At 35.3% G+C, this 72,089-nt stretch overlaps 3 protein-coding genes across 4 annotated transcripts; 1 reads left to right on the forward strand and 2 right to left on the reverse strand.

The window, feature by feature from the left end:
• The first annotated feature begins 6,958 nt into the window (after positions 1-6,958).
• LOC127857657 (uncharacterized) lies at positions 6,959-16,777 on the forward strand. 2 transcript variants are annotated; one of them, XM_052394252.1, is made up of 11 exons: positions 6,959-7,067; positions 7,231-7,287; positions 8,458-8,503; positions 9,109-9,210; positions 10,239-10,372; positions 10,819-10,984; positions 12,492-12,715; positions 13,045-13,098; positions 13,315-13,558; positions 13,827-13,886; positions 14,409-16,777. In XM_052394252.1, the coding sequence occupies exons 4-11, from the start codon at positions 9,204-9,206 to the stop codon at positions 15,041-15,043; spliced, it is 1,524 nt and encodes a 507-aa protein (XP_052250212.1). In that variant the 5' UTR covers positions 6,959-7,067; positions 7,231-7,287; positions 8,458-8,503; positions 9,109-9,203; the 3' UTR covers positions 15,044-16,777. The 2 variants fall into 2 exon arrangements, with proteins under 2 accessions (XP_052250212.1, XP_052250202.1); XM_052394242.1 differs by lacking the exon at positions 6,959-7,067 and having other exon boundaries at positions 7,137-7,287.
• Positions 16,778-36,340: 19,563 nt separating this feature from the next.
• On the reverse strand, positions 36,341-37,651 carry LOC127860679 (uncharacterized). The gene is made up of 2 exons (XM_052398952.1): positions 37,303-37,651; positions 36,341-36,786 (listed from the first exon to the last, which is right to left on the reverse strand). The coding sequence occupies exons 1-2, from the start codon at positions 37,649-37,651 to the stop codon at positions 36,341-36,343; spliced, it is 795 nt and encodes a 264-aa protein (XP_052254912.1).
• A 110-nt stretch (positions 37,652-37,761) lies between these two features.
• LOC127860749 (uncharacterized) lies at positions 37,762-38,463 on the reverse strand. The gene has a single exon (XM_052399063.1). The coding sequence runs from the start codon at positions 38,461-38,463 to the stop codon at positions 37,762-37,764; it is 702 nt and encodes a 233-aa protein (XP_052255023.1).
• Between the last annotated feature and the right edge of the window lie 33,626 nt (positions 38,464-72,089).

A 72,089-nucleotide genomic window follows, 5' to 3' on the forward strand; every position in this document is an offset into this window, starting at 1 on the left:
TCTATATCATTAAAAAATTTGTGACGGGTCCCTATGGATCCACTATGTCTGTCTGATGTATATTTTCGTTGTACAGTTGCAGCAATAGTTGTGTAATTATGCGTTATTAAGATTCATACATATTATTTGCTAAACATTGCCACTTGTTAGGCGTGACAAAAACGAAGCGCGATGACCTAACACTAATATTGTGAAATAATATCCTTATAAACCTACCTCAGGTGTCTCCTAATTAGAAGATAATCTACTTGACGTGAACGCTGCTGTAATTATCTGAACTGTTAACTCATTCACAATACGCCATGGGCAGATGCCATCTGCTTTGTTAAATTTGCAATATAATGAATCATTGTACTTTAATTATAGAATAAAACGTCAAAACCTATACATGCAATTGAAAAACGAATGAAGTTGTACTTTAGACTTATTCAAACTTTCGACTTGTAAAATAGCGCAATAGTTGTTATTCGGAAGTCTCCAGTCTGGGTTTTTCCGATATTTGAGCACGCGCGGTAGGTACAAACAAAAGCTGACTAGCATACTTTAAAAGAGAGTGAATCAATAATTTCTCTTATCGCTGAATAGTAAACACCAATTTTTCTGCTCAAACGTTCGTTATAGTTGATACAAATAACATGACTTAATCATTTTCCTTTAGATGAACTAATCTCGATCGTGTTTAATTTGTAAGAATTCTATGTAACACAATATAATGCTGCATGCACATGTAAACAGCTTCAGTCACGTAACTATGTCATTGCATATACTGTGCGTAGGCCTGGGCATTCAGTTTTAATGGAAGTTTTTCAACAAAACTACCAAGACATTGACTCCATCGTATATATAATATAATATCCAAATATTTAAAATCATACCGACAAGTACCAAACAATAAATCCTTACTATCCTCAGTCCATTCGTAATACTAGAACTAATATATCGTTCCATATCAGTTGGATATTTAAAGAATATTATTCGCTTAAGACTAAGACCTTAAGATTACAAGGCACATTACTAACGAGCTTTACCATGCACATCACTAACGAGTCTTAAGCATACAAGGCACACCACTAACGAGCTTTACCGTGCATTACAAGGCACATCACTAACGAGCTTTACCGTGCATTACAAGGCACATCACTAACGAGCTTTACCGTGCATTACAAGGCACATCACTAACGAGCTTTACCGTGCATTACAAGGCACATCACTAACGAGCTTTACCGTGCATTACAAGGCACATCACTAACGAGCTTTACCGTGCATTACAAGGCACATCACTAACGAGCTTTACCATGCATTACTTATATTTGCTATATCTATAACGCATGCCGAAAAAACAAGAACATGAATAATGTTTTTCAGAAGAAATATTGCATATGTCAAGCCGTTTGTATATGTTCCTTCATTACCATACAGCTGACAAAGTCTGTTTTTCATGTCTTTTAAGGATGTTAGCTACTGGGCCCATTCGTATAGGCGGCTGTACATCTGAACGGTGTATTTAGACTTCAATCCTGTATTACCGTAAACGTCTGACATACGTATGTTATCAGTTTTAGATTTGTTATGTGTAATTATTAATAATAATACATACATGTAGTAATAGAAATAACAACAAAAGACTTGAATTTTGACATTTCCTAAAAGAAACACTACTGTCGCTTAAATACTTATTATCCACTATTGAATGGGAAGCAAATCGGATATCGACGTTACTGGTAATTACTGTATTAATGACAATGTTTGTACCTCCCGCGCGCGCTCAGAAATCGGAAAAACCCACAGCGCGCGGGTTCCGAATTAAATCTATTACAAACAGTTATAGAAAATGCAGATACGCAAGTATGTTTAAGACTTAAAAACACATCAAACACTTTCAGTCGATCATGTGTGCAATATCTACCACGATACACGCGCTACGGACAAATACCTATGTAGCTTAAAAGAGGTCATAAACTATACAATGTTTGCTTGAAAAATATAACTCATCGTTTTATCTTTTTTTCGGACAATATAACATTATTTAGCTTATTAACACTGTTGGTTTATTTAATCGAATTTCAAACAATTTTACATCGAAATATACGTCGTAGTCAATATTATGATGAAGTAGTATGCACCGACATGTGGTATCAATATTATACATTTAACGCATAATGATTTTCAAACATCATGAACATGTATTTAAAGATTTTCTGCTACAGTATAAGTTCAAATGAAAATTGCTAGGAGATACATTGATGACATTTTCTTGGATAAACACATAAAGTGTTCAGTGAGAGCTATATAAATGTTAACATAATTATAACTCTTGAAACAAATATATGAGCCTGAGCTTATATACATTAACTTGTATTCCCAGCAGTGCAAACCCTGTAGTATGAAAACTATACTTGTTGATAGAACATGATATTTCGGCTTAATTATCACTCATTTTTAAAGAAAAAAACAAAAAGAAGTTTTTATGACTTACCAAAACTGATCAAAGAATTTAATAAATAGAAATAAATTGCACTAACCTTTTCACGACATTTTGAAAGTCAAAACTTTGGTTTCGTCTGTACAAATACAATAAAATGTACGGAACCAAACACAGTGACGTAACTTTTCATAAATATAGTTTATATTTACAATTGTGTGTATCAAAGATAAACTATGAAAGTAGATTTCTCATTCTCAATGTCTTAATTCGATAGAATAGGCTGGTCCAACAGTTATTTAGCGAGAGTATTGCTTTAAAGGAAAAAAATAGAAGAAGAATGGCAAATTGGAAAGAGCAAAAAGGCCCAATAAGGGGTATGCGTTTCAAAGTCCCATAACTCTAGCACCAACAGACGTGCAAACGCTGTTAGAGAATGAAAAATACCTAGAGCGTTAAAATAACATAACCTTGAAAATTTCCTCTGGTGTGAGCAGGGTCATATGCAGCTAAAGGTCTACACAGTTTTCGTTCTAGGATCAGACACCTCATACTAGACATACATGCATGTCTACGAGGAGCGTCATTTTCACAGCGAGCATCATACGTTTTATACGTGTTGATTTACTGTTCGTGTATAACCTTAAGTAATAAGTTTGAATAGCATTTTATTTTATAGCTATTTAATTAAAAATATGATGCTATGTGGTTAATAGGTATACACACTTTAATATTTTATTAATAATTCTGAGCAAATGTTTAGGTTTAAAGTTCTTTATAACCGGTTAAAACCCGCTAATGAATTTGAATGGACCGTTCCAAGGCGTTAACAACAGTTTTGTTTCATTTATCTGTTTAAGCATGACGAACAATGAATGTAGCAGTAGACCTTTTATTTGTTATTTTAAACAAAGTGAAATCACTCTCTAAATATGTTTTATGAATAATAGTGGGCATATTGTGGGGCTTGACGTTCATGTCAACTGGTTTAAACCCCATGCGTTAGGCGAATAACTTTTTGAGTATGCACTGCATCAGATAATTATAATACAGATAAATGATATGTACAAAATGAAACCACTGAAAACGTTTATACACTATTAAGGCTTGAACTATCATTTTATGCCAATGAAGTACCAACTTAAAATTTCCAATATAAATATTTGTGAAAGATGTAAGCTGCGCAAGGTGTCGATCTTTCGGAAGGTAAAGGCTGGGCAAGGTGTATTCTGCGTAAGAAGCAGGCTGGGCAATGTGTGGGCTTGGCAAGGTGAAGGCTGCGCAAGGTGAATGCTGCGCAAGGTGCAGGCTCGGCAAGGTGTAGGCTGGGCAAGGTGCAAGCTGGGCAAGGTGTAGGCTGGGCAAGGTGCAGGCTGGGCAAGGTGTAGGCTGGGCAAGGTGTGGGCTGGGCAAGGTGTATGCTGCACATGGTGTGGGCTGTGCAAGGTGTGGGCCGGGCAAGGTGTATGCTGCGCAAGGTGTATGCTGGGCAAGGTGAATGTTGTACAAGGTGTGGGTGTGCAAGGTGTGGGCTGGGCAAGGTGTATGCTGCGCAAGGTGTAGGCTGGGCAAGGTGTATGATGCTCAAGGTATGGGATGTGCAAGGTGTGGGCTGGGCAAGGTGTATGCTGCGCAAGGTGTAGGCTGGGCAAGGTGTAAGTTACGCAAGTTGGAGGCTGCGCAAGGTTTAGGCTGGGCAAGGTGTATGCTGTGTAAGGTGTATGCTGGGCAAGGTGTATGCTGGGCAAGGTGTATGCTGCGCAAGGTGTAGGTTGGGCAAGGTGTGGGCTGGTCAATGTGTATGCTGTGCATGGTGCAGGCTGGGCAAGGTGTATGCTGCGCAAGGTGTCGGCTGGGCAAGGTGTATGCTGGGCATGGTGTATGCTGGGCAAGGTGCAGGCTGGGCAAGGTGTATGCTGCGCAAGGTGCAGGCTGGGCAAGGTGTAGGCTGGGCAAGGTGTGGGCTGGGCAAGGTGTATGCTGGGCAAGGTGTGGGCTGGTCAAGGTGTGGGCTGGGCAAGGTACAGGCTGGGCAAGGTGTGGGCTGGGCAAGGTGTAGGCTTGGCAAGGTGTGGGCTGCGCATGGTGTAGGCTGGGCAAGGTGTATGTTACGCAAAGTGTAGACTGGGCATGTTGTATGCTGCGCAAGGTGTAGGCTGGGCAATGTGTATGCTGCGCAAGGTGTAGGCTGGACAAAGTGTATGCTGCGCAAGGTACAGGCTGGGCAAGGTGAATGCTGCGCAAGGTGCAGGCTGGGCAAGGTGTATGCTGCGCAAGGTGGAGGCTTGGCAAGGTGTATGCTGGGCAAGGTGTTGGCTGCGCAAGGTGTAAGCTGGGCAAGGTGTATGCTGCGCAAGGTGTATGCTGGGCAAGGTGTATGCTGCGCAAGGTGTATGCTGCGCAAGGTGCAGGCAGGGCAAGGTGTATGCTGCGCAATGTGAAGACTGGGCATTGTGTAAGCTGCGCAAGAAGCAGGCTGGGCAAGATGTGGGCTGGGCAAGATGTGGGGTGCGCAAGGAGTATGCTCCGCAAGGTAAAGGCTGGGTAAGGCGTAGGCTGGGCAAGGTGTAAGCTGGGCCAGGTGTCTGCTGCATATTGTGTAAGCTGGGCAAGCTGTATGCTGCGCAAGGTGTTGGCTGGACAAGGTGTAGGCTCGGTTAGGTGTATGTTGCGCATGGTGCAGGCTGGGCAAGATGTTAGCTGCGCAAGTTTTATGCTCCGCAAGGTGTAGGCTGGTCAAGCTGTAACCTGCGCAAGGTGAGGGCTGCGCAAGGTACAGACTGTGCAAGATGTATGCTGCGCAAGGTGTATATTGCGCAAGGTGTAGGTTGCGCAAGGTGTGGGCTGCGCAAGGTGTAGGCTGTGCAAGGTGTAGGCTGCGCAAGGTGTAGGCTGGGCAAAGTGAAGGCTGCGCAAGGTGTAGGCTGCGCAAGGTGTGGGCTGTGCAAGGTGAAGGCTGGGAAAGGTGAAGGCTGCGCAAGGTGTGGTCTGTGCAAGGTGAAGGCTGCGCAAGGTGTGGACTGTGCAAGATGAAGGCTGGGCGTCTGGGCTATGCAAGGTGCAGGCTGTGCAAGGTGAAGGCTGGGCAAGGTGAAGGCTGCGCAAGGTGAAGGCTGCGCAAGGTATGGGCTGCGCAAGGTGCAGGCTGGGCAAGGTGTATGTTGCGCAAGATGAAGGGTTTGCAAGGTGTAAGCTGCAATGCCATGTGAAGGCTTCAATATTGTTCAGCTCTGATAGTTTTGGATTATTTGTCAAAGATTACTGATTCTTGGATGGGAATATTTTCCTTACTAGTATATGAAGTTGTGACTAAGCAATATATTTTCTAATTGTCTATAATGTGCAAATACAAAAGGATATGTAAGTGTATACAATTGCATTGGGAAATATCTTATGTAATATAGAAATGATTTGGAAAAAATATAAACATGCACACAAATTGTATACATTTCTAATTTTGATTGATATTGCGATGGACCTTTTGGAGCAAATCAACATAAGCTTTGTGTTTTCATAGCTGATTTTTAATCCAGAATACAACGCGAAGTTATTTAAGAGATCAAGGAGACACAATTATCAGTGCCATATAATGTGAGGGATATTTATCCGCTGATTTAGATATTTAATTTTCATTATTTTCGATCTCTGTTCCTTAAATTTCATCCCATTTTCTGATTAATTAAGAGCATTTAAATTTCAGCACAGAAAAAAATATGGGACTGATTGGGTTTATTTTCCTCTTTCTATTCGATTAAAATCTGTTAAAAACTCATCGATTTGAATAGACGCTATTTTATTACACAGTAAAAGATAAATCAAGGTATGTTATCTTCTATATATTTCATCATATTAAATAATGCTAGAAGTCATGTAGTCTCACTAACATATCTGCCTTTTATTCATCCTGTCCGATCCCCAGAAATTAAGGTGGCTGGGGAGGTTTTTAATCTGCTTGAAAGTGTATAAGAATAAGGTTGAAAATAATATGCAAAACGGTTGATAAAGACGTAGTTTTTCATAAAATGTCTTGTTTATCTTTAGCTAAACTTCTGAATATACATACTTTTAGTAACATTGTTGAAATGTTTTTTTAACAATAAAGTTTAATAGATAGGTTATAATGTTGTGTGTACAATTGTACACTAATGGACTTCATATCGAACATTAACAATATTGTAATGTAAACAGACTTACAATGGCAATGAACAATAAATGTATGAAAACTTTCGCTGATACACTAACGAGTTTGCAACATCGATTATGGTTGCATGCGCCCTCTATATAGAATACGTCAGCGAAATATTCTGCGAACAGATCGACGGACGGACATTTTGCAAAAAAATGTTTGTTTTTTTTTCCGTACGAAACCGCTGTGTGCACTAGACTTGATTTATAGAACGGGAAACAAATCCATATCTTACATACACATGAGGCTATTAAACCAATGCGCAAATAGGAAGTAATCACTTCTTTTTATGCATACCGGAGATTTATAAACCCTTTTAATAATTTTTTGACACCGGAGGTAAAATCCCATTTAAGTGTCTTAATAAACTTCCGCAATGTTTGCTTCTATGGTAACGCTTTCTAAATTATTCAGCAATCGATCGGCGTGGCAAAAAATAACTGAATAAATCAAAATCAGGTAAGGGGCCGTGTTAAATAATTTCCGTATTTTGATTATTTTCCGTTTGTTCAAATGATCAGAATTGCTTGAGATAGCGTTTAAGATGCATGTCATAATTTGGAAAGTTTTAATTGCGGCATCGTTTCCATATTTTGTTTTTTCGTTCGATTCTATTTTGCAGGAGAACTACGGGATACATACTGGAGCGAAAACGTTTGAAGGGTGTTTAAAGAATAATGTGAGTAGTACATAAAATGTGTTATCATATATAAATTTCTTAGGTTATTCCATGTTTTGTCCGTGTACTGGAGGATGTATAACCAAACGTTTATAAATGTCTTCGCTAAATTTGTACTTCCCTAAATGTCTATTCTACTTCTTATCATAAATATGTGTGAATTTAACGTTTTTGTACTTCTTGCTCTTACTTCTGGGATGTTGGTGCTACTTTTTGCAGAACTGTGTATGCTGGTTCTAAATTTAATATTGATGTACCTACTTACATAAATAGAATACATATGACGGTGCTCTGTGAAAAGGTGGTTTGATGCACGTGCCAAAAGTATCGTCCCAGATTAGCATGTGCAGTCCGCACAGGCTCATCAGGGCCGACATTTTCCGCTTTTATGATATGTTTCGTTAAAAGAAAGTCTCTTCTTAGCAAAAATCCAGTTTAGTCGTAAAGTGTTATCCCTGATTAGCCTGTGCGGACTGCACAGACTTATCAAGGACGACACTTTACGCACATGCATTAAACCCCCTTTTCACAGAGCGCGGCTCATATTTATGACACTGCTATCAAGCAGCTGCACGGTACAATTAGCCGAACCTTTTTATGCTGCTGGTTGGTTTAAATTGTACACTTAAGCTCGCAAATAAGTAATGTTACTACTTAAATAAATTGAAATAATACCAGTTGCATTAATATTTGTGCAGCAGTCTTCTTGAATGAAACTATAATCTAAACCTCAATTACTTGCTATGTCACTTGTTAATAGTATTTAAGATATACATTGCATGCTTCCGTATCCTCTAATATACATTTTTTTTCTTAAAGAAAATGTATTCCTACCTGTTATTGCTTTGAGATCAACTTCATTAAAATGGTGCATATAACCTTATATCTTGTTTTACCGCTATGGATAAATAAGATCACAATCGCACACAATTACATTTGTCCTCAAGAATGAAAGTTTTTTTGTTAGTGTTTTGCAGATATTTCATCAAGTCTACTTACTATATTTACACCAGTCTATTTTGTTAGATGCAATCATTAATTTACATGAAATAATGATTAATGCTCTTACTGCTTAAAATTGTTGTAATATCTGTATCTTAGTAACAAGAACACAGTTTTCGATAATAACCATATTAATTACGAGCTCATTTAACATAATTTCGGTTTCAGGACTACGCTGTTTTCGAGGATGCTGCGTGTACTTTTTTCAATACCCGTGAGTATCAGTGTAATACCATCCATTCATTCATGGACTTCCCATAATTAGATTAACTCTCGATATTGCCCATAAGATGAACTGATCCGCGACATCCATACGCTGCTAGCGACGCTCAAGATCCAGCCTGCGCATTCGCGCAGTCATGAAAGGTGCTACCCTGGCCGCTATGAAAAGTCGAGTAATATGCTGTAGGCTCATAAGTTGACAGGGTATCTCCTTGTCAGACTGCGCAGCATGTGGCGTAAGACCCAATTTCGCATAACGCGACTCAGTTGCAAAGCGCTTTTTTTGAAAGTAAAATGCTATGTTTTATACAAAATAGTATTTTGTCATAACATACGTAATTTGTTATAAAACAAACAGTTATTTGTATTAAAATGTAATATTAACTATAAAATAATCAACGTTTTTATTACGAACACACACGTGATAAACAATAACGTCCTTATACATTATAACTGAAGTAAACAAACTCAATAACTCGCGTGAGATGACTGTACACCTTTGTTAACACAATGTTTTCTATTTACCAAAATGTATCTTGACTTCCGAAAGTTAACAAGAATATCTCCTGATTATTCCTAACTTAAACACATTTTTAGTGACGTTCGAAGAAGCTGCCCCGGGTAACACTATTCTTCCGGAGGCCCCGCTGGAGGTCAACTTCAACATAACTGACGCCTCTCTGTTCTGGCGCATGAAGAGTAAGTCAGTATATGTCTATACATTTTAACTGCAGGCCAACAACCTTCTCGGCTGTGTTAAGTATAACTGCATTTTATTATATGTGTTTTGGAACAACTACATGTCTCAGATTCTATAGAAAGTTTAGCATGACCCGCACGGTAGGCTGTACACAGCTGTATTGTATTATGTCTGTAATACAGTTGTAAGCGTATTTCGGCTTTCTGTTGATAAATTTAATAAGTTGGATGTGTAAATGAGGCTAATATGCATACGCAGTCTCTTATAATTGTTATTCATAATTGTTATATTCAACCATTATTGTAAACGTTTTATGTCTGATTGACATGATTGTTTGAAGACGCGTCTTTATTAAAAATGAGACGCGTTCTGGAAAAACCGGACTTAATGCGTGAACGTAAACAACCCCATATCACAAACGAAACGTTCCGCATTTATGGAACGTTTAAAGGATGTCTCTTCTCAGCGGAAAGTGTCGCCCAAGATTAGCCTTTGCAGACTGCACAGGCTAACCTTGAACGGCACTCTACGCACATGCATATAGCCCGTTAGTTACAGAGACAGGCTCAAAAATAAGCTTTGGTACGTCACGCAGTGTTTCAAGAGGCTATTTGTGGTGTTTGGTGCTACCCTTTACCGAACAAATCTTTAGCGTTATACTAAATACTAGTAATACTAGTGCTGATCCATGTTTAAATATTAATCTAAAAAAATCACAAAAAAGTTATTGTGTGTTTGAACAACGGCTTTTCTTCGTATAGTTTGCTGTATACTCACAAACCCATAAAACAAAACGTTTTTTATTCAGGACGGTACAATAAAATTGTGAACTTTATTATACAAATACTTTTAACATTAAAGTCAATTGGTTGACAGTGTTTTAATATACTAAAATGCCTGCGCCTTCTCACTCCTATGAATTAATTACAATCTAATTTACTACCACAACCGTACATTATAATAAAATTAAATAATGTTACATAGGATATCCGACCAAAAATTATCTTGCGTTTTTTTTTATGAACAGGTACCTATGCGCTTCAGTATATCTTGCTGAAAGTAAATCAAGTGATACGACTCAATAAAGGTACTGATGATGTTTATGAGCAAGACACGAGCCATATCCTGATCAACGTCACAAACTCATCAAGGAAGATGCAAGTAAGGCCGTACTACCAGTAGCGGTATTGCCGTGAAATATATAGTATGTTTAGGAATGTTGGTCGTGTGATTTGAATCTGTATTGAACTGTTTAGAAATTGGCAAGATATCAAACATGAAATACCTTGTATTTAAGATGAAGATTTATCTTCTACTGGTATAATTCATGTGTTCATGTATTTAACCTTTTTTCAAACTTATTAAAACGAGAATGATATTCGATCTACAGGTATTGAATCTGATTCATCAATAAAAACTTCAGTGCCAGTTCCTCAAGTTATATATGAGATGAAGACATTTAAGAGCAACGTTATACATTTGATTTTAGTCGGTTATCTAAGCATTACAGGACATGAATTTAAACATTTAAAAAACTATTTTATACATCGAGAAACCTTCACCTAATTACCCTAGCAAAATGGCATCAATCTTTACTCTGTTTTCAGTATCAACATATTCGGTTCACGTGTCTACCACTTATCAATGGAACCGTGCGGCTCGAAGTAATGCTTTGGACACTGGGAGGGGACGCAATTTGGGGAACCGATTTTCTGAGGGCCGCTGTGGGAAAATACAGTCGCTCGTATTCCAAGACAGAGAACTTTAAGAACGGTTAGCGATGCGTTACCTTTTGTTGTTTATTTGTCTTACGACGTTTGTGCGCTATGATGAGTTGAAGGGTATAAAAAACCCACTTCACGACAGAATAATACGTGCTCTTTGAAAAGGGAGTTTAATGCATGTGCGTAAAGTGTCGTTCCAGATTAGCCTCTGCACAGGCTAATCAGGAACGACACTTTACGTCTAAACTATACTTTTGCTAAGAAGAGTCTTTCTTTAAACGAAAATATCATACAAGCGGATAGTGACGTCCCTGATTAGCATGTGCGGACCACAGGTGGTTAGCGTGTGGCTATGATATTAATTAGTGAAAACATCATTTTGAATGATAAATAATCATATTATAACGAAAAATTAACTTTTCTGAAAAAAAATATTTCACTATCAAATATATATATAACAAGGTATGCAACTCAAAATCAGCCCAAAACGGGGTGCATCGCTTTGAACAGCCATATCTTTATCAATTTTGCAGCGATTTTCACGATTTTGGTCTTATTCAACGCAGAAATGAATTTCCTTTCTGGAAATGTATATGTCTTGCAATATTTTTACAAATGCTGGGTCAACTTTTAAGAAATAACACGATACACAACACGCATGACCCAGTTGACAGTGATCATGCTGTCTTTAAGACTGAAATCTTCACGGAGTAAAGGGCAACTTCCCTATAAAGTTCATGTAGTTCGATACCATAATTCAATAAAACGTATGAAAAAACATTATTACCGTTCTTGTCGTAACATTCTGCATCAAGACTAACTGTCCAGCGCCGTTTGAAACCTTTGTTTACATACATTTCAACTAACTGACATTTTAAACATACGAGTGATTTCATTGGTCCAATGCGGAGGTGTGTCTTTACAACTGGAGATTTCATTCATAAAGAATACATGATCACTGTCAACTGGGTCATGCGTGTTGTGTATCGTGTTATTTCTTAAAAGTTGACCCAGCATTTGTCTGAAATCGAAAGTGTCTGTATAGTCGAATTTGCCAGCATGTATATCATGCATGTACAATGTGAATCTAAATTTAGTTTTACGGATCATTTTAATTTCCTGCAACGATATCTATTCAAACGACACACTAACTTATCCTAATAAAAAGACGAATTCTTCAATTATCGACTCAAAATTAATGTTACATAACGTTAAATAATGCGTGACCATTAATAAGCCTTTTCAACTATAGCGTTATAATCACAATATTCATTTGCAAATCAGTTTTAGAGGATTCCTTTGTAGCCTCGAAAATTACAGTTGAACTTTTTTCTTAATATCGTGGTGACCAAGTGAACGCTGGAGGAAAGAGATATTTTATATTGTATTTATGGTCGCCAAATAATGTCCTTATTCCGTTATTTATGATTACACGCTTCTTTGGCTACGTTAAATTCAAACAAATAATTATAATTATTAAACGTTAACACCAAAAGCACACCAAACAGTGTCTGTTTCCTATGTTACGCTTACTCAAAGTTGTCTTTCTGTTCCAGGTTATTATCCTAACGTTACAGCCAACACTATCTCCTGGATAGACTCGTGTATCTGCAGCACGAAGTACACGATAATCGTGACGAATGGCGAAAATAGCTCAACCCTGGTCGTCAATATATGGCTAAAACGTGGGCAGATGTTCCCACCAAAAGTAACTGTCCAGGTTGTCAACAATGATTCCGTGTTCGTAAAAGAGCTCACATATCACCCTACTAAAGACAAGGTAGATACATCTGTTAAAATTGAGGCTTTTTCATAAAATTTTAACACATATTTAATATTTTTAGACATTGTTGCTCCTTTATAAAAATCCCCAGCTGTTTCAGGGTATTTTCACTTTCATTTTAGGGGGATCGGTTTTATACTCTTGTGCTGGCGAATTAATCAATTACGTTATGCGTCCAGTGATATGGTTTGATTTCTCAAAGACATTAATTTAGGAAAAACATGTTTTTCGCCCAATATCAACTGTGCAGTATCTGTAAACAAGTGCATTAGCTCAATTTAATGTTAATGACACTATCATCCGCAACCTATGTTTTCTGTTTACAGACGTCACTACAAGTACAGTTTGAAGACTTGCCGAATGATCATTACTCTGGTCGGGTACGTCTATTGCATCGTTTCGAGTTTTTCAATATTTGTATATCATACAGTTAAAAATACGTACAATTTGAGTCAAAGGTAGAGATGACGGTCGTTTCGCAGCAGGTTTTTCCATATACGCATTGTTTTTCAAATGCACTCTTAAAAACAGTACACGCTGAAATAAGCATTTTAACGCCTTTCAACATTGTCAATATCAGGCTGATTATTGTTTAGCTGGTTCCCGACTGCGGGCAGCCGTTAACACCTGTCACTTCATGCGGTCTGCGAAAGGCCGATGCAGTCAGGTCCGAGAACTCTAAAATCATCTACACCCCTGATCCCCAACCGGATACACAGGGTACACACACAAAAGGTGACAAGACAGATGGCATCCAGATATTGAGGGTATCTCTTATTTCGTTGGCAATCGGGGTTGCCGCTATTCTTGAAGTGGCCGCTATCATAAAAATTGCAAAAGGTAGGTATAAGAAATAATATGTATGTACCTGACTGGGTAATTACTGTTTTCAAGTTTAAAGCTGTTATATGTTGTGTAAATGCATGGTTTTCCAATACAAATACAGTGTAGAAGCGTGTTTGAAGATCATAGAGTAGGGATGGTGTTACATTACTAAATTGCCGATTAAATCTCTGTTCAATTAGCAATCGGTCTTAACTTGCACGTTTGTATTGATAGTAATTTAATACCGGCTTATACAATGTCTTCACCGGATTCATTTTTACAGCATTCACAAGACAGTCCGCTAGTTGTAGAAGACTTGCGTATAAAAGACTCTCTACTAAAAGTAAGTACATGTACAGTTCAACATGTGTATAAACATCATTCATCCCAGTTCCAATCGTTTGACATTTATTTAAAGAACCTTTTTAATTAACATAACCTATTTTAAAAATTATTAAAGAATATTTGATTAAACAAACACCATAAAAATTGCGGTAGAATTACTCATCATATTTAACATTATTTTCAAGATTTTAAGTTATTTTTTAACTTGCAGTCGCTTACACTCGTCCGTGCTGATGACATATTCTTAAATCAAGGAGACATATATATATAGCTCGTCAGCATGGACCTGGTTCTTGTGAACCCTAACATGTGCACCATAACATTTTTTTAACGGAGATTTTTGTATTACGTAGTAACATATTTGTAACAAAACATTCTAACCGCTCAGTTTTAAGTTAGTGATGTAGAGCTATTCCATATGTACTTGTACGAAAATATTACGCGAGCATTGTGTGTTATAGAATTGTACGCTATACAAGTAGAAATGTAATTGCAAAAATTCCTTTGTTTTGATTTAAAGATCATGCAAGCAACTCTAAGAATGCGCCCAGACGCAGTAAGGTGGCCATCCTCTTTTCCAACGACTCTCCACGTCTCCTGGGCCGGATAACCTCGCTCGAATCACATCTTACTTGCCGCGGTATACAAGCGGAACGTATCGACCAGGAGCCGTCAAAAGAACTCATGATCAACTGGATCGACTTCGGTGAAAGTATTGTCGACATGTATAGCTGCATTGTTATGGTCATATCTCCGCAATTTGAAAAGTTGTGCTGCAAACCGGAATGCATTACGCCCAGCTTCCGTAAAGACTCTGATGATAATTCTTCAAAAACCGTTGATGTTTCTACAGTAAATATGGCCGATACTTGTGTCTTAAAGGAGAAAGAGAACAACCACACTTGGCACAATCTTCCTCTGGTTGTTATTAATTCATTGAAAACGAGGTCAGCCTGGGCCGCCACGAGAAAAACGTGCCCGAGGGTGATACCCGTGCACCTACTGGGAAGCGGGGAGACAGCCGTTACTACTCAGCTACCGAAAAAACACCCGAGTCTGCTCCTTGAAGGTCCGGTAAATCTGCAGTTTGATGATAATAATACAGTAAAGATCGATGCTTCTTTAAGACATCTGCAACGACTCTTGATGCTGTAAAGTGCGCATGCGCTGATGTAATAATTTAAATGTAATTCGAGTTACGAGTGCATTTTGCTGTCTCTGAGTTCGATGTCCATTTTGTGTTCAATCTACATGTATTTTAACTTTACATTAGTTTACATGTTCTTGTTACTTTTTGCTTAATGTGTTCCTACCATTTTACATTTTATTCTGGCCGTATATTATATCTTCCATTTTGAAATCTATATGCGCCAAGTGTTTAGTTTAAGTTTGTTTATGTTTTCGTCTTGAAAATGTTATTTGTTATTATTTTATTTACTGTACTATATTTCAAAAGTATTTTCATATTATCATTCCATCTTGTTTGAAAAATGAACGCACTATTTTGATTTTATTTTATTTGATAAATAATATTATATTCAGACCCTATACCCGCTTTATGTTCAGTACATTTTATAAAAAAGTATTAATACAGTTACTCAACACTTTACGTTTATATAGTGTGTGCCTAGTTCTTCTATTTATTTATTTGCACTTGTGGTGTGTGTTTATATATATTTATATTTTTTATATATATTATTGTCATTTAACAAATTTTTAATCCGCCCAACTTGTAAAATGACTAATTAGTTACATATTTTGCATAGAGAACTAATGTATTATCTGTACGTGTTTTCGTTATAGAGTTTTAATATATTATTTAGACTAGCATATTTTCATATTTATTTATTTTTATTTTTATTTAGAGATTTATACATTATATAAAGTATTTATTTATCAAAGCATTAAATACCGACATCAACAGTCGAATGATTTCGAAATTGTAGTTAAGTCTAATGAACCTTTTGTCAGATTGAGTTCTACGTTTTTTTACGGAAAATTACGATATTTTTTTTTCCTAAATATTTATAAAGTCTTTCAAAAATTCGTACATTCACCGCTTTTACAACCTTAATATAAGTACTTATCGCCAATGTTTGCATGTTCCCTTATTGGAAAAATTAAGATCCGGCTTTTATGCGGTTTCTAAATTTTACTCTCAACATTGAATGTTTCAATCTACGCATTGATACATCTTTTTATCACATGCCATACACTGTTTCCCATGTAATATAACCATTACATATTTTTTTTATATTACACAAGTGTAATAAAACATTTTTAAGCGTTTTCATTGGCTTAGTTTACGTTTATTGACCAGTCGCATTTTGTTATTTTGCTGAAATGACGTTACAACGTAAAATGACGTCACGAAATGTAAACAACATTCGGGATTTATCATTATGTTTGCGTAAATAAAGCCAAAGGCTCGCTTACTTACAAAATTCCTGAACTCGTTTAATAAAATACGATATGATATGACAACTCGTGCCAGATCCTATATATATATTTCTTGCATTGCATTGTCATGGTATATTTAAAGATAGCTTTTTTGGTGATCTTTTAATGGTCGTAATAATTCGACACTTTATTGAGTTCTTTCAATATGCATGTTGATGATTATTGATAACTATTATAAAACCTTAAATTTAAATGTTTCGAAGTAACTAAATCTTGGCATTATTCGATTCACTTCCAAACAATCTTGATGTTGTTATTATTATATTGGCATTTGTTTTATATTTTATCATTTGACTAAATTATTCTACCAACACTATGCATGTTTTGTATTCATTTCATTAATGCAAACAACTTATTTACAATAAGCTATTTTTATGTTAGTATTTTTGTTTAAGAACCCTTAAGAGGCTTAATAAAAATACAACGGCATATCCTGTGTTTTTTTCTGTTTGGATTTATCCAAAGTTAAGTGTATCACAATTTAAGCACAAATTATCTAAAAAACACGGCGAAGTGTTTTGCTTGGTGACTTTTTGACTGTTTTCTGCAGTAGTACTCTGATGTGTTCGCGAGTTCGAAGGCTTCCAACAAAAGAATACGTCAGAACTACAAAAAGAGAGAGCGCAAATACGAATTGTTTGACAATTTTTAAAACTAATGTCTTTATCGCGTATTCTCGATTTGGTAACCTTCAAATCCGCTAATAAAAATCAAGGTGTTCATTTAATTATAACAATGTTCGCATGCGCCAACGTTGAAATGTTTGTAAGATATTTGAATGTTTAATTCGGCGTTGCTGTTTGATCCAGATTTTGACCTTTAATGACCTTTATCAGCAGCCAATAAATGTCGGAGACATTTTACGCAAGTAGACGAATTCATATTGTTTCGTTAATAATTAAGTTTTGCTGAAAACTCAATGTGCATTGTGAGAACTCATATTATGATATGTTGCAATATTACAGCAGTTTAAGTCTATACATTTGGTTTGGGAAGATGACCATGATAATGTTCTGAGGTATTTAAATACAATTTATGGCCTTATTATCTTTACGTAAACGTGTGATTATACTTTTTGAATAGCCTACATTGTTCCAGCGGTAAAGGGAGCTTCAATCTATACAACCAAGTCAAGGCAATTACATTTACAAAGTAAATGTACATATTACATACTCAATGTAGATTGAAACAAAAATTAAATGCTAAAAAAACATTCTTAGATACTGTTAAAAAATTCTTTACAATAAAAGATAACATAAATCCATAAAAAAGACGTATAAGTATAAGACAAGCAATGATGGAATCATTGCGGTACGCCGATATATCATCAGTTTAAATCTTGATTCACCATCAGGTATTTAAGAAAATCTAATAATAATAATAACACAGGCAGATTTTAAATAAGTTTTATTAGTTCATGAAATGTTATTATAGATTCACCACAAATAAAATCAAATTCTTTTTTAAAATACATAAACATATATATAAAGCTAATGTCAATAATTGTATAGACGGGATCTGAATACATTTATAACTACAATGAATATCCCTCTATGTTTACTGTAATCGATGGAACTTATCGCTATGGAGTGTTATATAAATGTTGAATTAAACTTAAAAGCTACAATGCTATACAAAGAACATGAATACAAGTTAATAAAAGATCTGTTAATTTCTACTACAAATACAAAACATAGCAATTATTCAGCGCAAACTTTATAACATATTCTTTTGCACTTCACAAATAAATAAAAAGATTTAGTTATACAATAGTAAATTGTATACATTACTGTTAAAGAGCTTAAAAGCAAACCTGAATTTACTACTGTAGTTTATCCAAATAATACTTCGACCAGCACACACATGGTTTGTAAAATTGTCCACTCAGACACGTTTGCAGCCATGATCGAAAATTGGATTTGGACCGACAATCCTTAAGATGATTAGGTAGATTGTCCCACCATTTTGGACCGACAACGGTCTCATTGTTGACCTTAATTTGCACCGTCCAGGTACAAACATTTCCTATGGTATCCTGGTGCTTTACCATTGATACCACGAAAGAAACAACTATGACTGTAAACCAGGTACAAACATTTCCTATGGTATCCTGATGCTTTGCCATTGATACCACGACAGAAACAACTATGACTGTGAACACGGCCAGGGATTTTACTGGAAGTCAGTGTACATGGTTCGGAAGATTAGCGTGGTTTTTTACCCTTTCCCAAGCATAGGCAGAGTGAAAATGGCTATGTGCAAACAGCATAAACCCAGAACAGCCTGCGAGCACCTCGCAGTATGTTCGGGTTTTATGCTGTTTGCTGCTCATCAGTATTTAAGGGCTGGAAATGAAGCCTTTAAAACTTGAATCTAATAAGAAAGGTCTTCAATTAAATTATCTGTGTAAGGGACTTCATAAGCGTACAAATACGTATCTAAGTGGTAAAAATACGTATCTAAGTGGTAAAAATACGTATCTAAGTGGTCAAAATACGTATCTAAGTGGCAAACGGTTAATTAATGCAATCACTCATAAGTTATCTTGCAGTAGATTTTGGACTCGCTGTACCGTCTTGATTTTATAAGCAGGAACTTCCGCAAAGAGACCATTACAAAAGTCAATATTTAAATAAACTTATTCATGTTCTGATGATTTAGTAGACATTTTGTGAATTGGTTACGTATAGTTGAGATATTTTGTAGCTTTGCATGAGCTCTATATTGGCTGTTGATAAAGGTCAATAAAAGTCAACACCTGGCTTAGACAGATACACCGAATACAATATTTTAATATCTTACTAAACATCACGGATTGGTCGAATGCACCTCTTGTCACTATTGACTACTGAGTTACGGACATTTGACTACTGAATGCTTTGCGGTGCAGTACAGACGTTTTTTTCATATATGCACGGAATGCTGCTCTAGATATTGTCCATATATTTCTTAAACAGTCAATGTCATTTAACTGAACTTTATATATCATGCAGAAAATAATATTGGCCTTTATTGTAATACCGATGCATTTCCATATTATAAATGTTGAACATTAACAGACACTTGTACGTTGTAATGCGATTTTATAGATATTTAAAAAATCCAAGGAATGGAGATAAAAGTATCAAATTGTTATTAATATTGTGAGATTGCATTTAATTCCATACGATATACCCTTTAAAGAAATGCTATGTGTTTTACGATGATTGCTTAGAGAAAGTCATAGTTTTAAGATCTTAATAAACAAAAGGACATCGCAATTTTTGAAGGTTGACCTATTTGAAAAAACAACAACAGTGAACAAGTGTGTATGCTATAGGAAAGTGCAGGAAAGTGCGAAATATTACATCGTTTCCAATTTTGGTGGCTCGGTTGATTCGTGAAATGCTAGAAATTGAAATGTCAGAGGATAGTTATATGTTTTTAAAGTCGGCACATTAAATTAACACATCACATTTTCTTCTGACAATTTAAGTTCTGAACAACATAAACAAGAATCTTCACGGACAATGTCATTTGTTTTAAGAGTTATTTTACGAGTTCAATACTCATTCTAAGATCTTCAAACATAATGAAACACGACGAAACTGCGCGATAGGCGAGTTGTTTGAAGGCCATTTACAGTGCACAGAGTTTGATGTAGAAAATAGAATATGGTGAATGTACTTTAACAAGATATTGAGCCGTGCTCTGTGAAAAGGGGGTTTAATGCATGTGCGATAAGTGTCGTCCCAGATTAGCCTATGGGTCCGCACAGGCTATTCAGGAATAACACTTTGCGCATTAATTATATTTTTCGTTTACAAAAAGTCTCTTCTTAGCAAAAATCCAGTTAAGGCGGAACGTGTCGTCCCTAATTAGCCTGTGCGGACTGCACAAGCTAATCTGGGTCGACACTTTTTTACGCACATGCATTTAACACCATTTTCACAAAGCACGACCCAAATGTACTGTCCAATATTTTAACCGTTCGGTGTAAACGTTCAGTCAATATAATTTTTGTCCGGTTTGATTTTTTAACGAAGCCAAACGATCATGTAATCATACAACAATTGAATGAGATATAATGCTACTTTAAGGAACCATGGCAACGCCATTAAAAACTAAACCACATTTATTGAGCACGAAATAAGGAAATAATATCCGACGACTACACTTGTTTCCAAATTAATACGGTCACTAATTTATAACTATATTCGCAAAGTGTCATTAATGGTCACTGATTTTGTAACATTACGTATCACTTATTTTGTGACGAAATAAGTCCAAAACTTTTTAAAACGCTGTTTATTACTTCGGGGACAACGACATATTTGTTCAAGCATATATGGTGGCTGACGTGTTCAATATCGTTATGTCGTACAGTTGGGTTTTGAATGGTGCGAACAGGATAACAAGCCACATAGATACAAATATCCGCCCATTGACCAAAAGACGTACTGTTTTCGGCCTGTCTACGTATTGACGCCCTTTAACCTGACAAATACTTCAGAACAAAAAATAGAGGTGCCAATACGATACCGGTAGGTTTGTACCTGACGGAAAGACACATAAACCTCTCGTTCTCGCGCACTTTCGATTCCGTTTATACGCCAAAATATACTAGCAGATATATATTTTTGATGTAAATCTACACGTATCTAGAAAATAAACAACAAAAGCCAACGCACCGCGTACAGTTCTTAAGTATCTCTATCATGGAAGACAAGCGACTGTATTTGCCCATGGCGGCCCTCAGAAAATCTGTTCCCCAAATTGCGTCCTCCCTCAGTGCCCAAAGCCTGATATGCAGCCGCATAGTTTCACAAATAAATGGAAAACATTGCGTTTACAAGGAATTATAATTTACTTAGCTTATCTCCTGTGAGGGATTAACCTTGTTATACTTCAGCTATGATGTATAGCTACGTTATATGTTTATAAATTGTGTAAACATAATACAAAGGTTAGACATTTATAATTTTAGTAAACTATTTATTTATTATACTGTTTGTTTTATAATAAAATAAGGTAATAAACAAGCACTTAACTGTCATAAATGGGTACTTGTTTTGAGCCGCCACATGCGAATATGGCTCTTATGCCATATGTGACCAAGGTAGCTCCAGACCAGCATTCGCAGTCTATGTCTATTCAGGAGCAAAAGTGTCCGCCAATTAGCCCACGAAACATTGCGTGGCTTCTATAGCGGACAGGGTAGCTCACAAAAAAGACTGCGAGATCGCGCAGGCGGGATCTGGGGCTATGATGTCATCATATGGGTTTCTTTCAGAATGTCACTGGTCATTTCATCTTACGAGATATATCTGTCTTAAATTAAAACATGCATCTTTAAAGCTATCGCATGCAATTGTGACAATGTTAACTAACGGAAAATACTCAAAGACGTCAATTATTTAGCAGCGCCCCTTACTTGACTTTAAAGCAAATATTTGCAACGCCGATCGATTGCTGAATAATTAAGAAAGCGTTATCATAGCTTGCGGAAGTTTATCAAGACACCTTATTACGACCTCAGATTACCTCATATTGATTAAACTCTGTTATGCATACAAAGAAGTGATAACTTCCTGTTTGTGCATTGGTTTAAGTGCATGAAATAAAAGTGCTTTAAACGCTTCCAATGCACACAACGGTTTCATACGGAAATATAAAACATGATTCGTGAAAAATGTCCGTCGGTCGGTTCGAGACCAATTGCGCTAACATATGATATATAGAGCACGCGTGCACTCTACTATATGTTTAATCTATTTTAAAGTGATATTATGGACATCTAACAGTTTATAGGTGTCTATCGCAACCGTTGTTTATTTTTGGTGTTTTCACTTCATATACACTTATATTTGTTAATGCAGCATCAACATACTAAAACAATATCCCGGAAAAAGAAAAATAATGCAGTTGAATATCAACCGTTCTTTCGTTTGACGACTGATCATGCATGTTCGATGTGAACCTAAATTACGTTTTAGTGCAGATTCGTTCATACGACACAAAGACACAATATTGTTTTACGGATCATTTCGGCTTAGATGATTGGGTGAGTCACGTAAGATATCGAATATCAATATATTTTTATAAATTACTGGTAGCAAGATGAGTTGCCGATAATTGGTCAGTAACCACATTTTAACTAACTCTTTTGACCTGTTAATTTTTTTTCCAGCTCAATTCATCAGAGAAAAATGCCCATAGTATCACTTTAATTGGATGAAATATGTTTTGAACAGAGATTTTTCAAACTGACGGTTCAGGTATCCAATGTTTATTCAATAAAATAAGACTATTTATATTTAAATCAACTACGTGTAATTTCATTCATATCTGTTTAAAACGCGCTCTTCAAATAGTTTCTCATGATACTAAATTGTTTTTAAAACAAATAGTTGTCATATATGGACAAACTTGCTTCTACTGAGGTTAAGGATAGTTGCTATTAATATTTATATAAACTCTACCATAAATCATGGTACTCTAACCAATCACCCCAACAAAATTGTTAAAGGCTCATTCAGTTAAAGATCAACAGAAGAATTTTGACTTTAAAATAATTTTTTATAAAGGAATACCCTATAATAACATTGCAAAAAAAACATGAATCTGCTTCTAGTCGCCCCCGGGTAAACGTTTGGGCCATTTAAGGTCGACAATGACCCAACGAGCGTTTACAATGATGCATCAATTATTCCAACTGAACCGCAGGTTGTCTACGCAAATTTAGTTTGTTATTGTTTAAGCAGCACTTAAAAATATTGATTTTATAGCTCTCCTTCAACTTAAGAAAGGCAATCTACCAGCAAAGTCTGAACAATAAATTAACAACGTTAAACACTGACCTAACTCAAAACCATCAATTATTTAAAACTATGAAATTGGATTAGCACGTGGTGTTTATTATACTTTTTATCCGATCAAAAGCAGTCAGAAACTGCTGTATATAATATTCCAACCTCATTCGTGAACACATGCTTCCCATATCCGTTATTAGCACTTAAATTCGTTACTTGATTAAATATACGGAAGTCTTCCAAAATAAATTTAGAAAGACACTTTTGAAATCAACAGGAGGCGAGACACATAATACTTTAGTCAATTTGTTAAAGTTTTATATTTTTTGCAGAAAATTTTACCGAACTAAAGTAACTTTTGTACTTATGTTCGTATCAATTTCTCAGTTATTCTTGGTAAAGTGTTCTTATAGTTTTTCCTTTTAATGATGGAATTTCGCACTATCATGGTCTGAATATTTGAATGTTTATATTCAGCGTGAAGGATCACGTGATTTTATGGGGTTGAACCTTTTAACTTTAATGGATTTTAACACGACGGTAAGTGGTGCTTTATTTCAAATAACTTTTTAAAACAAGTTTTCTTACGAATTTTAATTAGTGCATAAAAACAGATTTGTATGCTGCAAATTACATTGTTAAATACATCAGAATTATGTTTGTTTAATAAGCATGTGTTCTTGTTAAAAAAGTCCATTTTACTGCATTCATGGTACACGGTTATGTTTCAAGAAACGTGACATTTTCTCACCGATTCCAGACGTATTCAAGGATTTATTTTTATACTTTAAAATATCGGCACAAACTGCAAGAAAAACTGTCTTTTATGCACTATATATTTTTGCAAATGTATTTCAATACATGTTCAGCCCGTGTGTGAACTCCTGAAAACTCCGTTGATTCTGCACCATGTATAATGCTATCAGGCGTTCAGATAGTGTTAACTAGATCAACTGTTGTCAGAATTATTGCTTCGTGCGAGTTATACGTATACCGACCATCACCTTGTTTATATTACGTTCTTTAACGTTTTTTTGCAACGACAAAGATGAGGAAAGCAAGGCCATTGATTTGCTGTAGTGCGACCATAAACCAATAAATAAAGTTTGCTTAATTTAACACTTTCCATGTAGTCACAAAGCTTAACTAAAATCAGACGGATATATGATACGAATCGTTTATATGTACGGGTAATGACACGTGACCACCATAATATATTTGGCTTCCGATATGCCGCTGTTTATATTAAAAGACTCGTTGGTAGCAAATGTCTTCAAAGTATCCTCATTTTTCCTCGTTTTCTGGGCGAAAACTTATAAAAGCCAGGTCACGTCGGTCTTAAGATGTGAACATATTGTTATACAATGTTTCTTAGCCTAAATTGACATACTAAAGAATCGTGCCAACCATTGTTGCCAGCATATCACAACGGATCTCCATTCTTGGTGTTTGAATGACACGCTGAAAGAAGTTTATCTGCGGTCATTATATAATGATAACTTTATTTACCCCAGTACAACTGAAGAAAAAATTGCCTTTTGCTGCTTTCGCAGAAATCCATGGATTAGTATGCATTTCGAAGTTTATAAGGTATTTATAAGGTATTTCCGCACTATGCTTTGTATTATTTAAGGATGCATTGTGTGCCTGAGCGCTTCTCTCTGAATCACGCAAATTTAGATTTAATGTGAATTAAAGCTGCACTATCCAGCATTCAACGTCGTTGTGGTCTATCGAGGGAAGCCGGATTATCCGATATGGTGACCGCCAAACATAGTCAGATGCGCTGGAAATAAATACGGGTAGCTTAGACGAGACGCGCGGCACTAATAACCGGACAGACTGCGCGGATAAGCATTTGCAGCTGCTTCGGGAAAATCGGGCTTATTGGGTGAAATGTCGTACCAAATTATCCAGTGCAGTCCGCATTTTGGTTCTGGAACAAAATATAAAGCTTTAAGCGAGCACACACGATCTTATTGTACTTGTTTCAAAACAGATTCAAACGTGAATGAATAGAAAAATGAATACAAGTTAAGAAGTAGTACCAGTAAATAAACATATGGACCGTTAAAAATACTGCATACAAACTCGCGCTTAAAATCAACACATAAACATTATTTTTTTTACTGCAGCAAATTGTTTGCACATCTGAAACCAACAGCGTAGTAGCATCTATAATTGCTATGACTTTCACAAGGCAAATGGACAGGCGAGCTTATTTGTAAGCTCTAACCACAAGGCTAGTTTCCGGAAACCTGTCATCAATACTATGGGCAAATATTATAGACTTCTGGAGCGTTTATTTGCGGCAATCGGCTATTTGCAAGCTTCCAAAGAAAAGACAGAACGAAAACAAACTTCGATAGATAAAACTGGGTTCATCGCCTGGAAACGAACAGTGCAAAGGAGGGTTTTGGGGGTTTAAGCTGGTTTAAGGCAATCCAAACTAATTTGACATAGTTGCATTTATCAAACATTTAAAGCGGGTTTAAACGATCTTCTTAAGTTGCTTTCAAACAGATAACACTTTGATGAATAAAACATTAGGATAAAAGTTATTCAGATAATGTACAAGAAAATAAAGGAAGTTTTGTTAAATGAAAATATTTTTCTGATGTAATTTTAAATCTCATTTTTTTCTGCAATTCATGTAGCGTGTCGGGAAATCTTATTAGTGTGTGTAAGTTCATTGACACAATTTTGGTTCCGCAACAAATACGAGTAAAAGTGTCGGTATCGGCTTGAAATAACTCGTTCAGCAATATTTGATGGATGGAACCATATGGGGATTATTATTTAATTTCTCGGTGATAGTCATTATACTCTGAAAATCCCGATTTTTTTTCACAATAACTATATGCTAACCGTTTTCAGTAAAACGCACACATTGGATGGTCATGCGTGTCCTGTGACGTTATTGATGCGGTGCAAACATTATGCAAACCACTTTCTAAATTAAAAGAGTAATAGATTATCTTATGAATGTGAGATTTGATGGAAATTAATACATCAGACGAACTAACGAAGACAAAGGTAGCAAAATCTTAGGAAATCCTAACGTCTCGTTGGCGTCTATAAATGTGAAGTTATTCCGATTATAGCAAATACAGAGAAATGCCAACGCCGTGTTTGTGACGGTGACACATCTCTTCCATTTTGTAGCGAATAAAACATGTAATTACAGCTTAATTAGATGTTTTCGAGAAAAATTCATTTATATACATTTTACTAGACACACATTTTTGACAACAAACTGTAGTAACAAGGAAGGAACGCGCTAAAACTGATTATATTTTCCAATTTCCGTGGGTTTTACATTTCGCCGTCTTCAGAAGATTGGTTAATGTCTGAGCATTTTTTATATTTACACGTTTTCTTAGAAAACAGTTTACAAAAGGACGTATTTAGTCTCAATGAGCAATGAGACACAAATTAGTAATACACGTGGAACGGAACTAGGGTTTCGTTGTTTTGATATATACGTGGTTTTCACATTATAAATGGTTATGGAAGTCTTAAAGAAACTATTGATTGAAATTATCGGCACGCAGTTTTGAAGAAAAAAACCCACAAGTTAAATTAATGTAAGGTCTTGTTAGAGGTTGGTTGTTTAAAATTCTTACTTTGTTTTGTTTATTTGATATTCAAAGAATTTTTTTTGTACATAAATACAGACATTGACGTTTTCCAATGTTAAGCACATAAAACGACCGTTTTAAATAAAATAAATACGCTGTTTTATCGTGATGTCTACCTTATTACAACAGCTTCCATCGGAAGTTGTTTTTTTCATCAATATAGTAAAAGTACATGTTTGTACCCGGCCAATAATCTTACTTTTACTTTTTATGATTTAATTTCGAAATTAAATTGCACACATGATTATCTTATCAAGTTGAAAGTTCAGCAAACCATGTCGAGCTTATAAATTCCTCTCAACATGGTAGCACATACGTATTTGGAAAAAAAAAGTACGTTTCTTGAACATTACTCTATTATGTAAAATTGGATTGCAAATAATTGGACATAAAGGCCTTCCTACTAAGGCCTGCCTTATATTATTTTAGATACTAGTAATACATTTACTTCAGTCTGAGTGAAGAATAGATCTGCTGCATGAACAGAGTTCATGGAATTAAACATATTTCACCATTACAAAGTATCTCTATCCAGTTTCACGTGGTGAAAGTCTCAATTGAAATTCAAAATTTATATTTACGTGCACTTCCCATGCATGCATTTGTTTTGAGCTAGCCTACACTCCAAAGCTCCATTAAAAGCATAAACTAACTTACCACAGTAAACAAGCGACATCAGGGTCCGGTTTAATGAGAGCGACCATGGTCGGGCGACTATGGTTGTACCAGCGAATAATCGTCGTGCGACGATAGCCGTGTTTAATGGAGAGCGACGGTCGTCAATCGACCGCGCGTTGTTCGACATATTGTCGAGCGACCGCAGTCTACCCCTCACACCACGACTGCTCGTCGCTTGACGCTTTGTCGGCATTCAAAACCCGTGCAAAATGAACGCGGATAGTTTCGAGTTTAATCATGGCGGCCTCCATGCGACTTGTTCATCGAATGCGAAGACATTTTCGAAGAGAGCGAGTTTTTAGAGATGGGTTGAATCCAATAGACATGTACAATGATGATGAACTTTTCCGTCGATTTCGCTTACCAAGGAGAGAGCTATTGGAGCTCATAGACACCTTTGCTGTAGATCTAGAATACGTTTCCGAAATTTATACAATATTGTATCATCAATATGCGTATTTCCCATCCAATACACGGATGTCACGAGCAAGGGAATGTCATACATATACAGTAGTTAAGAAGAAATGCACTTAATTGATTTACCTTAATAACAATTGTGATAAATATGTTTTATGATGCTAAACGTCGCGTCATTTATTTTTCTCCCGGCTTATAAAATGTAGTAATAATACAAGAAACGAGCGCAAACAGTTCACTTAAAGTTAAAGGTTAGTCACACAGGAAGGCAATGCGCAAATAATCCCGGGTTTATGTGCACCAATATCATTCAATAAACTGCGCATTAAGGGCAACTTTCTTTGGAACTTATCTTGGCCTATAATTCGCAAATTGTACACGTATGTTGAGATGAATTCAGTTGAATGCACTGATTTTACATTCAACGTGTCCCGTTGACGCATTACTCTACATATGGTCCGTGCTCTGTAAAAAGGGGGTTTAATACATGTGCGTAAAGTAGCGTCCAATATTAGCCTGTGTAGTCCGCACAGGATAATCAGGGTCGACACTGTGTGCCTAAAATAGACTTTTGTTAAGGAGGCACTAAACGAACAATATCATAAAATCGGAAAATATCGTCCCTAATAAGCCTGTGCGGACTGCATAGGCTAATCTGGGACAGCACTTTACGCACATGCATTTAACCCACTTTTGACAGAGTACTACTCATATATATGCTGAACTATATGGAATGACAACATACATGTATATTGATAGCATTATTTTAAAATTGTAAAAATACACCATGGTATAAAAAACGGCCATACTTATACCATACGCACAAATGATTTATACATGCAGTAAAGTGCAAAGTACTTCGATACTTATTTACATGTGCACACCTTTAATGATACTCCACCAATAGCTTCATCACTTCGTGTTTATATATAAGAAACAGTACCAATTTAATTTTTTAATAACAATTTTGAATGATTCATATAACCTACATCAATATTAATAATGAATACTGGCTTTTAGAAGAAAGAATTTGTGGTTACAACGAAGGAAGGGAAAAACAGAAACAAATATCAACACATTAAGGATAAGTATTTTTCCTCATGAATCATTACGTCATTTTCGTAGGTTGAGAAATAAAATGATGTATTGATAAAGACATCAATAATAAAATTAAATCACAAAAATAATGCTAAAAAACAATCGGATTACTAGATCAGTTTCGAGCCATCAATAACCAGACTAATATCTTAAATAAAGACAAGTGTAAGTAAACTTTTCGTAATACTGACAGATGCTTCAAATATTCATTTGATTAATCTCCTATTACCGACAATACGAATTCATGAGTTTTTTTTCAGATCAGATGTGAAATATATCCTGTATAAAAATACCGTTTACTTTAGACAAAACAGCATGGTATCAATAAAGCAAATCTCAGATATCTTGTCAGTATTATAAAATATGCAGGAACGAACTCCCCGAAATACAATTTTCTCGGCACCATGTACCTAGATTTATTTAGAAGAGTCCCATACATATTATTCGAGTATGTGTATCAAGTTGAAGTGAAATTTACAAAGGACTATGAATAATTAACAAAACGATCATTGCCCATATAAAGTGTCATAAGATCAATCCTATAAAAGTAAAATATCAACCTTATTTAGATAGATTCTCATTAATATGTATTTTGAAGACGATAATGCAATGAATCAAACCTTTAAGTGCAATCATTATTGGGCAGATTTAGAAGCCAGATATAAAAGAACATTTTAACAAAAATGTCTCAGCAGTATGTCCATAATCATTAGTGAATTCCAGAGCTGATTGCAAACCAGTTATTTGGTTTTAAAGACTTCCGTAGACATCCAGACTCCACAATGCAGTTTTTGCACGCGTTTTCCTCGATCTACGACCATTATTCATTCGATCCTTCCTTCCGTCCGATTTGTCGAGCGCACCAATTCATATTGGTATATGGTGAATATTCATATAAATGCACGGTCTTTAGTACCAACATCTTGAAACTGCGTTGGCAAGTATGTTTGAGGTTCTGCAATTTTGACACGCGAAAGGACATTGTCCAGAGACACGTGAACCATAGTAGTAGTTTTATGTAATTGCGTCAGATTTTGTATTTGAACTTTGAACACTTAATGTATATTATTACATACACACCTTTGACGAAGAATCCGCAAGCGAATTCTGTTTAAACAAATAATATCATATTATTTTAACAAATTTAAGATTTACTTTTCGTGATATGAGTTTTCGCACAATAAATAAAAAAATGTTGATGGCGGAAGTGATAATTTTCTAAAAATAGCGACTACAACGACCGCAGTCGACTGACCAAACAGTCATGCGACCACAGTCGCGGCAAATTCCTCCGTGAACGCGACAATTTGTTATTTGGCGGCCGACAGCAGTCGGTCGACCGCACAGTCGCGCGACTACAGTCGTGTTTTGTAGTTTTTTATTAAACCGGACCCAGATGCTTTGTCAAGCGCAACGCTGGTCCAGGTGAAACTTGGAGTTAATGAAATAACTATTTTTTTGAAATCAAACTTATTTATGCATAAATAGAATTGAGTTAAATTCTGCTAAAATATTCACGATTTTAAGACGATGTGTCTCGAGTAGGAGTTTTGTCCTTTGAGAGCCTAGTTCAGTGTCCAGTCTTGAGCAGGATTTATTTTCTTTGAGTCTAGTTCAGTGTTCCAGTCATAACTTCAAAGTCCATATAGTTTTACACTTTTGACCTTACTCGACACAGTTAGTAATCAACATTAGATGATGTGGTGCGTGGCAGGACCAATTGGGTTCATGCCATGCGAAACACAAACATCAACGCAATATCTTTATGCAATCAAAGGCATTGAGCTGGAAACATTTTTTGTTTTAGATATTGTGAGCTTAATCCAATTGTCGACTACAACAATATCAAAGTGTATTTGCATGTGTGCCACATTCGAAAATAATATAGAGCCATACATCCATTTAATAGACGGTCACTGACTCCATCAATTAAATGTTACATAGGTTACATAATTACAACTTCATAAATACACACTGTAATTTAAAGTAGAATCTGAATAAAGCACCTAATGTTTTTACAATTTAAAGTGCTAATTTGTTTGGTCTAATTGGTAGAACTTTAACGCGCAAAAACACTATGTTCGTCGACTTTACTGTCCAAGCACGAACCCTGATGCTTCGTTATATGTAAGTGTTCTCATAATTACTGATATTAACAAGTCATAATCATTCATAAAAGCTTACCGTACTTGAGAATGCCATTGTACGACAATAAAGAAAATCTCGAAAATAGCACAGAATCCTTGATAAAAAATAAGTTCCCATTTTACAATTTATTAATGTACTTTGAGATAATGATCTTTTCAAACTTAAATAAGATCCAGTAGTGCATAAGTAATATTATTGTTAGAAAGACTTTCTTGTCATTTAACAAGTTAAATTGTGATTTACAAACAAATATATTCGTGTGCATAATTGTTAGAAGTCAGTTTTTTAAATAGATTTTTTTGTAATACATATGAAAAATGATAACATGATACTTTCTGTCAAAGGTCGTTAAAGAGAACAACAGAAAGCAGCGCATTAAATTGTTATGAACTTATGTTCATTAATCATACCTTAAAGATATCCCTCTTTTGTTTGTCGGCTATTGTTGCGTTATGTTTAAAGGCTTGAGGGGAAGTGTGATTGCCCGTTTCGAACTACTAGAAAATGATATATCATACTTCTTGGAATAGGGTGTATATAACTGGGGATTTAAACGTTAGAAAAGGCAACACACGCGATTATATTGAATACGACTATACGAATACCGTTTCTATTATAATTGCCCTGATCAAGTTCCTGATATAGCCTAAGTTGATAAAGTTCATAATAGTTATGGCAGTATATTGTTTGCTTTGTGTATATCAACTTACTCATAGTTATGAGTAAATTTATTATTCTCTATTCTCAAAATACTTTTAAACACTCATCATCATTATCAACCATAATAGCATCATCCTTTCAACACCATTTTCATACAAATAATAACCCAAAGACAAATAGGAGTGAGTGCTTGTATTTGACAGGATTTTCGAATAAAACAAAGAGAGAATACAAATTATAAATAATATCTAACATAAAAGTAATACCTAAATATTCTCCACCACGTTATAAACCTCTCGTTTCGTTTCGTTTATTTCAAAATGCACATTTGCACCATATGTGTATAGAATGAGCAAATACAGTTTACAAAACATAATGACAGAGTCACATTATTTAAAGGAAACAACGGTAAATTACAACGTTCAGGAGGACAAGGTGAAAATATAAAACATGCAGAATTATAAAGTGACAACACTTTGTTATGTTTAATAGTTATTTCGGTCGAATTTACGTATAATAAGATGTTTACATGTAAGAGATCAAACTTTATTTTAACTATGGTTACTGGGTTCTTTGTTAACCTGGTATAATGTAACCCGTTTTTTCATCGATTTACCACTGAAGTGTATTTTAACCATTGTTCTCAAATAGGCGACACCATCATGTATATCGTGTGATTTTACACGTGTGTAACGGTTGAGTAGAATGGGGATTTGATCATTTAATTCACGTATTTAGTAACCTTAGGGGCAAAATTGGAGATGGATTACAGTGGTTTAATTAAATGGAGTTGTTCGTGATTCTCGGATAGGTATTATATCTATTGTTTTGTTATATTTGACAAAGTAACAACAAACAAATCGTACAAACAGTTGAAAAACAATCTGACTACAATCATGAATCAAGGAAAAAGAAACAAAGTCGATCTTTAGATTTCAGAGCATAAGTCAACATAACCATTAAGGGAAAAGAGAATATATAAATACTTAAATACTTATAATACAGAGGACATAAGTGTTCATATAATGATATATAGCCACTTTTCCTGTATGTTCGGCCACCTTCGCATTCAAGCTCGCGCATGCGTACAATGTACGTCTGCATTATTAAGAAAAATGTGAGATTTAAAAAGGAAAATATCCATGTTTCATAAAACAATGATAACAATCGTCAACAAACATGCGTAACATCAAAAAACTTACATGTTGAAGTTGACAGCTGGAAGTCAATAGCTGCTAGACGTTTTCCTATAGGTTCGTGAATTCGATTGGTCGAACGCACGCGCTCTACTGTGAGGCTTTGTGTGGGGAAATTGCTGAGACAAACGCAGAGTCTTTCATTTCTCTATCTTGCAATTACTTTATCCTTTATACATAATGAACTTATTTAACGAATAACGTATTTAGCATGAACATTGAACGCATTCAAATGATACATTCAAGCGAATGTAATGAATCATTAATGACCAGCATTGAACGATTTAACAATTATTAACGAATGCATAACATAAATTAACGGTGCAAAACAAATTTTAATTTTAACAACAGTGTGGGCAAAGGAAACTGTCTCCTCTTCGCAGCACCGATTTTGTATGGCAGAAGGAAAGGTGGACCCAATGCCCACACTCGTCGCACTGCCCCCAATTTACGATTTTTATGTTCGGCCTCGTGTCCATTTGTTGGACTAAATTGTCCACATACGCAACAGTTTTCGGAATCGTCCGTGTCCGATTCGGTATCAGAGTCTTCTCTAACAATGTTGGCGTGCAACTTTTGTATGACACGTGTTGATGGCATCGGGCTTTTACACATCATCTGGCTTTGAGATGTGACGGCATTGGCATTTTTCTTGGCGTCGTACATCTCCACCTATTCGATGTATGAATCAATTGATATCAATTTCCCGCCAGGTTTTGATTTCGCCGACATCTTCTTTTGGCATCTGCATGTGGTAGGGGTTGGTGACTCTGTTTTTGCCCGGAGATACTCTTCAACTACCTGCTTGCCAGCCCGTACTGCTTGTAACTTCTGAAGAAGTTTCGAGTCTCGGAATGAATCGCATGGCACGAGCTTTTCTGAAGGCACTGCATTCTTGTTTAGTGGGTACACACCGGCCTTCCTGAAGGCTGACACGATGTTCCAAGGGCTAAGTGCCTTCAGGTAAGTGCTGCAAGCCATTCCAGCAACTTCATACTTTGTTACCACTTTCCCGGGGTTGGCCTTCATGTACGAAGCACATTCGCTGTAGTAGAATTAGTAGAATCGTTTAAAAGGACCAAACAAACCTACGTCCAGCGGTTGAAGGATATGAGAAGTATGCGCTGGAAAGCAGAACAGATGAATGTTTCTCTCGCGGGCCTATTTCATCATCTCCGTTGACGTGTGCGTTGTGTGTCCGTCGAGTAATAAGATCACGGGTTGACTGCCATCACCCCTATTGAAATTTGTCAAGAAATGATTTTCAAGGTAGACCTTGAATGTCGAGGTCGTTGACCTCCCTGTTTCAGACATTGTGACTTTCGCACCTGGCGTCAGGTCTTTCGCCAGATTTTCATTGGTTCTCTTCCCTACAGTAAGAAAAGATATCAACATATGAAGATATTTATCATAATTTATGTTTGAATTGAATTGATTAAATCTGATCATATTTACTGCTTGTAACCCTTAATTAATGAAAGCATATTATCATGTATAAAATGACTTTACTAATTTACTAACTGGGCTAACTGAATGCATACTGTTATATTACGTGTTTAAGAATTTTTATGAAGTTAGAATTGAACTAATGTTGGTGACATTGTTCGTAAAATAGTTTCATATTTTTACTGCCCCAATTATTCGGCCGGATTTTAATTGAACAGAAGACAACGGATCATTCAGCCGGATTTAATTTGACAGCAAGATAACGGATCAAATCCGCAAAACTGAAATTACACAATACAAAAAACTTACAAAATGCATGACAAAATAATCCGTAAAATAACAGCGTTACACAACTATAAAAATGTAATCTTAGGCCTTTAGCATTTTACAAGTATTGCATAGATGTACATAATATTTTACTGTCCATCACTATGAGCATTTAGAATTAAAACAATAAAAGGCAGTACTGAACGTTTAAGGAATGATGGATATAGTTGAGTTATTCAAATAATTACAACCAAATAACAGCATATCACATCAATGTAGCAATAACTACATTTAACTTACACAACGGTGAGACCAATTAGATTTGACTAGATATTGAGGTTTGCATGGCGATGTAGATGGCTGTAAAATGATACAAAACATAGGTAAATAAGAAAGGAACTGGATCTATCATGTATTACACATATGATGAGTTACATAAGATTCAAGCGGAGAGTTTACACTGAACAAATGATAATCCGAAACACAAAAATGGAACGAATCGTAAGTGTACGAATGAACAAAAATCTTATCAGTAAAATAGTAAGAAAATCGCTGAACAGTATAATAAAATAGTTTGTATAATAATCAAAAACATTATAATGTATCAGAATATGCTCTTTCTTTTTTTTACCTGGACAATGAAGATTGCAAAGGGGTTTTTAATTTAAGAAAAACGTGACCAAACGATTTCTTGTAAAAATTATAGCGTTGTAAAAATCGGTAAGGTTACATACAACTAACAATCAAGCTAAGGGACAACACACTCCCCGTCTTATATCGTGAAGATATCACTATCAATTTACAACTTTTGTCTAACATAAAAAAGTATCAAAGATTCCAAGAAAAGAAAAAAATAGAAAAAATACATTTAACCTTGAACACTTAACCTTGAACACTTACCCTTGAATAATAGGTATACATGAATATAACATCAATTATTAAACATAAAACTTAGCAATTTTAAACATTACACTGTTTTACACACAAAATTCAGTCAATCAACCGCACCACTTGCGTTATAGGTCTTATGTATTTTGCTGACTGTCCGTCTCTATGCAACCTCACTTCAAGTGACCTCACTCTTTCGTCGGTTCCGGGGAAAACTCGCTCTACTACCGCCAATGGCCACTGGTTTCCGTCCGAACTCTCCTTCAGCAACACGACATCTCCCGGTTTGACATCATCCCGAAGCTCGAGCCACTTTCGTCGACCCTGAAGGCTACTTAAATAATCTTGTTGCCAACGCTTCCAAAACATGTTAGAAAGTATTTGAACATGTTTCCACTGAGAAGCGTAGATTTCTCTGATGTCCGTAGAAGTTGTCAGAGGTGGCAGGTGGCCAGATTTCTGTGTCAGCAACATCGATGGGGTTATCAGGACTGGGTCGAGCGGATCGTAGGTGATTGGATCAATCGGTCGACTATTTAGCACAGCACACATTTCACACATCAATGTACACAATTCTTTGTGTGTGAGTTTTTGACCTTGGGTATTCAAAAGCATTGCATTAAGAATATTTCGAGTTAGTCCAATAATACGCTCCCAACATCTTCCCTTGTGCGAAGCGTTTGGGGTGTTCAAGATCCAGGCGACTTCCTTATCTTTGAGAAATACTTTTACGGGTGGGTCTTCAACACAGATTGCATCAGCTTAAATGTCCTTCAAAGCACCAACAAAATTGGTTCCGCGATCAGATCGAAATTCTTTCACAGGTCCCCGTACAGAGATGAATCGTCGTAGAGCGTTTATAAAGTCTGAGCTACTCATGTCCTCGATCACTTCTATATGAGATGCTCTGGTGACTAAGCAAACAAATATGATGGCCCATCGTTTGCTCTCTGCAATCCCTCCTCTGGTACGCCGTGTCACAACTGGCCACGGTCCGAAGGTATCCACACCAACGTATGTGAATGGAGGTCCTGGGGTAAGTCTATCTTCAGGAAGGTTGGCCATCTGTTGATTCACAAAGTTACCACGCAAGCGCCGGCAAGTAACGCACTGGTAAATGATGCTGGATACTAAACGTTTCACCCCGACTATCCAATAGCCATGATTTCGTATGGCTCCCTCTGTATAATGTCTACCCTGATGGTGAACTAAAAAATGAAAATGATTTACAAGCAGACCAGCAATGTGTGATTTTCGAGGTACAAGTATTGGATGCTTGAAATCTGTATCGAAGGGAGCCTTGTGTATACGTCCACCCACTCGTAGCGTCCCATTTTCATCCAAAAATGGTTCAACAAAGCTATTGGCTTTTGACGCCAACTCTCTTCTTGTTTGTCAGCGACTTTACCTCTGAAGGGTAATAGGATTTTTGAATTGCATTCAAGACAAACAACTCTGTCTCCTTACGGGATTCAACAGTATCTTGACTCAGCTTCTGTTTTGAACGAAATGATTGCACCCATCTTCTCAAGAGTGAAAAGGCACTGATCAAAGACTTCCAACTAGAGAATTTCTCAAATGTTTCAGTTATGTCACGATTAATGCCTGTTTTTGAAACCTTCACAAGAGGTCGAATTTCGCTATCCTTGTCTCCATCTACCAGGGTGAATGTTTCGGGGAACGTGTTTCATTCGGAAGTGTCTTCGGTCCTCTAATCCACATACTTGCATCCCATTTCTTGGCAGGTGTCGCACAACGTGTTGCGAGACTTGCTGGGTTGTTTGATGCATGTACATAGTTCCACTGGTGGACATTAGTGCGTTTCAAGATGATTTGTACTCTGTTGGCTACGTTTGTGTAAAATCTTCTAGACTGATTGTTCAAATACCCGAGAACAACTATGCTGTCAGAATGAAAAATGAATCTCTCCATGGGATAATCAAGATTCTCCGAGATAATTTCTGCTACCTCAGTGGCCAAAACTGCTGCACACAACTCTAAGCGTGGACTGGTTGTGTTTGAAGGTGCCAACCTTGATTTTCCGAGCACAAACCCTGTTTTAGTTGCAGTCATCACAAAACAGACAGCCGATATTTATTGCCTTTTCAGACGCATCTGAATAAACGTGTAGTGCATCCTCTGCGGTAAAATTGGTCATGGTGTACATACGTGGAATGGCTATGTCATTCAATGAGGTTAATGGGTTTTTCCATTGTTCCCATTTTCCTTCTAAGTGTCTTGGCAACGCAATCTGATGATGTGGCCTCATTCATGATTTCCCGTACCAAGATTTTTCCTTCTATTGTCACAGGCGCAAGAAATCCTAGCGGGTCAAAAATGCTGTTGACTGTGGCAACTACTCCTCGTCTTGTGAATGGTCTACCAGCAATGTTGATCTTGAACTCAAATGTATCGGCATTGATATTCCATTTCAAACCTAGACTAGCCTGATCAGGCATTTCATCTGTAGAGATGTCAAAGGATGTCATGTCAATTGCGAGGTCTTCTACTGGGAAACTGCTTATCACAACTCTAGAATTAGAGGCTATCTTATACAGTCTAATACTGCTTCTACGCAAGGTTTCTTGCGTTCTTTTAATCAAGTCAATAGCTTCTTCTTCCTTTAAATGTGATGTCAAGGCATCGTCTAAATAGAAGACGCTGTTTACAAAGGTTCTCACATCTTCATCTGCAGTCTCGACAGCTTTTCTGAGGCAGTAGGTGGCTACAGCTGGCGAATGGATGTTCCCAAAGACATGAACCGTCATTCGGTATTCTATAATCTCTTTCTTTGGATTGTTGTCTTTGTGCCGAAAGAAACGAAGCAAATCACGGTGTTCCTTGTTGACCTTGAAGCAATAGAACATCTGCTGCACGTCGAACATGACAACAACAGCATTACGTCTGAAGCGCAGAAGTACACCAAGCAGACTATTCGTGCAGTTTGGTCCAGTCAAGAGAATGTTGTTCAGTGAATTTCCATCAAATACTGCAGATGAATCAAACACCCCTCGGACCTTGTTTGGTTTGCGCGGGTGATATAACCCAAAGAAAGGTAGATACCAGCGTTATGTGTCTACATTCAGTGGTGGAGCCTCTTCTGCTGCGCCAGAATCTAGTATCTGTTGCATGAACTTGTGCATTTGCTCTTGTTTCACCGGATTTTTCTGTAGTGAAGCCCGTAGGCTGGTAGCACTCTTATAAACACTTAGCTTGTTATTTGGGAGCTTTTCCCTGGGATTCTTTAGTGGCAACGGAGCTGTCCAATGACCATCTCTCATGTCTATTGTATTGTCCATGATTTTTCCTCAGTGAAAATGTCTCTTTTAATTTTTAACTTTGCACGTTGGTTTTCAAGTTCTAATTCAAGTTCTCTTAATTCTGCTTCTTTTCTGACAAACTCTAAATTCACCTTAGCTTATTCGACATTACTTCCTGCCGATGATGGACGTCTGGACAGCTGGCTAGGAGGCCCTTGTTTGAAGTGTAGATTCCCGTGTGGAACCCCTCCCACACTAAGTGTAGTCCGAATGGGTGTCATCAGATCCGGGGTTTGTATATTAACAAATAAATGCAAACAGCACATCTAATATCCGTGTATTTTTATGGTTGTCTATCATAGGCCCTAAGTACTATCCCTACCACATATAGAGCGCGAAGCGCGAAACGTATTATTGATTGAAACAATGAGTTGCCATAAAGGAAGCAGCCGCTTATCAAGGAGGAGCTGTGTCCCAGCAACCCGTTTCCCTAGAGTCAAGCACTCCTGGGAGTTTTTTTTAAGAACCACATATAGAGCGCGAAGCGCGACACGTATTACTATCCAGGTGGAATGGACCCTTTAGCATTATCCGACCATTACGTCCATAATTATCTTCCTTAGAATTTGAGAAATTTTGAAATCGTTGTTCGAAGTCCAAAATTTTCATCCGATTGTTCCCAAACTTGCACAGGTTTCTTTAATCAACGAGGACCCAACCCAAACTCTATATGAGCAATATCGGACCATAAGTCCAGAATAATGTCTCTTTGAATTTAACATTTATATCAGATTCTTTCCAAAACTTACAGTGTCTTCATATCAATGAGCATTTTTACCTCATTTAAAATGAGACACATGCGGACAATAAGTCCAGATTTTTTTCCAGATTTAAACTATATTTGATCGATGATGTTATATGAAAGATTGTATATACAAATTGTATATAACATTCCTCGTTCATATTAATTGTTGGTTGAATAATGCTAGAATACTTTGTAAATACTAAAATGGAATATACTCGTTTTAATGTGTCGGTATTAGCATAAAGTTTTAATAGTGGATACAACATAAATAGAACAAATGTTTATTTGATTAAAAAAAAATCAATGATTGTTCATCGTTTGAATTTTTCAATTCTCATTCATTTTCACGATGAGAATGAAGATTTCGGGAATAATATGGCATTAAAATCGTTTATACTGGCTGTAATGTGCATGCCTGAATAATGCTATGAATACATTTTAGATCTACATCTTTCATTGCAATCGCACACGTTTAACTTATAAATACTGCATAAAAACGTTTGCTATAAAGTAAACAAATGAACAAGAATTTAGGACGGCGGCATAATGCTTAAACATATCAACCCAACAGCGGATTTAAAATTGTCATTGTAAGGATTGTTTTGGACAATTTGACAGCCTTACTGTAAGCTTACGCCACATAGCTTGTTTCCGAAAACCTGACATCAATACTCTTTATACGGAGTATCAACTTCCGGGTTTTCTGTATCTGCACTATTTCCAAGATATGTAAACGAATCGGACTAATGCACATAGTCATGTTGGGCATTTTTTTACCAAAATATAAACACAAGTTAAAATTCCAAACGAATCGGCGGGAGATCAGTCTTATCCTCACTTCAAGATCCTTCATTCGGGGCAAGTGATTATGTCAAACATTCAGAACAAAAAAACCAACAACAGAACGAAAGCAAATGCAAATAAATAAAACAAGGGTTCACGGTCAATGCAAAAAAATAACATTGTAGGTTTTACAACTGGTTAAGGGGCACCATATATCACTAACCACATATTTATAAATGAAACAAACAGACCGGGTGTATACAATCGTATTACGTTTTTGCAAAACAGAAAAACGTAGATGAATAATTGATAAGAAAAAAAAACTTCATTAGAAAGGGAACGAAATATATAAGATTTCAAAGTTTTGTTTCAATGGCAAGTATATACAGTAAACACTCCTGTATGTGCGCACATCTACACTGTTGAAATCCCTTTAATCTGTGCAGGTACATATACACAGTTATAGTCGTACATATACACAGTTATAGTCATAGACACCATTATGGTTCCGCAACTTACACGAGTCAAAGTGTCGGTATCGGCTTCACTTTAGTCGTTAATATGTCACTGAAGTACGCAATAATTGGTTGATGGTTCCATATAGAGATTTTTAATTTATTTTAAATAACATTTCTCGGTGATATTCATCAGTTGGTCAATGATTCCGAGAATAAAATCTTGAAATTGAAATCGTATATACTCGCATTAAGTGAAGATAAATGTAAACCTCATAACATTTCAAGCAAATAAGAACTGCTACATTAGAGAGGAACTTTCAATACGCTTCAAATAAATTCAAGTGTGATTACTCAGCGGTCGTTTGCTAAAAAGAGCACCCGAACTTTAAATTTAGGTGAGCTAAGTCAATACATCTCAGAAAGATGGTTGGCGTCCATGAATGTTAAGTTATTTCAATTATATGGAATAAAGATTAATGTCAACGCCGTATTTGTGACGCTGACAAATCTCGTGCATTCAGTAACGAACAAAACATACAATTACAGCTTAAAGTAACATTACTACTCAAAATCAACGAAAATTTCGTACAATATTTTGTTAAATAAAGCTAAACAATTAAAAATCATTGTTCCTTATGGCCATTGTCGAAATTTCAACGCCAGATGTGGTCTGGTAAAAAAGATGTTTGTGGATACAAAATGCTCGTTTTAATTATGGTTTAACATGGTACCATTTCAGTGTTCGTGTGTCGTATCAATAGATACATTCGCAGGAAATTAACATGGAATTTATTGTAGTCACAAATAAATAAAAACGAGCATTTTGTTTCTACAAAAATCTATGTAATCATACCTCATCTGGCGTTGAAATTGTGGCTATTGCGATAAGGAACACTGATATGTTTAGGTGTTAACTTTATTTTACGAAATACTTTACGAAATTTTCGTTGATTTTGAGCGTTATAGAGACTTTAATATAACGTTTGAGAGATTAACCACACTAACATTCATTTCACGAGACACAAACTCTTTGACAAACACACATAAATTGATAGGAAACAACGTGCCGAAACTAATTATGTTTGCCAATTTCCGAGCGTTTTACATTTCGCCGTCTTCAGATGGTCGGTTGATGTTTTTACTTCTATTTCATTGACATGTTTTGCTCGAAAACAGTTTATAAAAGTACGTAATAACACAGCTCAGGTACAACGTTGTCAACAATTATGGAAGATAAACCCGTTTCATAATTGGAAGAAATGTTTACATTTTTTGCAACTAACGTGATGTGTAGCCTCAAAGCGTTGACAAATGCTAAAATAGCCAAAAGAAAATTCAATTTTAATTCTATTCTAACAACTTTTTACCAGCAGAAAGTTACTTATTAGATCACTACAAACCTTTTAACCATTTAGAAGAGACCTACTTTGTGAGTGATACCGGAAAACGTTAAAAGTCATCGTTATATTTTTGGTGACCTGAGTCACTTTCTCTTTCGCGAGTAAACAGCGATGTAAATAAACTGATTGTTTGTAAACACAATTGACTTGGAGGACACTTTATTTTGAGCTCACAACAAGTTGTATTGCTCATTTTTTTTTTATTTTGTCCAATAGCATAAATATATATTGTGTTTTGATAACCTTTAAAAATAAAATATGAAAAAAATATTTAAACATCTGTAAATAATTACGTATCTTCACCTTTATGGAGCCTTGAAGTTGAACACATGATTACCTCATCAAGTTGGAACTTCTCCGGAAAAGCCATGTCGCTCGCTTGAAGTATTCAATTGACAAAAAAAAAACGCGTAATTTGGATGAAGTGAAAAAATACGTGTTCGGAAAATCAGTTTTTATAAAATGGGATTGCAAAATAATTGGACATAAAAGCCATCTGCTCAAGACAAGCCTTATATGTTAAAGGGCGATGTAAAACGTATTTTACTATCATACTTGAAGTTCAAACTGTGTGAATAATTGAGCTTCTTAACAAATAGAAATAATATTGTTTGGCCATTTAAAAAATGTCTTTCGCTTTTCACGTCCACAGTTCAAGGTGAGTCTCACTTAACGTTCAAAAGTTGATTGCACTTTACATGGGTGAATATTTTATGACCAAGCCATAACTTCAAAACTTCATTAACATTTTAAAATAACTTAATAGTTAGCAGCCGGCATCAGATAATTTGTCAAGCGCAATACTTGTCAAGATAAATCTTAGAGTTCAAGGGAATAAAAATTCGAAATGGAACATATTTGTGCATAAAGATTATTGAATTAATTTTTTCATAAAAATCCACAAATTTAAGACGACGTGTTTCGAGCAGAAATAACATTGATTCTAAGTAAATGTCAAATTTGAAATTAGTGCAGCCAAAACTTCTAAGTCAATTTGGTTTTACTGTTTGTTACCTTACTCGGCACAGTTAGTAATCAATACCCGATTATCTGTTTCGTGGAAGGACCGGTTGGGTCACATATATGATTCTTTGTTTCATGCCATGCTATTCTACTTACCATAAAGGAAACCTCAAACTATAGTTGCATGTAAGCCATCTTCTATAATATAGAGCAATATTATCAATATACGATTAGCATCTGATGTAGCATCTGTACACTTAAATAGAACTTCATAAATACATATATAACTTGTCAATAGAATACGAATAAAGCACCCATACTCTCAGAACTAAGAGTGCTCATTTGCTTTGTCTAATTGGTCGAACATTGAAGCGCAATTAATCTGTTCATCGACTTTAATTTCAAAGCGCGAGCCTTGATGCTTCGTTATGTGTAAGTGTTCTCATAATAACTGGTATTAACAAGTCGAAGTCATAAATCAGTGAAGAAAAACTCAAGAATGGCAGAACATTCTTCATAAACGTAACGAAATAAAAACATTTTACATGTTATAACTGTACTTAAAGATAATGATTGTTTTGTAAACGTGAATAAGATCTAGATATCATTAGTTTAATTATTGTTGGGAAGCCTTGATATTTACCAAGTAATGTGAATTTAAAAGCAATATATACGCACTATATACGAGCATTATATACGTTGGCATGATTGTTCGAAGTCGGTCTCTTATAGACTTGACATCAAATCCGGAGCCCATAAGGCGATCGGACATTGGCCTCAACTTCTGCGACAATGCTGGTACCAAGCTCTATTTGTCTACTGTTCCCTTGAATCAATCAGCTACGTGGAGAAGGGACCTCGGACGCATGGTCCACCTAAGATGGCCGTACAGTCTTGGCCAGGCTTGCACCCTGTAGAGGAGGTCACTCCTGCTTCGTATCACAGCGATGAAACCAACACGGGATGCAGTAGCAACGGGTTACACGTTTAAGTCCAAACTCGTTTAGCAAAGAGAAAAGACGCCAGGGAAAGACGCTGACGGTGGAAGAGACCGCAATAGCTCACTGGTCTGCTACCACCCGCCTCAAGCTGGCCAATCCCAAGTCAATAAGGTGCTGACCCGTCAACATCCACATGCTTCAATGTAACTCTGTGTGTATGCACGACAAGCGGATGGAAACCACGTATCAGGAAAAACACAAAATTCTGCTAAGAAGTCTTCATCATTTTGTTTTGCAAGCTGGCTGGAATGTGAGAACATGTGCTATGGAATCTCTGATGACTTACTAAAACATATGGCTTCAGGAAGACAGCTATCATCGACAGAGAACTTATCAGAATGGACATTCGCCGCCATCAAAGAAACTATACTATCATCTCGCGGTTTCCTAAGGGAAGCGACTTACGTTTTCGTCCGGAAAGAAAGCGAGAAAGAACACGGCAACATGGATTGGTTTTCGCTATCAAGAGCTCTTTGCTTGCCTCCATCGAACCCCCCCACCCCCCCCTACACACACACACTGATGGTACGGAGCGCATCTTAACCCTTTGCAGGTTGGGCCCATTCCACTCTTCTGTGACACTTTTCGCTTATATGCTTTTTCTGTTTAAACGAAGTCTCTTCTCAGCGGAAATCTAGTTTAGGTGGAAAGTGTCGTCACTGATGAGCCTGTGCTGACTTCACAGGCTAATCTGGGACGACACTTTACGCACATGAATTAAATTCCCTTTTCACAGAGCACAACCCAATAAGATACATGTAAAGGGCTGATATCTATATCCTTAGTGATCTTCGTATCAGATTATATCGCAGTGTAAAAATGACCATTTGTTCGAGTTATAAATTAATAAATAAATGCAATGTACATTATTTCCATAACTGGTATAACACCAAAGTAATAATACAACATTAAGCTTACCAACTGAATCAAATTGAATTGAGGTTTATGTGTATATTCTTACAAATTATTTTATTTCAATTTCTATTTTGATAATATAAAAACAAAACAACAGCAAAACCGTAAAATTTCATTTATCAAAACGTGTATCGGCATTTGTATGTTATTTTATGCCATTGTTGTAATGCTATTTAGACATATTTAACATTATTGATCAACTTGTTCTTTAAGTGCACAGGCTAATATTGGACGACACTTTACGCACATGCATTAACGCCCTTTTTCACAGAGCACGGCCCATAAATAGCGCGCGAAACTCAAGTTTCCTTTTAATAGCTCGAAGCAATAAATGCGAAACGCGTACAATAACTCAAATGATAAAAACGATGTTTATTGTTTAACTCTAAAAACTAATTATTAAGATTAAAGAAATTGTTATTCAAATAGTTTCAAGTAAATGTAAATGTCACGGAAATTAAATAATGATTATGCATGTCTGGTCGCACGTCTTTCATTTGTCCTATTGTTTCGTTTATTCTAAACAAGTTTTTCATTTTACAGATCTTTGCTCCACTTTATATAAACCATCGCACAACCATTATTATACCGATGATATGTATAAATGATGTATTTGTTTAAATATTTAATGTCGCCATCGGCAGGCTTCTACGTATAAATCCCAGTCGCAACTTAAAGATTTGAGGAAAATTTTGAAGTCACGCAAGGATTTTAACAGACGTACACAGAACCAGATCGAGTTTGAGATATAAGTAATGCTTATCTCTTTTCATTTGTTGCTGAAGTTGAATGCTTCATTTGCGTAAGTCAGCAAAAGTTTTTGCAAGATCAATATGTCGGATCGATGGTCAACTTAAAATCACCTTTAGCCTAAATTGAATAACAAAATACACAGTTATTTGATGTTTTGTCATTATTGCAAAGACAAATAACATGAAATAAATACTGATTTATGTTACAAAGAAATTATATAATAATAATATCTTTTCAGTTGTATGTGTCCTATAAGTAAAAAACTTAAAAAATATACCAGATTTGTCTTAAATTTAAGAAAACTTGATTGCAACAAAATCTGTTTCCATGTATAAGCTGTTGAACCTCAATATTATTATATACCCGCTATACTTTTGGTAATTGGCTTATGCATGAACACTTATTTATCATGTTAATTATATTAATGCTATTACGATAATATTATAGCATGTAAGTGAGAGCAAATTGTCCCCATGTATATGTGTATATAGACTGGCGTAGAAATAAATATTATCAGTGTAGCAAAACAAGTGGTGTTATTTCCAAGTGGTGTTGCACCCTGCCACACAACAACAGTGTAAAACCATAATATAGCTCTTTTTATATAGAAATGCTATCCCACTAATTATTGTTTGGGAGAATTTAAATGGGCCATATTTTTATGTATTTTTGTGTGTTTAGTTTTCAAAAAGATTGCACAAACCGGGGTACATAATAATATAGATGGTATTTATGTTCTGTATATAAAATAATCAAATGTGATAGTGTTATGTGGAATAAAGCCTTTCTGTCGCTTCGAAATTCTGTCTCAATCTTAATATAAGACTAATAAAACTGTTAGGATATCTCCGATAATGCACATTATGTTATTGTTCAAGGAATATATTTTCGTCTAAGACCTTTAGGAATATCTGAACTACACACACCTCTGAAATGTATGCTTGAAAATACACACCCACGTTTTATTTATTGTTTAAATGGGCAGATTGTTCAGGACATTTTGTAATTTTTCGGCGTAAGCTGAATTAAGCCAGCTTTTCACCTCTCCTGACCTTTGTAAGTGTCCAATAAAATTCAAATAAAATTTCCCGCGGCTAGGTACGAATGAGTACACTTCATTTATTCCATTGGCTGATTTGAGTATTCCACCAGAACATTGGAAACATATCCGCGTCTTTGTAACACTGTTTTACTGCATGAAACAATTTTATTTCTAATGAAAAGGCTTAATAGATAGAACAGTTTTACACTCAATTCTCGACATAAATACAGTTTGTGCGTACACCTTTTATTTTCAGAGAATTACCAGCGCAACGCGTTTATATTTAAAGGCTATGTTCTCATATTTAGTACTTACTTCCATATTCTTGTCAACATGTTAACATGTAAAAGTATAAAGAGCAGTGGAAGCGAGGCCTCACTTTAATACATTGCATTTCAACCCGGGTCAATTCGCGGCCAGTGTATGAATGTCAGAGTTTATATACAGGTCATCTCCGGAGTTCGCGGCCAGTAAAATAATAGTTATATAATAAATACGCTATCCGTGAACTAGGTGACCTGGAATTTTCTTTAGACCAGAAATATGTAGATTCTTAATGTGTTTTCAACAAAACAATGATAAATATTATTTTTGATTAATTTAACAATAATTATTCCACCATATTGACCAATGTATTAAGCATGAGCGCGATGATTATCGATACTGTTAATAATCGAATCAAACCACTAAAACAGGTTTGTTCGAAGAACGCGCCTATAAATACGGATACTTCTCGTGTGGCCGGTTGAATCGTATGTTTTAATTTCACTTCCATTCTTCTTTTGATTTTCTGTTTTGTATCTATAGGTTTATGACCAGCAATATGTAAAAATGTAAAATAAGCCGCGAAAACTCCGCGTAACATCCCGTACTGCGTGTGATGCAGCTAAGAACTGCACAGAAAAAAGACATTCGCTATCCTTGATCTCATTCATTTAACTATCAACGCCGTATATCTTTTTTAAAGATATTTCTTGTTTGGTCTAACACGCATCATGTCTACCGCAATTCCAGACATGCTCAATAAATTCCCGGTAAGAATTCCATATGATTTTAAAATCCGTAATCTTGCGTGCTACATGCATTTTTACATTTTACAATATTACATTTACTCACGTCATCTTTCAATAAAACACACGACTACATATAAATGAACAGTGTGTACAACTGGAATGAAATAAAACACATGATATATAACAACCACACAGGTGTCAAGGTATACCCTCAATCAATTATGGTAACAAAATGTCGTCTGACACATACTTAACTATTCTTAATTTAGTTCTGCATATGTTGATAACTATTCTGACCAAGTTTCATCTAGTTTGAGTGCTAAATGTGACTTCTCGTGTGGTGACGAGGCGTTAACAATTATCAACCTTCTAGTTTCATCTAGTTTGGTGCTAAATGTGACTTCTCGTGTTGTGACGAGGCATTAACAATGATCAACCTTCTAGTTTAATTTAGTTTGAGTGCTAAATGTGATTTCGCGTGTGGTGACGAGGCGTTAACAATGATCAACCTTTTGATCTAGTTTGAGTGCTAAATGTGACTTCTCGTGTGGTGACGAGACGTAAACAATGATCAACCTTTTGATCTAGTTTGAGTGCTAAATGTGACTTCTCGTGTGGTGACGAGGCGGTAACAAGATCAACCTTCTAGTTTCATTAAGGGTGAGTGCTAAATGTGACTTCTCGTGTGGTGACGAAGCGTTAACAATGATCAACCTTTGATAAAGTATTTTGGATGCGAATGACTTTGATTCAAACTTTACCTAGATACTGTCAAGACAATTATTTTGATTAAGTTTAATCAAGATGTATTCCTTAATGTGGCCTCTAGAGTAGTGACGAGATTTTAAAAATATTTGACCTGTTCACTTGTTTTAGAACGAAGGTAAATCGTGATCAATTTTGCGCAAGATAGTGTCAAGATATACATTCGGTCCATGTTTTATAAAAATTGAGTCATGAACGCGGCCAATATATAGTCAGGATGGACATTATTTTCAAGTTGCATCAATCATGGATGCAAATTGTGTCCTCTAGAGTTGTATCGAGGAACTAGATGACAACGCACGACGACAAACATTAGGTATTCACATGCGCTTATCATGAGCGCTTAGTGCATATGTGAGCTAAACTAACAGTAGAATAAAACATGTAAATGTACTAAAACCTCCAAAGGAAAACAGAAATAGGCAAATAGTTATTTACTCAGAGCTACTCTATTCTGGGTCCCGATATTTCGTATTATTCGTTACTTCAGAATTTGCACACCGGGCGTAAAACTTCATTTTTAAGCGGAAAGTTAAAGTTACACCTAACTATTTTATTTCAGATACGTGCCTTTTTTAATCGATGTTTTTATATTGTGCAGCCAAGTATATAAAAACGGTCATATTTTTTTTTCTGAAAAAAATTAATACGGTATTCATAATTGTAAAAAAAATTAAGAGCTGATTAATAAATAAAACTAGATATAAACACGTTAAAAAGAAGCGGAATTAGACAATCGAAGAAATTGGAGTTTTAAATAATTACAGATAATATTCGCCAGTATATCAAAAAATTCAGTCATGTACAAATGCATGTACACATATAGGAAATATCCACTATTTCGTGAATTATTGTTCATACGACACGCAGAAACAAGTATTGGTTATGCAGTAAATACGAGTATTGGATTAAGCTTGTTTGTTTGGAATTGGATTGTAGTGATCATGATTATTTATGGTACAGTATAAGAACACTGAACTGTTGTATTGACTATTGCTCGTTCATAGTCATGTATGAGTTTAAGATTGCTAGATACAATGATAACATTAAAATCGTTGGTACTCGTATTAAATAAGTCTTACCGAATCAATCTTTGAAATCAAACGTTTTCAATAATGATACATTATGTTTATACTATTCAAAGTTGTTGACAAAAACGTTCACACATATTTTTTTTAATTAAATGCAAAAAAAAACAAGTATTATGTATGCATCCCGTACATATATTTTAGTATTGAATACATATAACTTGTGTCGTTTAAATATGTAATTTAAGACTGATATTATATTCCTTTATCGAAGAATATTGAATAGGTGGTTATCATGTTGCTTTCAATTGCAGCAAAAGTACATCTGTGTTGGAAATAGCATGTTAAAAAAATACTTTTTTGAGTGTGTCTACCTCTACGCTTATTTTATATTTCTTCATAAACGTTCCTTATAGTTTATTTTTCCTATATGTCACCATCTAATCAATCATTGTGTCCATTAATATTTATTTAGTTTCAAATTGGCAATAGAGCACTGACTTAAAATAACACATCAACGTATATTTAATTCCGTGTTGTGTTATTAAAAAAATTCTATTCGCTAACATATTTGACGCTACACAATTACTGTGACATTATTAATGGGCTAGAATGTATGTATTCATGTATGTGACTTCCCTGAAGCCTGATAAGCACTTCATACCGTTTCGAGCATGAGGTTTGTCAACCGTCTAGTAAATCAATCAATAAAGCCCCTTAAGATCAATTGGATATCATGGCCTTTTTAAGTAATATTTAATTTTAGGCTATGAATTGCAAATCTTAGCTACAAAATCATGCGGTCGACAGAGGAACGTAGGCATATTCTGTATCTTGATCAATCTAGTTTTATATTTGGATAATAAGATTTTGTAATATTTTCAGAAAGATGCAGCATATTATCCCCATATATTAGTATGCGTATGTTGACAGTTAAAATAACACATGCTTTCTGACTTGACACTCTTCACAATGTAAATAATGTATCGAGTGAATAGACAATCCTTTTCAAATGAAACTTTATAGATAAATTATGTAATGAAACATGTTCAAAATCGGACGTGTTCAGAATCAACAATCTAGACACCAATCGAACAAGCTGGACCAATTCTGTAACACACGTGTTCATAGTGCACATGTCAACACAAAGTGGATTCGAATAAGACAGTTTAGTGAAAAGTATATTTTCCACAACAACAATGGAGTTACTTATCTTTCTAAGCTTGCCATGTCTCACTGCAGTATTTATGGCTCCTTTAAATCATACAATTTGTCTGTTACAATGACATGCAATGTCTGATATGTACGAACAATTTATAACACACTCGCCGTTTACATAAAGAAAGTTGATTTAAATCGAGAACAGTCGTGTTTGAGTGTGAGTCAAAGATTCTAGTAGCTGTTTGTTTGTAAAACATTTATACAATTTGACAAGTCAGCGACCAGGGTTCATCCTGATATCCACTTGAATTACATATTTGTCTCACGTGACACTTGTGTCAGTACCTTTTGTCAATACTGTTTAATTTGCAATTGCATTTGCTTTAAATTAGCATCAAATATGTAAGTTTTCCAAAGATAATATCCTGAGTTCATTATTTATTTTGGAACAAAACAATACAGTAAAATACGGTCATGTTAATTTTGATAACTATTCATATCGTTCAAGGGCAGTCGTTTTTTTTCCGGTGTGCTGTGTTTTTTAAATACTGTATCCTTACCACTATTATTGATATTTGAATTTATTACTATTAATCATAGCACCGATAGCGTTTCGTATAATCTGTTTGTAAAAGTATTCTGAACTCCATCGTGCTAAGAAGTAACTTTATTTCGTATGCTATTTTACATTTAATAATCTACAACAGGATGTCATTATTTGTTAGTGTATAGAACACTGGAGTACATAGCGCAACAAAGCGTAATATGAATAAATGACGTTAAACATTCTGTATAATTGTTTAGAAAATATGAACACAGAAATAATTCACAAAGATACGCATAACTAACATAACATACTCTGCTTTTGTTAAATCCTTGCTATATAAATGAAATATGTTGTCCCCAAAATGGGAGACGCATTAATACTGACAATTTTATCTCCAAAAATAGCTTCTGAAAAATCGAAGACTTACAGTTTATGACAGCTCATCAGATTATGTAATACGTTTTCTTCTGAACGGCAACTGTGACTTAACATGTTAATCATAGCTTAACAACGCGATTTATGACAAGCAAGGTTTTACTTACGATCCATATTTGATTCCGATTCATGTCCTTTATGAAGGACGCTTGACAAGAAGCGAAACGGTAACCTTGGATTTAAAATGGTTTTGATTAGTTAGCGAACCTTTTCGGAGAATCTTGCGTTGGATAACTAATTCCATTGGACACTTCTTAAAGATGATTTTTGCATAAGAAAAAATGAAATTTACTTATGCTCACAGTAAAATAATGGGTTATTTTTTTTTTTTTCAAAATTTATAAAAATCGAATTTTGTAAGAACGTGTGCATGTGTCAAAATCATTTTTGCGAAATCAAAGTACTAATCTGTTAAGTTGCACATACTAGATATTTAGATGTCAAAACTGTAGGAATTTAACTGGGATTTAACATTGAAGATTTAATTTGCATACGTTATGTTGAGCGTTGATCAAATACTTAAATAAAAATGTACCCTTACCACAAAATAATGTTATTTTGCATAATTCTGTTTGAAATATAGGATGGTTCATTTGATCGTTTGTTTTGACTATTGCCTTATACATTTTAAAGCAATTGAGCCCCTTTGTTACTCTCTATGTAAACATAGGCATTTTGCTGGATAGATACTCTTTTACTTTAAACCTATTTATTTTAGCTCGATTGCATAGAAAGCCTAAGGCTTATTTGAAACGCTCTCGATTTCGTTTCCTGGGAGAAGAAACTGTTCTTGGTGTCTATGGGGGAAATCTAAAGAACGCTCCCACAGTGGGGATTGAACCCTTGACCTGCCGATCGCCAGGCGGACACCATATCCACTACACCTCGTGGACCCTACCGCTTTAGTGTACACAAGTTAAAAAGAGATATCTGCTTTTATTCAAATAAAAATCCCTTAACGGACGATGCATTTATTTATCGAAAGAAAAAACAATATGTTTAAGTACTATAAAAAAATATGTTCAAAGCAAAGATTATCTTTATGCCACATTAACAATATAACTAGGTTATTAATAAAACTTAGGAAAAATGCGCATGCCATGTTTGTGAGCTGAAGATTGTTTATAAGAGTCGATATCGTGCATTCGTGATAAATTCTTTACAAGTGTCAAACATAATGAAATTATCACTTCGCAAATTTCCATTTCTGACATTACCCAATATTAGCTGGAAATGAATGTGACAATCGGATCCAAAAGCGGAAACAAAAGGACGTCGCTAATTGGCACCCATAGACTTAACAACAGTGCCGCTGGTTGCATGCAATTAGTTCAATGACTTATTTGTTGGAGTCTAAATATGTTGAGAGACAATTGTTTTGAAGTCAGATCTTTGCCGACATTTAGGAGAAAGCCATTGGCGTCTTTGTACTTTATTCTAAATAGGCTTAAAACTAATGAAGTTTCTAGTCTAAATCGATGACAATCAATTGCACACACTTTGATGGAGACAACTAAGAACACATGTTTAAACCCGTTATTAGAAACAAACACTTTATAACTTATACTATAATATTGTCGCTAGCATGATATCTTTCACTTAACTATACATGGCTTATCAAGAATCAGAACTAATATTACGTTTTGATTTTCCTTCGCAGGTACCTGCAATTGTATTCGAATCAAAGTGAAAAAAACCCCAATACGTTCAATATAAGATTCATATACATTCCAAGTTGTCATCCCTTGAAATGTTTGAACATTGAAATTTCTACAATACATTTTTGATTTCATAATACATATAGGATCTGGCATGAGTTGTCATACCATACCATATTTTATTAAACAAGTTCAGGAATTATGTTAGTAAGCGAGCTTTTGGCGAGCTTACTTACAAATTTCCAGGACGAGTTTAATAAAATATGGTATGGTATGACAACGATTGTCAGATCTTTTTTATCACATGCTTTTAAAGGAGGAAATTAAATAAATATTCACGCAAACATAATGATAAATCCCGTATGGTATTAATATTTCGTGACGTCATTTGACGTTGCAACGTCATTTGAGCAAAATAACAAAATGGGATTGGTCAATAAACGAAAACTAACCCAATGAAAACGCTTTAAGAGTATATTACACATGTGTAAGATAAAAATATATGTAATGGTTATATTTTATGGGAAACAGGGTATGGCCTGTGATAAATATTTTTATGTCCCCCAGTCTATACTGGGGGACAAATTGCTTTTGCTCTGTCTGTTTGTTGGTTTGTTTGCGTCAAATTTGGCCATAACTTTTGCAATATTGAAGTTAGCAACTTGATATTTGGCATGCATGTGTATCTCACGGAGCTACACATTTTGAGTGGTGAAAGGTGAAGGTCAATGTCATCCTTCAAGGACAAATTCCAAATATATTGGGGGATATAGTGTTTCACAAACACATCTTGTTTTAACTTTGTCGCAAACATTATAAGTTTCAGCTACATGTGCAAGGGCACCTACGTTTTCCACAGATGAGTTCGCCATAACCATGCTGCAATTGTTAAGTTACGAAGTTGCATGAATTTATGAAACATTCACAATATTATATATATCTATCATACACTGATTATTAGTATGAATAACAGTTAGAAATTAATGCGTAAACGGAAGAAAGCGTGTCAAAATGTTTCATATTGCTCACATATGCAATGGTTTGTAGAATTTCGGAATTCCATATTTCGTATCCATATTCCGTATCCGTGCTCTGTGAGAAGGTGGCTTAATGAACGTGCGTCCGCACAGGCTAATCAGGAACGACACTTTCCGCCTAAAATGGATTTTTGCTTAGAAGATACTTTAAACAGAAAATATAATAAAAGCTGAAAGTGTCGTCCCTAATTAGCATGTGCGGACTGCACAGGCTAATATGGAACGACACTTTACGCACATGCACAAAACCCACTTTTAACAAGATACGGCTCATATATAATTGTTCAATTGTAGAAACAGCTTTTTAAATGTTTCAAAATGATGGCCAGTTCATAATCAACTCATAGTGTAATACACTACATGTTTCCGTTTTACCTACACTGATCAAGAAAGAGTTAATCACAAAATCATATGAATTAAAAATGCGCTTTATATGAAAGAATATGACGAAATGACGGGAGAATTTATTTATAAGGGCAAGAAAGTGTCTATTTTCACACTATTGTATCCATTGAATTCAATTTGTCCTTCCTTCGTTTGCAAATGCAAGCGGTAAGCAAATCATGATCTTGTTGTGATGATACTATACATGCAGTTATCGTATTAGTTCGACGGCGGACGATGTTATCTTTGTGTTGCAAAAATGTTTTACGAATTTTTATAAGAATGTATTAATTGTTTGATTCAAAGTTATTTCAATAACCATTGAGTCATTAGACTAACAAATTGTCAAATTGTATGCTATAGGAAAATGCGTATTCTTGGAGATAAACGCATTGACGATATATGTCATTGACTCAAATGCGACATTTAACTTAAGGTAGCGCACCTCTAATGATTTCCCGTGATTTCTTCGAAGGTTGAAGAGCCTACTATTAGGTGCCGTAGCCTAGTGGTTAAGGCGATAGACTAGAAATCTAGATATTCCCGCGCAGGTTCGAATCCTGCCGACGACGTTTTTTTTTTTTGCGACGCGTTTTATTTATTTTCTAACGTAATTTGATTTAATATGGCATATAAGCTATATTTATTGTTTAATATGTTGCAATTTTTATGCACATTCTTCAATTATTAAAATTAAAACAACGTTATCGCGAAATTGGGTGATTTACTGTTGAAAATACGAACCATGCACGTTGCATTTTTATTTTTATTTCAAAAAGTAAACGGTAAATCTGTCTATTTCTTGGTATTTTTGCTGTATATAGCGTTTCTATAAAAACTAAGTTTAAAATATGACTTAAATGATACTATTTTGAATTTTATGACACTTTGTTTTTAACCGACCCCATTTTTACTTGGCTGAAATCACTTACATTTCATGGCGCTCTTCCATAGATAAAAATTTGTAAAAAATAAATGTCTGTAAAAGAATACTTATTTCATCTTGTTTAAGCTTTAAACACCTTTACAGCATCTGTACACACCAACTGCATGCCCGTATTTGGAAATTTGAATGAATTATGGAACTTTTATATACTCCAGGGGTGAAAATAAACTGGACAAAAGCCGAGCGTGGGGGTGGTTTTGAAAAAATCGGTATATTTTTTTTAAAAAGCATGGAAAGCCTACCTACAAATTTGCATGTAGTTCAGTGAAATGATGCTGATTAAGAAAATAATTAATTAGATTATATTTGGATATGTGTCCATTAGAGGTGCGCTACCTTAAGTAGGTTACTTATAATGTGTTCAGACATAAATTTAGACAACTGTTGGATAACCGTTTATAATTGTTAGTTTGTTTCTGATTTCACTAAAACATGTAATCGTCGGATACCCACGACTAATTCATTCCGTTACTCTCCAGCATCGATAAATGGAGAGAAGCGGAATGGGTCGAACGTGGGTATCCGACGATGTAAAACATGTATGCATCCTTCTATAGTTATTAGTTAAGGAATGCTTAGGGGCGGCGTTTGAATCAATTATATGCATGTATATGTCTTTTTTGCGATAAGTCATAAATAAGTTTGTAAGTTGGTCTAAACTTGAAATCGATTATTTATTAAAGGTTATGTTACCGTTAATGTATTTTTTACATAAACGCGGGTTTGCCTCTCGCATTTGCAAAAAAATATCATGAAATAATGTGGTTAACAAGGCTACATTTTGACCGCATTATATCACACGGCAATATTATTCATAAAGTAATGCTCGAAGTCATTACGGAACAGTTGCACGAGTAAAATACTTACTACGTTTGCATATATTGAATCTATAAATAGCACATTTTAATTCTTCAAATGATACTTATATATAAAATTAAGTTAACAATAATGGACTACAATACACATGTAAATTTTATATTCTGCATAGTAACTTACAACAAGACGCTAGCTTCTGAATGCCTCATTCATTATAATTATGACGTTCATTAGATGACAAGGACATCTGATTAAACATCGTTATTACTCAATTAGAATTGAGTTCTTAGTGAACTGATAATACGTTGAACAAAGGCGATTTCAGAATTTTGCCCAGTGCGCTGGCGTAACTAAACGCCTCTTTAATGGAAGTAAACATATTTTCTTTCAGAATAATATGAACACTTTTGCTGCATCAACAATTCAAATGCGATGGCTCAATCTTTAATCTTGCTTTTGTGTTTAATGTCGTATTTTATTTACTGTCTTGTTGAATATCGGTTATTTGCTATTGGCCATAAAAGATCAGCGAACAAGAATTTATTTCATGATAATGTTCCTGCAGGTACTTTTATAATGATAAAGAAGTAGCTACCTAATGAGATCAATAATATTCGGGCGATACCACCGTTTTCGGAAAGCGTTTGGCAACGACTTGATTTCTATGTCAAAGTTCGGGAATAATACGAACTATATGAGTTAGTTTTGATTAAAGACCTATAAACACAAAACGAATGTGTGTGTTTTTATTTTAGAACTTAATTTGTTCATCTTATTAAGATGTTTTTACTTGAAAAGTATAATCATTTAAATAAAGTCGTTTGAATGTTTTTTATTTTTGATCATGACTTTATGGCTGTTTATACTTTGCAGCAAAATGAAAGTGAGTAAAAAGCGAATTGCAAACACCAAAAAATAATGTGATACCGATAACATTTATTTTCTTCTATTAAGGCAGTTTATTTGCGCACACATTACTATAACGGTATGTTTTATTAACATTTTCTATACATTAACAAATGATTCTCTTATAAATTGTAACTTATGAATAACGACGTTTAAGAACTGCATGATGTATCAAGAATATCTTTGACCAATTGACACATATACTCGTTTTTTTTTTCGTTTTATATAGGTGTTGGGCATATCTTAAATGAAAGTATTGACTAGAGCAGTTCCCAGAGGTCATTTTCATTTTGTCAAGTTTAAGTCATTTCAAGCTTTAGTAGCCTTCGACATTGAAACAACGGAGTTACGTAAGACAAAGTTGTTTTTAGACTTTAGCCATGTTCATAAAATAAAACACACTTGGAAAAGGTTATATTCTTTAGAGTTTAAACGTTTCATCAGATAACATCATTCAATACATATGTTTATGCTTAATAATTTGAGGTGAATGCGTCGTCTATTTGTAAAGTGTTTGTTTTCCTAAAAACTGTTTGTTTCTCAACGTATAAAGCGTTAGTATAAAACTGAAAAAGGGATATTTGAATTCATGAGAAAAAGCATTTTGTGATTTTTACAGTTCGAGTTGCATTGTTTCCGGATATAACTCATATTGCTGTCGTTGATTGGAAAATGGGTTCAATGTTCTCCTAAAACTTGAATCCATCAGTGCCGAATTATGCAGAAGCCCAGTAAGTAGCTGGCATCTCTGTTGATGCTAATTGCAACATGTCTGTAAATGTTGGAATGAGGAGGGTGTCTCCATTATAACATATTTTTTTTGCTATTTAAGATTGGAAATACCTTGACATTTTGCGTTGAAGTGCGGCTGTATACAAGGGTTGCCTTTGGACCCTGTGTGACCCCAATATTGTATTATTTATGTGAAGTTACTTTCTCAATATCAATATTAAGCCATTTTCAGCAACATTGTATCATATATCAGACTGTTTATCTTCAGCTTTAAATTAGCAACCAGAAAACCCCACAATAGATGTGATATACAAATGTATACTGAAGTCCATAGCTTGATAATGAATGAGGTAGACATACTAAAAGTGTAATTTCTTGAGATAAAAACGCTAAAACTTATTGAAAATATATTGTGTTAAACACATATGTACACTTTTGGCATTCCATCTGACTACAGGTGCCATAAAACGTAATACAGGATTCTTGTCACTGAATGATTTGTTGTCGTTTCTGCCATGTTATCCGGATGAGTGCACACATTATTGGAGAGCAGGTGCACAACTCGCTTTTATGACACTTTTCCATGCTAAGTTTACTAGCACAATCCACTTGATAAGGTTTATTAAATTAATTTCCAAAACATATGTATGTGACATTTACAAAAACTTTACATTTTGGATATAGGTTCATTCCATAGAAAACGCCCAAACGAGACAAGAAGTAGGTGTTTCCAACCAAGTGTGAAAGGTAAATGGCTGGTTAAAAGTTTTAAACTCTTAAGTTGTTACTTACAATTTACAATATGGAAATGATAACAATTGTGTTTTTTTCATCAAAAAGTCCCCATTACGCTCCCACTTACTTAAATGCTGGCATGTCATGCAAGTGATTGCAGAACGAGGAAGAATAGTAAGTTCTTGATGTTAAGAAAATGTTTTTAAGGTTACATATTGGCGTCCGTCGTGGGCGTCGAGTCGTCGGTAAAGTGCGTCGTCAAATTAAAGCTCATAACTAATTAAGAGGCGACCAGTTTGGCTTTATTTTATACCAAACTGAATACTTATTACTATGCCTTGTTCAAGTTATGGTCAATAGGGGGTGAAAAACAAGGTCGCCGTATCAAGCTTAAGACATTCCTTAAAACTCCAGTAAGACTCAAAAGCAACCAATATTTCGTACACTATTTTGAAAAATAAAGTTAACAAAATAAAGCAATGTTCCTTTTATCAATATCCAAAATTTCAACGCTAAATGTGGTCTGGTATTTTTGATTAAACGCGATACAAAATGCTCGTTATTATTTGTTTGTGTTACAATCACCCGATACGACTCGAGTTAGTCTGTTCAACAGGCCTTAGGTTAACGGAGTTAGCCTGTACGGACAGGCAATGGTATTACCATCATACCATTTGGTATGGGGTTAGCCTGTAGATAACCTGGCTTTAAACGCAGTTAACGATGGTGGGCGAGTAAATCCGAAATTCATAAGCGACCAATCAAAACGCTTCTCTTAGGAAAGCGGTTTTTACAAATCATACTATTTTCGGGTTTCCCTATTTTCGCGTTTAATTCAGCAACATGAAGAGGTTCAAATATGCTAGAAAACCTCCAAAAATTAGGAGATATGTCGTAAAAAATGGCAGAGTTCGATCTGAATACATTAGATACGATGAAGATCATAACAACCAGGGCTCAGCCAATATGGCGATATCGAGTGCAACCGATGAGGAAATTGCGATGGACATGCTGGAGCCTCCAAGTCCCACACCCACTTCTTTAATAAAACCAAGTAGGTATTACATGGCATAAGTTATGAATGTCAACATTTTTATGAAATATGTTACAATGACGAGCCTTAATATGCATTGACATTTGTGACTCCTATGTACATAGTTCACATAATTGTGTCATAGTTATTTAATACATCCAGTCAGTTGCGGTGGTCTTTGTATGCCGCCAAAATGTAGATAGTTTATTGTGCTAAAGAATTCATTTAAATCAGTTTCAACATTGCTTGCAAAATAAGTGATATGTATATGATAATGTGTAACCCCAATGCAAACATTTAGATACAATTTATATTTGTTATTTTATTTAAACTGTATTCCAATCAGGTTTTTTTTCCACTTTTTGGGAAGATAGTCCATGGCTTTGGAATTGGGAATTTTATCGGCATTTTCATGAAATTGGGAAAATAAATTCATTGGCCTTTTTTTCCACACGAAAAGTCCACTGATTAGGGAAATACTAAATTTGATATAACTCTTTATAATCATTCAAATTAAAAGAACAAAATCATACAATACTTTGTTAGATGTAATTGAATTAAAATTGAGATAAAATACTCATTAGACACTTCTTTCTAAAAAAAAATAAAATATATCTTTTTTTTGGAAATTGGGAATTTTTGGCCACATTTTGGGAAAAAAGTATACTTTTTGGGATTGGGAACATAGCCGAATTTCGGTTATAAAATCCGGCCAAAAAAAACCTGCCAATAACATCATTACATGCCAACTTGCTGCAAGGCCGCAGGCACACGGCTTGCAAATGCCAACCATTGAATTTGCTATCTTAATCTGCGTTGCCAATTAATCTGGTTCTGATAATGGAAAATATGATTTAAATGAAAACACAAAATTAGTTTGGATATGTGTCATTGTTCCAGGCATGAGCTACTCTGCAAAGAAAGAAAAACTTCTGAAAGCTTGGGAGGCAATTCGGTCGAAAATGTTGCACACCCACATAGAGGAAATGAGCCCAGCAACAACATGCTGTGTACTGTGTCTTTCAACAGTGGATAACATTATACACTGTGACACTTGCGGTCCCAATGCTTTCTATTGCGATTTGTGTTGCAATCAAATCCACAAGCCAATGCTGTTTCATCGACCAAAGAAATGGAATGTAGGTTTATTATTTACATATACATGTCTATTATACCAATGATTTTAATTAAAATTTATAATAATTAATTTGTTTCTAGTGTCTTTAGTTTCTTTTGGATAGTAATTATTTGTAAACCATTTTAAAGTTGCTTGGTTAATTAACTAGATTTTACTATTTCATCTAGACCCATCACACCTTCCTTCATTACTTGGGCTCGATTGGTCATTGTTGCCTCCGGTACTACTTACATGTATCCGGGGTAATTTTAAGTATACTCACATCATGTACTGGGAAATTTAATGCTAAATCAGTTGTTGTATGCTATTTAATATTATTATTTAATATTATTATTTATTATATTCACATTTATGTCAATTTTAGTAAAATGGCCGCTTTATTATCAAAACTCATACTCAAAAAGCATGTTGATGTATTTTTTTTTAAAGAGCAGTTTGTTTAAGTTAATCAGTAGCACGTTTTACGACATCGGATTTTGGGCGGAAATATAACTGGGGTACAGTCTCAAATCGGGTACGATTAAGTATAGTTACCGTACATGTACCTGGGGTACATGTAAGTTTATTTAAGAGTACCCAGGCTACATGTAAGTAGTACCCAAGCCGACAAAGACCAATAGAGCATTACTTGGATATTGACATAGTTGTTGCTGTTGAACATTTTCCAATCCATTTTTCAAAAGATCACTTTGGCAATAAACTAATTTGGAATAATTTAAATGGGTTGTGCATGGTTAACTGCTGACATGTTTGCTTACAAAACACAGAGTATGAAATGTTTTCTTGTTGAGTTGTTTGAGTATATTAGTATTCTTTCTCGGTTATGTTTTGTTTAGTTTATGTTTAAATAGCAACTACTTTTTTTCAGGGAACACTGTATGTTCCGTTCGTGATACAGCGGACTTTACGACGGGCAGACCATGAATGCAGCAGCATCTATGAAAGCACCATCTTCGTGGTTGATAATGAAGGTACAATATATTTTTTTAACCGGCTGTGCTATGAAAGTAACCCATGTAAAAGACCAACATGTTCTTATCTGAAAATTACACGTCAGCCCTTTCTAGAATAAAATTTACTAGGTTCGACATCTTTCTCAAGGGTTGTTTTAAAATACTAAATTCAATTGAATACAAATTTGTGTGGGATATAATCATATGGATTAATTGTGTCAATATTTAGTTTTATGTCCCAGTCTTTATACTTATTGTTGTAATAAACAACCTCGAAGCATTTTGCAGTCATTGCAAACGTGTGAAATATCTGCTAGTCTGTGTTGATACATTAACTTCATATGCAGGCTGTGAGGCTACTGCTAAGTGTATACAGGAAACAACTAATTATGTGCTCAATTATGATTATATATGCATTTTTGATAAAGTTGGCATAAAATGTGTAGTAAATTAAACAAAAATAATATTTAAAGGTCAGCAACATGAGTGCAGGGCATCCTTTTGCCGTTGTGAAGAGCCGGCTTTAACCTTTTTAAGGTATAATTTGTGGCCAGCAACACCAACAAACCCAAAAATTGGTTTCGATCTGCGCTTTATGGAACTCTTGACTGTCCTCCAACTGGAATGCCACATGCCTGCAAAAACCTTTTGTGAAGCTTTAGCGTCAATGAAGACATTCAGTGTTGAACTGTTTGCAGAGGTAATATAGTCATTAACAATACAAGCTCTCTATGCCATTTCCTATGTTTACTATAATAACTACAGTCACATAATAATAGGAACATTTTGGTTTTACAAAAGAGTGATTCATGTACACTTCACACAGAATGGTCATTTTGGATAAAATGTTTCACAAATACGCTATGATTTTCTTGTCTATTGTTGTCTTTAAGGAAATTAATTTAATTACTTATTTTTGCATGGAATAAAACAATTTATAATAACTCAAATAGTAAGGTCCAAAAAAAAACATTCACTGTATAAATCCATTAAAAATAGTAAAAATCCAAATACATACTTTGCTGTAACAATCTATTGAAAACTGACTTCAATGCAACTCTTCATATTGTGAGAATCACACATTCATGTACACGTAGATTAAAGTGTATTATTAGCTAGGCGTTTTCGGAGAAAACCCTAGGTATTGTCATAGCCAGCTTGTTGTGAGGTCCGTCACCCGCGTCGTGCTTAAACATTAGCATTGGCTCTAAAATCAAAGTGCTTCCACATGCAACTTTAAAACTTAATGTAGATGCACCTTGATGAGTTCTACATGCCACACCCATTTTGGGGTTAAAGGTCAAGGTCACTGTGACCTCTAAAAAAATCTGACAAGCACCCGAAGCCGAGCGAGGCACCCGTTATGCGGTGCTCTTGTATATTGCATTCCTTTTTCTTTATATTTTTAGGGTAGAAACATTTATAGAGCACTCGTTGGAGACTGCCTAGTTGAGTACTCCTTCCACAGAATGTCACTGCTGACTCGAAACACTGTGACAAGAGAGACACTAGGAAGAGATTGCCCAGTTTGTCTTGAAGTATGTATATTTGCATGGTTTAGTTCATTCAATCATATAAACAATAGATTTTTTTGCACTTAAACAAATTGGATGCTACTTGATACTAAGTGTATCTATGTTTTTATCTGAGAATTTTGTTTGTGCACTCAACTTATTTGCTTTTACAGACACCACCGATCCTATCTATGGATGGGAACTTTGGATTGGTCCATAAGACATCATCAGGGGTGGGACATGGCCAGCTGGCTAGTCGCCATAAGAATTTGTTCTTCGAAGACCAAGAAAACGTGAAAGAATTCCTTTCTCATTACGGCATTGACAAGAAAAGTAATACTTCGGTAAGGCTGAGTAAAATGTGAACTTAAAATAACATCTTTATTTTATACATTTTCAAACACAAGGAGGCGTACTGATTTTTTTATTTCATTGTGTTGCATTATACCTTAAATGCAACCATAGTGCTTCATAGGTTAAACTCCTTAGATAAACATTTGGAAAATTTAATATATGTTGTACAATCCTTAATTCAGAAATTGTATGGCTAGTTTATTTAAATTTATTTTTACTTTATATTGTTGCAAATGAACAGATGATTTTGCAGTACCTTGTATTATTTCAAATGAACAATTTAGTATTGAAAACTGGATTTCAATTCTTCTCAAAAGTATAAGTAATTTAAAGATATTTGGATAGGATAATATGACCTCGAGTTGTGTTTACCTTAATCCATATTAGAAAGAGAAAACAATTGCATTGTTTTGTATATGTTAAAAACTAATGATTTGACAAACAACAGTTCTTTTGTCATATAACGAGAGAATACCAGTTCATTAAATTAAATCAAATACATTTATTATTTCCCCGAAGTTGGAACAAGCTGAAGGGTATATTAAAATCAAACTGTCTCCATTCATTCAGCCAAGATTTTTTTCTTAATGAAGTCCAATAGCTTGAATACTTTATTATAAGTAATGCACTAAATTGTCATTTCAGGAATGCTCTAATTTTCAAGCTGGCAATGTCATTCGTTCAAAAATTAAAACCAAAAAGCTGGACATCACTAGTGTTTTTGGAAGTGTGTGCAAACATGACATCCCAGTGATGATGCTTGACATGACACATGGAGAAAGGTAATTGGCAAATTCTAAAATGAATAACATTAATTCTTGTGAGGAAATAAATTATTAAAATGTAGCATCATCTTTGTCTAAGTTAAAAGTGCATGTGTCCTTAATGATCCCACAGCCTTCTAGATAAGCTGCGTATCAGCGTAATATACGCATAAGAAATATCAGAATACGTTCAATTTATAATTTCCGTGCGTACATTTAAGCGGGCCAATCTGGACTTTACGCAAATTCTGTAAATTCTCTGCGTACAACGTAAACAAAAAATTTAAACAGCCGATTGTCTTACGCCAAAATATGAGACTGGTTATCGTAAAAATTAGAGCTAATTTGTGCGCTGGATTGTACAAATAGTTAGGCAGTCAGTATGATTACTCTGTATCATCTAGATGCATTGTATTGATTTTTTTAACAGACAGTCAAGTGCTTGTGTTTTAGAAAATTACATGAAGAGGTCAGCATGGCTTTTTCGAAGCCAAAACAAATTACTTCTCAAAGTAAAATTGATTATTTTATAAGGCAAAAGTTGTATCGAGTAATAACATGCACTGCCAATACTGAATGATTTAATTTCCTCTGTTTTCAAATCAAAAAGGACACACTAAAACAACTGTTGAAAGTTGGCAATACAGTTTTCCATGGCTCACCGTGGTGGACGATAAGGACGAAGTTTGTCTTAAATGTAAAATCTGCCAACAATACAAGTTAAAAAATCATAAAACTTTTTAAAAGAAACATACTACTATGAAGTAGTACACTTAGTTAATGGTTAATTGTGTTTAACATTATAAAAGTAGAGTGTCTGTGCGCCAGCTTTATTCTTGTTTTACTTTTAGCAAATTACCCTTCAAGCCAGGCAAAATTTGACCTTTTACCCCCATGCTTTGAAAAGTGGGGGTATTTACCCCCATGGGTCAAAATTATCTATAACGCTGATCCCACTTAATAAGTAAAAGAAGCAGTCCTGTCTTGTGTAAATTTAAATCAACTTTGCTGAAATGTTTTCTTATAGTTATCTTAACACTAGACTGTCATCTAAAAGAATTTTTCATACACAGATGCAGTAAATAATCCCGTAAATTACTCCCTTATTAGTACTTATTGGAATTGTTGAGAACAGGAAGAGGTATTTTTCTAGATTGTTAATCTATAACAGGATGTTAAATACATGTAGACTGAATATACTCTATAGATTTTTTACACTTCAACATGTTATTTTTTATGATTTGAAGTTTGTGTACTATTTCAGGCTTGGATATCCTGCCTATATTCTGAAGAAAGTTTTGCAGAATCACACATCCAATCTTGTTGTCATGTATGACATTGCATGCACTCTCCACCGACACCTCAAGGTAAAATATAAGGAGACACTGTGATTTCTTACAATGGTATTCAATACGTTCAGTAATGATTTACATTTTTAGCTGGACTGTTAATTAGATAGTTTGAGCTATAGCACTCGCCCATGTCGGCTTCTCGTTAGTGCTACAGTTCAGGTTTGTGTTTTAAGTCTTATACCTGTAGCTGGTACTACAGCACATATTCAATTAGAATTGAGGACATGAATTTTTGCATTGTTTTTTTTAGGACTGACAAAGGCTCAAAATTATGACGTGCATTTTAGCTAAATTGTGCCTCTGTTTGTGCCTTCGGGGTCATTAAAAGGTCGATGACAATGACCCATAACTGTGGCCAGCATTTAAGCAGAATTATGCCTCTAAAGTTATCAAGAATTGATTTTTTTTTTTAAAGGGAAAAAAATTGCTGCATCAGGGCTCGAACCAGTGACCCCCAGAGTCCTGGAGTAAAAATCAATCAGACCGCTCGGCCATCCTGCCAACTATGTATGACCGCCGTATTTTATACTTTATATAACATTATCCTCGTAGTTTCACAAAATTAAACGGTAACAACAGAACTATACATATTATTCAATCGTTTTGCGTTGCAACGCTTTAAAATTTTCAGGTTTTTAAATCTTCAAAAGATGCATATAATGGCTATAGTACATCATTGTAAATTTTCAGTATTACTGTTTCAACACAAATATCATAACTAAAACGAAAATGTGCTAATCTGAAATAACTGTTTTGAATTTTGTCAATTTACCAAATAGTAAAAAGATCCCTTGAATACAAAACAGTTATTACCTTGACAACGTTAATGTCTAGCCCCGTTTCTTGGGCGGCCTTGTTGTGGTACTCAGCTTTCTCCTTTCCCTTCGAAATCATCCCTTCGTCAAAGAACTTTAATAATATCTCTTTCTGATTTTCTGTTATTTTGGTTCTCTGAAAAAGGAATATTCTGTAGTAATATAATGATTTAGACCAAAAACAAATCAGGTTGAATTATTTTGTGAACAGGGGCATCCATATAGTATGTCATGCTTTAGAGGGGGAGGCATGAGAAAGTGTGACAGCTTGTGACAGGGGGAGGGCGGTCAGGCCATTGATGACATCACACATTTCTGTTGTGTTTTTTTTAAAGTTTTTTTTACAATTAAATGGCTTAATTTTTTTTCAAACATTTTGTGAAACATGTGAATAGAGTTTTATGACAAAAAAGCATGAAATGTGTATTTCTTGAATGTGTTTTTCATGATTTGTCTCGCTAGGAATGCTATTACGCTGTTGCAAAGCATTGTTTTATGTCTGCAGCATAATAACACTTGAAAGATTATCTTAAACTTGACCTCACTCATGTTAATAAAAAGAATATAATGATGTGCTTAAAATAATGGTCAAGTCAAATATTTGCAATGTTTGTTGTCAATCTATATTGGGTTACTTAATTCTTCCATGCATTACTGTGACTATTGTCATCAACTTACTATTCAACTATGCAATTATGCGATACTTGTGGCAACATGATATTTTAATACAGTTTAATAGCGAAGTGTGTTTTGCATTAAATTTTGATTTGGTGTCAATTAAAAAATCAAAATGTGGCATACTTTAGGGGGGTTCCGAGACGTTACTTGTGACAGTTTGTGACGATTGAAACAATTGTAGATGTAATCGAAGTAGGGATCGCTTGATTGCATTCATTTTCTGTATTCATCTTTTGAAACTTTTGAATAATGTCTCGTAAACATAGCTTATCAATAAACTTGATTGGCATGTTATATCATCCATGACTCAATTTATCATCAAACTGCAAAACTAAAAAAACTAAATTTTATATCAATTTTTGACATGCTTCCAAATGTCAGTTTATTCCCGTTTTGTGAAAGTATCTTTAACTATATAACTCGTATAATGAGGTCTCAATTATAAGAACGAAAACAATTGCCGTCTCAATCCCTGTGTTTGGAATTAACTGATATGACTTGCTTTTGTACATCCACTCATGCCCAAAGATGTTACTTGTGACAGTTTGTGACACAAAAGGGGAGGGGTGGGGGGTAAAAGTCAAAAATGATGTGGCATATTTTATGGACGGAAAAAAACAACCAAAATAAACCTATTCAGCGTGAAATAAGAAGCATTTACAGTATATACATGGGTTTGCCAAACATACCCAACTATTGTTAAAATAAAATAAATCAATTTATTTAAAACAAACATAATCATATGCCATAGGCTGATCCAATTGCCAAAGTAAAGTCAATACATTTGATGTTTCACACTTTACAAGTCCTAAATCACCTATTGAAACTTGTCAAAGCCTTCAAAATCACTTAAAATCGTCCGCCCCCCCCCCCTGGAGCCCCAAAACTACAAACTATGCACTTTTTTCGCATTTTAAGAGACTTTGATTTAAGTATATAAGGCATGACATGCCCGAGAAGTGGTTGTCAAAGCCTTCAATATCATTAAAATCGTTAAGCTTCCTTGGGGTTCACGCCCCTTGACTCAATAAATGATAAACTATGCCCTTTTCTGGCATTATATGAAGGTACTTTGATAAAAGTACATAATGCGTGACATGCTCGAGAAGTTGTTGTCAAAGCCTTCAAAATAATTAAAATTGTGAAGTTTCCGGTGCCCCCTTAAAGATAAACTATGCACTTTTTTTGCATTATAAGAAGGTTCTTTGATGATAGTATATAAGGAATGACATGCTCGAGAAGTGGTTGTTAAAGCTTTCAAATCACTTAAATCGTGGAGCTTACTGGGGGCTTTGCCCCCTGGACCCCCTAGCAGGGCCTTGCCCTGGACCCCCAGCAAATCTTTCAATATCCCGCCCACCCTAACTAGAAATCCTGGAACTGCCCCTGTATGGGCTTTTAACATGAATGCAGACCTAAACCGTGTGTGATTTAAATTAAACTGAATGATTGTTATAGATTGATTATAAGGTTTATTCTGCACATACATACTAAAAAATAACATATTTACATTTTCACAGAAGCTTAAAACAAATTGAATTAAAAACAAACACATATTGGGTGACCCCATATATTGAGCACTTAAATACAGGGGCGTAGCTAGCATTTTTTTAGCTGTAAGCCCGGATATGATACATAAAAATGGGGGGTCCGGGGGTCCTCCCCCTGAACATTCTTAAATCCTATGACGCCTGTGGTGAGATTTAAAGTATATCTAGACAAATAATAAGATAAGAAAATATAATACTTTGGCCTGTTTTTCTTAGATATTTTACTGTTTTATCTCAATGTCAGAGAACTAAATCTTGTCTTTGTTCGGCATCAAGGGACCAAACCCGGATTCAGTCAATGGATCGGGATACGGGGGCAAGTGCTCTATTTTAAATATCCGCGGTCATAAACATCATTCGGAATGTTTCTTAAAAATCCAACGATAACCGATTACGACTTACTTTAATGTTAAAAGGGAGACAAGTAGATCTACATGTAGATCTATGTTAACTTGTAACATCAAGTCACGTGAAAGAAGTGAGCTAGAATCTATGCACATAGAAAGAAGAAAAGTTAATAATTGGAAGATATGTCCTTTGACCACCAGAATCCATTGTCTGAGGATTATGTCAATATGAAATGCAGATTTCTAACACCTCACCACTCAGGTCAACATTTAAATGCGTTTTTCGAAAATGAAGCATTTTTATTGTTCATGTTTCAAAAAAGTGTACAGTAGGCCCGGGCCAGCTGTGCCTTATAGCAGCTACGCCCCTGAAATGTCACAGATTAAATTGACTTCATGAGTTATAAATTTGAGATACATTTAGATGTTGACGTTCTGTTCTTCAGATGGAACTCGAGCACTATTGCATTTATGAATTTACAAATTTAGACTGATAACTATAAGTTTATTAAAACAGTGTGATATATCTTAGACGGACACTGACGTCACTGTATTGTCAGTTAAGCCCTTGAAAGTATTGCGACTTATTTCCAAAGCGGTATATTGTTCATATCATGTTACTTTATCAATATTTATTTAGCAATATTAAATTATAATCAAATGTAATGATGTATCCATTGCAATCAACTAAATAAGAAAAATCTACAAAAAAAGTTCTTACCAACTTTACCAAGGCAGCCATTTCCCCCGGATTCAGAGAGCGTGTGGATGTTGCAATTTGTGTACGCGTTTGCATCAAAATCTTGTGACGTCAAACATCTTGATCGATTGTTACTAATTGTAAACACTTTATTTTCGCGAGCAATCAGTGTTGGATATTGGTTAAGAAAACATCAAAATAAGCCGTCCATTGTCTCGACCGATATTTCAAGATAAATGTGTCAATTACGTCTTCGCTAATAGTCCCCAATCCCTTTAGTTCGCTACTTAAATTTTCGCGAGTTTAAACAAAACAATAATGCCAATTATCAAAACAGGCCCCTTGTTTGTAACCACTAAGGTACTAATTTATTGCTTTCTTTGTTTGTTGACACGTTATTTAGTACCGTCGTTGGTGCGACATGTTGGAACTACTAAACTTGGCGCAAGCGTATGTTGGCAGTATGCCGCACTCAAAACGTTTATCGTATGAATTAATTAATTATTGCATGAAAAAAATGAGCATATAAAGTTTTTCTCCAAAAATGTAACCGTTTAACTGGTTGTTTCGGTAATCTAACTAGTTAACCTCTTGCATACCTACATAAAATAGTTTCTATACCACCACGCACTGTACAAGAGGCTAACCCCATACCAAATGGTATGATGGTAATACCATTGCCTGTCCTTACAGGCTAACTCCGTTAACCTAAGGCCTGTTGAACAGACTAACTCGAGTTGTATCGGGTGTTACAATATATTCCATTTACCGGTAAATTTCCGACTACGATCTCCGAATATTTAAGAGCGAACGCGAGATTGGCTTTGGAAGTACAAAGTGAGTCTCATTTAAACGTCGTTCTTCCGACGCTGTCCGAAGCCAGTCTCGTGTTCGCTCGTAAACGTTCGGATATCGTGGCGGCCAATTAATATGGGATATATTGAAGCACAAAGTATTAAAACGAGCATTTTGTATTTTTATTGGTTAACTTTATTTTACGAAAATAAATGCGAATATTCTTTGATTTTGAGTATTTATGTGTTTTTAAGAATATAAAAATAACAAGCGTGAATTGATTTTTCATGAATATTTCGAATCGTTTGGCTAGTTTATTCGCAATAAGTCTTATAAAGAAAACGCCAACCGTGTTTGTTTCTGTCCAAGATTGATTTAATGTTAAAGGTGGCTAAAGGTGAAAACAGCCTTCGACTTGATACTACGCCAGGCTCAGATGGCACTTTAACTGAGACTGGTTGGTTGAACGCTTCCGTTTTATTGAAAACATGTTTAAAAAACATTTTCATACGTATATGTGTGTTGGTCAATGGAATGGAGACAAACTTGATATTTACCTTAGTCTTATGAACGGAGAAAATGAACACACGGTTGATTCCTGTGTTCTCCCGCCACACACCTATCAAATCCCATAACTTGGAGATGTTGCCTGCCTTAAATCAGTATACTAAGCTTACCACATTGAGCCCAATAATTTCTTCTACAATATCCTGTTCTCCAAATCATACTGTATAAGATTGGATCGAATTCTTCTAGAGCATATAACAAAGCTATAGTACTGATCATTATTTTTATTGTAACATTATTTTACGACATATTTTGCGGAATATTCGTTGCTTTTCAGTATTAATGCTACTTTTAAGAACCAGTCTATAAAAAAAACGTTCACCTCTGAATCTTAATGAAATTGTGCCAAAAGGCCAATATTGGCAATATATATTCATCTGCAAATCTTGTTTAAATGAGGTCAAAACA

This window comes from Dreissena polymorpha, chromosome 1 (assembly GCF_020536995.1).
Source record: "Dreissena polymorpha isolate Duluth1 chromosome 1, UMN_Dpol_1.0, whole genome shotgun sequence".
Classification (NCBI taxonomy): Eukaryota; Metazoa; Mollusca; class Bivalvia; order Myida; family Dreissenidae; genus Dreissena; species Dreissena polymorpha.

What these genes read in the sequence shown, in the direction of transcription:
- LOC127857657 (XM_052394242.1), top strand. Translation starts at nt 7,153, where the DNA reads ATGCATGTCATAATTTGGAAAGTTTTAATTGCGGCATCGTTTCCATAT. An exon ending in TCTGTTCTGGCGCATGAAGA is followed by an intron (nt 9,211 to 10,238) that starts GTAAGTCAGTAT and finishes TTTTATGAACAG; the next exon opens with GTACCTATGCGCTTCAGTAT. An exon ending in GACAGAGAACTTTAAGAACG is followed by an intron (nt 10,985 to 12,491) that starts GTTAGCGATGCG and finishes TTTCTGTTCCAG; the next exon opens with GTTATTATCCTAACGTTACA.
- LOC127860679 (XM_052398952.1), bottom strand. Translation starts at nt 37,651, where the DNA reads ATGACTGCAACTAAAACAGGGTTTGTGCTCGGAAAATCAAGGTTGGCA. An exon ending in TGCCAAGAAATGGGATGCAA is followed by an intron (nt 36,787 to 37,302) that starts GTATGTGGATTA and finishes TTCATTTTTTAG; the next exon opens with TTCACCATCAGGGTAGACAT.
- LOC127860749 (XM_052399063.1), bottom strand. Translation starts at nt 38,463, where the DNA reads ATGTTCGACGTGCAGCAGATGTTCTATTGCTTCAAGGTCAACAAGGAA.